Genomic DNA, 60,948 nt, shown 5'->3' with positions numbered 1-60,948 from the left:
ACTCTAACGTTAACTTCTATTTTAACGGAAAGATCAAACAAACACTAAATAAAAACTCATCAACGACCTTAATAAAACTCTAGAGACACATGTCATATCAAGATATACATGTAGATTTAATTGCTTTCCCTTTACCGGCCATCCAAGGGTTATTTTCGTCGTATTATGATATTATTTTCTACCTACTACCAAATGAACATCAATTATGACCCCTCAACAAGCATAAAAAGTTTTGAGTTTTTTTTTTTTTAGAGGGTAAGTTTTTTGAGTTGAATAATTGTTCTGTGGATCAACTTAAATGATATTTCATGAGTAAATATGTTGTGATAATTAAGCCAAATTAAATTATATCTCATGATTATTTTTTTTCTTAATCTTTGATTCATTAGTGGAAAAGAACGCTAATTAATTTAAAGAAGCTTGTCAGAAAGCATGTCTAATTAATAATTATTTTTGTCAAATATTAAATTTAAATAGTATCCAAACAAATACTTGTGTCTCATAATTTGATTTAGATGATTAAATATGTTCTTAGAAAAAAGAAATGTTGAGTAATTTTTTTAAAAGATTGAGTAAATTTTATTAAACTTCAAGAAAATAGTATTTTGTCTTTGAAAATTTAGGTTAATTATATTTTTAGTCCCTGAAACTTAAAATAAATTTGTTTTTAGTCTCCTGGTCCTGTATAAAAAAAAATCATTTTAGTCCCTCGAGTTTTTTTTTTTTTTAATTTGAGAGACTATAATTTTTTTAAAAAAAAATTAAGCGATCAACATTTAATTCACCCCAAATTTCAGGTACTAAAAAATAATTAATTATGTTTATATTAGTTAACAAATTCTGGGCCAATCCTCTGGAAGAAAGTACAGTCTCCTCATTTCCATGGCCTGGATGTACCTGAAAAGTTCCCGTCTTCTGCAGTTAAATGTATTAATAATTCGAAAATGCTTTCAGCACAATGTTTTTTCACAACCAAGTACGTACAATTTCCATGCAATAAAGCTTTGCTGGCATGTCTAAGGTCACGGACACTTAAGATATCAAAGCTTAATACTCCTAACATAGTACTGTTAGGATAATTATACCATAATGATCAGAAATCACAAGCTAGTACATAAACATTATAATTAATGTCATCAAAAAAGCAAGCTGAAAAGTGAGCATAATTATTTGACTGAAGAGATGGATCCCATTAATGCAAATGACTCTTTATTGGTACAGTCTATATAGATCTTAGAGGAAGCCTGCAACAATCCAAGGATCACTGTTGAGACTGCAGTGTAGAAATGCAAAGAGATATCAGTAAGAAACCAATCACAATTCTTCTAAATCAATAGTAAATCAGTAAGAAATTCATAATATATTTGGTACCAGTAAACGTTTCTTGTATTTATCAGTAATTTCTTGAGGATCGTTTTTTGTCTGTGTATAAGCATCAATATTCTTCACCTCATCTAAAAGAAACATTTTCTTTCACAAATGAATTCTCTTTTGTAACTAGTATATGCGTAAATGTCAAGGAAATCTAGTGCAGTTGGTTGAGAAAGATGTGTGAATTATTGTAAATTTTCTTGATATTATCTTGATTTCCATGGGTTAAAAAAAGACTAGTGTGCCTGAAGGGTTAGTTACTTAGTTGGGCTTCTTATCAAAGGCACGAGATTGAGTGCCAAGTTCAAATGCAACAATCTGTCAACACTTGGCAAGTGGAGAGAATTTTGCTTATGACGTATTCTTCATATGAACAAAGCCTAATTTCCACAAACAATGGAAGACATTTTACACAAAACTGATTTTAGTGTACCTCAATCCATGTTGCAAGTTTAGGCCTTCCTTCTGTGATGTCACGTTTGAACAGCTCGGCAAAGACAACTTGATATCTTTCAACAAATGGAATATAGGCAATATCCACCTGATCCTCACAAGCGTTTACAAATTATATGAAAGAAAAAAGTTGTCATTGATATTATCAGATATTATACTAGTATTCTACATTTAGATCAAATCTGATACTTTATTTCATCATGTTGAAATTTTTGGGTTTTAGACAGTGTGAGGAAGAGACATTAAAAGATAATGAAATTCTGAATTGATGTTAACTAAGATGTATTACAACATATTAATTTGATGTATTCATAAATTTACAGCACTAACTCTTATTTATAATCATAATCCTAGTTAATTAGGAAAATATATAAATAATGATAAGATATGATAAGATATTTTCATATATTCCTACGCATTAGATGCATCACGACAAGCATTAGTAATCAGTCTGAAAGGCAGCAAATTAAATTTTAAAGGAAAACGAAAATCGAAGATCATTGAATTGATTTCAACTTACCAAACTGAATTGACCAAGCAAGAATGGGCCATCATCAAATTTACCAAGAGCATTCTCCAAGTATTCAAAAGAAGGACCTGATTTAAATTACCATTTTAATTTTCTTAAGGACCCGAAAAGAAAAATAAATACTTTCTTCTATTTTCAAACTCAAATTAATATGTGGCTTACTGGCTTACTGTACAGGATCCCCTTTCAATGAATAGTTCAGGTCTTTGTTGAATGTATCAACATGGGATATCAAGTGCTCACCAAACTCGTTCTTGGTAGGATCCTAAAATCATTTATACTTAACATCATTAGTTCATTCCAACTTTTGAAAAAGAGATGAGGGTCCATGACTATAAAAAAGAGAATGTGCAGTTCTTACACTGGGAACCAAAGGTGTCCCTTCAAAGTTGACATCTACATATTTGATCAAATCAAGAATTTCTCCCAATACCTTTGCCATTGTGCTCCAAGGATGGCACCTATATATATGTTTTAGCAGAAGCAAATAAGTTATCAACTGGCTGAATCAAAAACTCACTAAAATCGGCTTAGTGGGAGATTTGAACACTATGTATGAGATTTTAAATGTTGAAAATAAATTTGTATGTCCATGATTCAAGTCATCATGTAATCAATTCTAATTTTAATAATAAAGTATTATTTTATTTTTATTGTCATATTTCACTATTTGACCAAATGATCCATTTGATAATATCCTTGATTAAAATTAAAGACGTGTTATATAATAGAGATTATGATAATGAGAAACAAGTTTATTCTAATTTTAATATAAACCGTTCTTGATCATAAGATTATTGTAAATAAGATATCAATAATCTGGATAGATTAATATATATGTGATAGTATTTATTGGATAAATATTAATAAATTTTATTTATTAATTTGCATATATAGATGAGTCACATGTTGATGTGATCATTGAACTGACTCAATTGAAATTTTTTAATGGTTAAAATTTATCATAAAGTGCAATAGAAAATTCTCAAGAAGAGTTATAATAGCTTTCTTTGACATGAGATTATCATAGTAATTAGCAGGTTATTTGTTGTATTTTGATTCCAGACACCTAATACTTTAGAGCACTTGTTGAATGGATATTGGATATAATTAAATACATGTAGAATTATGATTAATCAAGAAGGAATCTATCAACTCTTGGTAATGAGTTTGAGCTCTATGAATAAAAATATATTCTGGCCAGAAAAATTAAATGAAAGAAGAAATGAGTTTCTTAAGTCATTATGAGTTAACTCAAAAGGGCTTGACAGTAATATCATGCTCTAGCGTTAACCCAGAGCTGTAAAGATGGAAGAAATTATTACACTACTCTTCTAATGGTTCTTGAAAGTGAAATGTTATTTCATGTTATCCGGACGTTAAGGAGTGTTGCTAGATGCCTACCTTGATTAGTATATTAATTTGATTAATATATTACTGACTTAGTATTGAACCTATGGGGTCACACACAAACGAGTGTTCTAATCTCTGTTAAAGAAATTATTTTAATATTTGATGATTAATTAAATTAGAGAATTTAATATGATCAAATGATTAATTGATTTCAAAAAGGTGGAATATTATTATATTTTTGCTAGCATTGAAAATATAAATAATATGAAAGATTTGGTGAAAGAAGAGAAACAAACATGTATGATTTTGTATTTGGAATTTGAGTTGAAAAGGTGGCTAAATACAAGTTTGACTTGGTCAATTATTATTTCAATTTTAATTGCTAAATGGTTAGCAATAAAAGGTAACAAGAAATAATATAGCTTAAAAAAGGATACTATCAATAATGATTTTGATTTGATCAGAAATTTGGTATCCTTAGCGTGCTATAAATAGAGCCTTAGGCTGCATGTTGAATGCAATCCCAAAAAATCACTTCTCTATGCTTATTTTTCCACTTGTTAAAGTTGTTGACGAATAGAGGTCAGTCTCGATGTGCATACACGTGGAATCTTCACACTATTGAAGATTTTTTATACTTCAAGAGCTCATCAATAGGTACACTTTTTAATATGTCATCTGTTTATAATATAATTTAAATATAAAATAGATCATTTTATTCTGTAATGTGTGTTTTTGAACACTTTTTTTTCTACACTAAATTCAAATCTCACTGTCGTCATTGTAAAAGAAAAAAATACTGTCTGAATCAAATTAGCTCTGTCAACGTATCGATCAAATTAGCAAAGTAGTCAACAATTTATTAACCTCAATTGCCAAGTTACTCACCTTATTTTCAGGGTAGACTTTCTCCTTATACCAAGCTGGCCTGTTTTGAAGATCAATAGGGACCAATTTCATCTTGTCTTGTAGCCCCTGTATTTTTAATTACCAATTCGAGAAATAACAATGACAGAAAGAAGATTATATAAGGGTAAATAGTCTATCTACCTATGTATAATCTATAGGGTTTTTCCACTATCATTCAATTACGTCATGTGATTACTTTAAAAGTCATTCTAACAATAATTTTTATTGGCTGACAATATTTTTCATGTTGATAGTGTAAAAATTAAACTCATAAAATTATAAGAAATCACAAGAAGAAAACACTTAGAACTTGGTAAATAAAAATTAAATAAAAGGGTAAATAGTCAAATTCACCCTGAAAGTGTGATGCGGTGACAAATTCATCTCGAAAAATGTAAAATACAAACTTAGTCCCTAAATGTGCAAAAATTGCGACTAATTAGTCTGACCATTAAGTTTATAAGATCATTTTATTATTGAATTGTAATGTTCAAAACCAATTTTGATAATAAGTTGTACTTTTCAATGACCAATTTGACATTAAACGATAAAGTTTAGGAACCAATTTATCATTAAATTGTGTGCAAAATAAATTATTCTACAAGGAGGACAGAATGAAGAGAAAACCTTGTAATTCCTAGTTATCCATACACATTGTACATAGGGACAAGAATAACCGATGTACGTATTAGCTATGTTAGAAGCCAATCATTAATGGTTAGAAAGTAGTAGATAGTTGGTTATGATTGTTAGTAGTTAGTTAGACTTGTAACTAACTTTCTTTATGTATAAAAGCTTGTACTAACATCTAAACTAGACAGAAGCAATAATTCATTGAAGTTGTTTTTTTATTCCAACTTCCTTTTCTTCTTTCCCACATAACTCTTTTGTACTTCTGCTCATTTTCTTCATGCTTCCATTCGATTTTATGAGTACAATCTAAGTAAATAGTAAAAAGATAAGGACATGGGCATATGAAAATTGAAGCAAAACCATAGAAAAGAAGGTGAACTTTGGAGTGTGAGAAGGAATTAACATGGTGGTGCCATAAAAAAGTGGTGGTGGGTTCGAGGTGGACGTTAATGGAGGAGGACGAACCGCTTGCATGCCATTATGTTAATTACAAAGAAAGAGCATTAGAGACGAGGATAGTGTTGAAAACTTGAAATTAAGAAGTAACAAAGTAGAATTTAGAAAATGAAGAATTTTTTATACAGAGTTGCCATTAACATTGTTCTTCAAAGAATCTGAAGGACTGGATGATGGACAAAATCAGAATGGTGTCCATGATCAAGCGAGTTTGGCTTAATTGTAAAGTTTCAAGCCAAAAGATAAGGTGAATGCATATTGGAAATTGAATTTTTATCACTAAGGTTTAGGTGGCTTTAATGCAAAGTGGAAGATTGTATTTTACTAAATGAACCTTAGTTGAATGGATGCATTGGAAGTTATTTTTGTTTCAACTTTCAAGAGAGTTTGTTTATTATAATTGGTGGCAATCTTCACTATAAATAGAGAAGAGAATTAGTGGAGAAACAACAACACATGAAGAGAGAGTGTGTGAGAAGAGAGATTGTGAACCAAAGTCACTTTGTTGAGAGAAAAGTGTATTTGTATGAGAGTGTTATCATTTCTTGAAACCATTGAGTGGGGTACTCGAATTTGTAGAGTGATACACTATTTGGGGAAGGTTACAATCTTGTAATTATTCTTGTGATGGTAAAATACTTTTTGAGACGGTTTCGTAGACGTATGCAAGAGGTGTCGAACCACGTTAAATTATCGTGTTTGTCATTATTTTTTATACGGTGTAATCTTTGTGTGTGTTCTCACGATCCTTTGTGGGAGTGAATAATTTTATTTGTGAGAGCATTCATGACCTAACAATGGTAAACAAAAATGAGGTGTATATAAACTTCAAAGTCATACAGGTGCCAAATGTAACATCACCATTTTTTTGAGGGGGCAAAATCAAAATCGCTAGAAGGAGGTCTTGAACCTCCAACCTAAGGTTAACACTCATACGTTCTAACCAATTGAGTTATTCCACTTGTGATATCACCTTGTATTTGATTATTTGAGAATTTGACATATTAATTTTTTAATTTCTAAAAAAAATTATTAAATTTTAATCTCTAATAATTACACACAAAAATACATGGTTTTAAGTTAATAAAAGATTTAAAAAAAATAAATGAAACAAAATTTTAAGGTATAAAATACAAAGATAATGATATTTTAGAGACTAGTAACTTATTTAAACAAAAATTTCATATTTATAGAATTAAATTGGTACAAAAGTTATTTTTCATAAATAAGTATTTGTAAGAAATATTAAAAAAAAATCAATTATTTTATCATTTTTTATACATTTTCAGAAAAAGTAAAATAAATCAATATTTTTATAATTAAATATATAAAAAATCATACATTAGACATTAGAGTGTGTAACTTCGGCTTTGTTGCCAAATATTTTACACACACCGCCACACGAAAGTAAAATTTATTATTGAAAAAAAAAGCTATCCAAAAAATTAAAAATATTTCATACAAAATGCTAATAATAATTTGTATTTAATGAATTCTTTTTAAGATACTTTTCTTAATTGTGTAAGAAAATTAATTGATACGACTAGGTATAAATTTGGAGAAAAAGTATTATACACTGATAGTGTAAAAAAATTTATATAATCATTCATTCATAACTCATCAAATATGATAAGTTTATTCAATGTTAAAATAATTTAAATATTAATTTATGATTAGATGACAGTCAAAAGTTATTTTACATTGTTAGTGCATAAATATTAAACTCATAAATTCATATAAAATGTGATACCAAAAATTTGCACTATAAATTATAAGTAATATTTAATATAATTATATATTTAAGACTTAAATTTGAGTTACTTATTAAGTTAAAATAATTTTAGATTGATTGATTCATATCTTAGATTGATTGATTCATGTACTTAATGGTAAATTCAAACATTCTATATGCATATTTGATATTTTGTTCTCCATACAAATCCATGCGAAAACCATGTCAAAATTTAAAATAGAAGCAAAACTAGCACTAATTTACTATTTTGTCTTAAAAATATTTAAAAAAAAATTATTATTCATTTAAAAAATTACAAAAAGACAATTGTTTTCTCACAAGTTTATCTTTTGATGCATACTTATTAGTCCCTATAGTCTTGGAATTTGAAATTTGAAAAATGACAAGTAAATCATTGAAATATGAAGCATTGTGTATTTAGTTCTACAAAATCTTTCACGCATTTACATAGTAGTAATATTAGTGAAGCACTGCTCTTCAGTTGTAATTAATCAATCAACGTGTTAGTGAAGTGATATATTATTAACCATGTATAACTTTCATGCAATAAACCTTTGTTGACAGACACTTGAGATATAACACAACTACACAAGTAGGATAAATTATAGGATAAATTACACCATATTGATCAGTGATCACAAACTGGTACATAAACATTATTATTACATCAAACAAAACAAGCTGAAAAATGAACATGATTATGACTTCAAACTATCCTACGACTCTAGCAGATAAACACAACTTCTATTTGACTGTAGATGCATCCCATCCATTGAATGAAAGGACGCTTTATTGGCTCAGTCTACATCTTAGAGGAAGCCTGCAGCAATACAACGTTTCACTGTTGAGACTGCAGAGTAGAAATGCAAAGGAAGTAGCAAAGAGATTATTAGTAAGAAACCAATCACAATCTTCAAAATCAATAGTTAAGGGATTCGTTAATATATTATTACCAGGAAACGTTTCTTGAAAAGATCAACGATTTCCTGAGGATCGACTCTTGTCTCGGTATAAGCATTTAGCTTATTCAACTCCTGTAAAAGAAACATTTTCATTTACAAATGAAGATCTCTTTTGTAACCAGCATATCTGAAGGGTTAGTAGTTAGGATTCCTATCAAAGGCATGACATTGAGGGCCAAGTTCAAATAAAACAATCTGTTAGAAATTTTGAAGCAAATGAAGAAATTTGCTTAAAGTTCATATTGATGATTCTTAAAATGTGAGTTTGAACCTAATTCAACCCCAAAAGTTAGCTCATGAGGTATGGATTACTTTTCTCAACACACCCCTCACACCCAGCACTATTGGACTCGGTGCATGATGACATGGTGGGCGACTCATTTAATCTGTAGATCTAGGATAGGCTCTGATACCATCTTAGAATTTGAGTTTGGACCTAACTCAATCCTAAAAGTTAACTCATAGAGTGAGGATTGTCTCCCAGTTATATATTATAACTTTTCTCAACAATGATTATGATGAATTTCATCATCATATAAATTAAGTGTCATTTCCATAAAAAGGGAAGAAATTTTACACAATTGATTTTAGTGTACCTCAAACCATGTTGCAAGTTTAGGCCTTCCTTCTGTGATGTCATGTTTGAACACCTCAGCAAAGACAATTTGGAATCTTTCAGCAAATGGAATATAGGCAATATCCACCTGATAATCACAATTGACAAGCATTTACAAATTGTATGAAAGAAAAACTATAGACATTGATATTATCAAATACTATACCAGTATACTACTTTTGAATCAAATCTTGACTACTTTAAAAATTTTGGGTTTTAGATAGATGAAGAGAATAAAACAAATACTACACTGATATTAACTAAGATTTATTACGACATATCAATATATTCGATAATTTGATATATTCATAGAACCTATAGTAGTAACCCTTATTTATACCAGTCATAATCCAGGATAATTAAGAAAAAACAAATCCTGATAAGTTAAAGAAATATGGTGTTGAATTCTAAGAAATAAAGAGGAAATGTGAAAACTAATCTTAGAGGATAATACTTGATATGATAAGGTATTTTCACATACTCTAATTTGTCAGATGCATCGCGACAAGCATTAGTATCAGCCTGAAAGGCAACGAATTTAAAAGGAAAACAAAATTTCTGAAGACCATTGAATTTTAACTTACCAAACTGAATTGACCAAGCAAGAATGGCCCATCATCAAATTTACCAAGAGCATTCTCCAAGTATTCAAAAGCGGGACCTGATTTAAATTACCATTTTAAGAACCATTATGCATTTGAAAAGAGAAAAAACTTTCCTCTATTTACAAACTTAAATATCTTGCTTACTGGCTTGCTGTACAGCATCCCCTTTCAATGAAACGAACAGGTCTCTGCTGAATGTATCAACATGGGATATCAATTGCTCTCCGAACTCTTTCTTGGCAGGATCCTAAAAAATTTTCAGCATAACATCATTAATTCACTCCAACAATTGAAAAGAGATGAGAGGCCATGAAGGGCAAAAAGATAATGTGCAGTCTTAGTTCTTACTCTGGGAAACAAAGGTGTCCCTTCAAAGTTTTCATCTACATATTTGATCAAATCAAGACTTTCTCCCAACACCTTGCCATTGTGCTCCAAGGATGGCACCTATATACATATTTTAGGGGAACAAAGTCACTTATCAACTGGCTGAATCAAATTATCTCAGTCAAGTCACATAGCAACAACCAATTCAGTGCATATTCGGATTGAAGTTGGGAGAGCTCAAAATTACTTTTACTTTGGAAGCAACAAGAATATTTTCCTTCTTCATTTGGTGGATTGGAATTCATAAACGTACTTTCCAAACTTTAATCCAAACATAGCCTTATTACCCTCTGTTGCCTAAGTTACTGACCTTATTTTCAGGGTAGACTTTCTCCTTATACCAAGCTGGCCTGTCTTGAAGGTTTATAGGGACCAAATTGATCTTGTCTTTTAGTCCCTGTAGTTTTTAATTAACATGATGAGAAATAACAGTGACAGAAAGAATAAATTAAAGAAAACACAACAAACAGACACTTAGGACTAACAATTAAAAAAAGGCAATAATAGAATATTTAACATCATAACTAAAAAGCAAGGCGAATAAAATAAAGCCATGGAAATTGGAATCGAATATATGAATAGATTATTCTAGAAAGAGGACAGAACGAAGAAACAACCTTGAAGTTCCGAGCGATCCATACACGTTGTGCATAGGGGCAAGAATAACTGATGTACAACCTAAATCAATAAATAGTAAAAAAAATAAGAACATGGTCATGTGAAAAGTTGAAACTTCCATGGAAAAAGGAGGTGAATTTTGGAGTGTGGAGAGGAATTAACCTGGTGGTGCCATCAAAAAGAGGAGGTGGGTCGGAGGTGGATGTTAATGGAGGAGGATGAACTGCTTGCACACCACTGTGTCAGTTACAAAGAGAGAGTGTTAGAGAAGATGAAAGTGTTGGAATAAAAAAGAAACAGAGACTGAGTAGAAAATGAAGATTTTTTTCATACAGAGATGCCATTAACGTTGTTCTTCACTGAATCTTTTTAAGGTTTGGATGGACAAAATCAGAATGGTGTCTAAGTTCAGATGAGTTTCGTGGCCCCTTTTATAGACCTCTAACCGCATGTCCCATCGTCAGCCATGACATAACTTACCATCTAAGAAAATCTTCTGAGAATTTGTTCCCAAAACTGATGAAAATATAGATTTAGTTTTTTTAATGTGCAGAAATTACAATAAACAGGTTTTAAATTAAATTTATTAGATTATTTTGTGATTTAATATTTAAATATTAATTTAATAATAAATTATATTTTTAGGATTAATTTGAGATTAAGTTATAAGTCATGAGATTAATTTGTTATTAAATTGTTTATAATATTAATTTATTACACTTTTTAAATATTTAATGATTAAATTAAAATTTTTCATATTTTATATATCATTTTATCATTATCTCATACTTTTAGGATAAATTTAAAAAAATTTCTCAATACTAAATTTCTTATTTAGAATTTAATATGTTTTGGTAGTACAAAAAAGTTTATAATTATTCATAGAAAAAATATATTGTTAAACATAAAAGTCATATATAGTGTATAACTTTGACTTTGTTGCCAAAAAATTATTATTGAAGAAACATAAAAGTTTTCGAAAAAATCATAAATATTTCATTTAAAAATACTAATTAGGTAGTATTTGATGCATTCTTTATAAGACACTTTTAACTCTCTTTTTTGTTGTTGAATAGAAACTGTTGAATTAGCTCATGGTATAAATTCATATTATTTGAATGTGATACCAAACGTTTGCATATATGTAGAACAAAATGTTTCACAAAACAACTCAAAAACTTAAATTACGTAGTTTCAAATTTCCAATCACAAAAGTCCTTTTAATGGTTAAATTTTAGAACAATAATTACTTTTTATTTAAATAAATTAATGTACTAAAAAAACAATTATTTTCTCACAAAATGATTTATTATGTGTTTGAGTTAAAGCAGGTTAATTGATATTTCAAAATAACTTTAAATTACTCAACAAAAAACCAAAAGAAAAAAACCCAACAGGGCCTAAACTTCAACCAAACACGATGCTTGGCACAAACCAATTAGAAAATGAAGAATTTTCGTACACAGTTGCGTGGACTTGGACAGGTATCTGAATCTGAATCTTAATCAAAATCCTGTCTACATTCAAGCAACTTAACCTTTTAGAGCAATTTTAAAGTAGTAGCTTAAAGGAACTATATCTTAGTCAATTACATTATTAAAATCGGTTAGTTTGTACTTTGCAGTTAGCTTAAAGTTAAGGAACTAGTATATCTTAGTCAATTACATTATTAAAGTGGGTTAATTTGAGGGTTAATGATCCTGAGAAATTTGTCTTGATAATTTTTTATAAGAACTCTTTAAATTAATTTTTTGGGTTCTGTTTCTCTCACAGGAATAAGAAAGATCACTAGTCAAAATGTCTCATTCACTACGTAATTTTGTACTGAATGCAAAAAATTATTAATTAAGTGGAAATCAGTTTTTTTTTATGAATAGTGGAAAGGAGTTAAAAGAATGCAATCCCATTATTTTTTTATAAAAAAATACAAATTGTTGATAAAATTAATGTCACAAATTAAATTAATTAAGAATTTTAATTCTTGTGAAGTGATTAAAGAGAGAAGTTCTACATTTAGAACTATTAAGTACTAATTAATAAGCAATAAGCAACAAAAAAAAAAGTAATCGTTGTTTGGAGTCGCTTATCAAGTTATTATCACCGATGAAAATGATCCTATAGTGTTGCATTTTCCATCATCACTCATCAGCGATGCCGATAGCTTTGCCTTTTGCTACTTTGAAAGAGAAGAAAATAAAATTTTGTTGGTAAATTTCCACTTGTTTACCAAACAAAACCAGATACTAGAATCTTCTATTAAAGAAAAATAAGAAACAAATACTTTTATTCATTAAAATAATGGCAACACATTTTTCAACCCATTATTTTTGTGTGAATTTCTGTAAATCCATAAAAATGAAAAGTTTTAAATAAATAAAAATATTTTAACTGACAATTTAGGACTTGTTTGTTCTATAATAAAATAAAATTAATGTTGGACCATTATGTGAAGTGAACATTACAACAGATACCATATTTTAGCATTGAACATCAACTTAAGCTATAGTACAGGCTACAAATTATTCCTCTATGGGCAATTGACACCAATGTATTAAACAAATCATTCTCACTACAGGGTTTTCAACATAAAAGAAGAAAACATGGGTTTTTTATTGTTTTGGGGAGGAGGGGGTGTGTAGGGGTAGAGAGGATGATGAAATTTAAGCTAATCATATAGAGCTCAATTCATGATGAGTTGGAATTGAGTTTCTAAGCTAATCAGACTTGTTAGCCAGACTTAATACCACTCCAATGGTAAGACTTGAGGCTACAAAAGCAAGAGATGCCTCCGTTGAGACATGGAATCCTGAAGGCATGAATGAGGAGATGTGAAAAATCAATTACAGCAATTTTTTTGTATAAATTGTTAAGTGGAGAGGCAATGTATACTCACCAAAATAGTCGAGGATCATCTTAACCCCAACAAATCCCAGAACGATAGCAATGGACGGCTAAACAAAACCGAAAAAATGGATATCAATAACGAGGGCGGAGGCACGAGTAAACAGCTTGTGCAAAGAAATTTAAAAGGAGAAGTTAGTTTGCAAGGCTCCTACGTAGTGAGGTCTGGGGAGGGTAGATGTACAGTCTTACTTCTCCAACTTATGCAAATCAATTATTCTTAAAAAAAAAATCAAGAGTAATTCTACTACCATAGCTAATGGAGGGTTACATGTTATTTTTTATCCTTAAATCCAAAGAGATTATAGGGACGCCCTTAGATGAAGTTTTAGTATAAAACACTTGAAGTTTATTACATAGAACATACTAATAGTCATAATTCAAACCAATTAACACATAAACCTTTGACAGAACAACCATAAATTTGAGATTCCAAATGATGAGTGTCGAATGGACCACCAGTAATTTGGTTTATGAAAAGGAATTAAACTAATAATGCTGCATTAAGATGTAGATGTGCAATCAAAATACAACTCCCACTTCAGCTGTATAAAAAAGTATTTAGTGTCCTACAAATGCATTGCTCCATCTGGGGTCAATACTCAACGGTTTTTTTGCTAAAGTGAACATTAAGCTGAAATTAATACTAATAGATGTTAATGTCAAGTGTCAACTGTTACTGGCTTTGGCTATTTTGTTTAGGAAATTAAGGTTTCAATTTGGGATTATTTATCGTTAATTGTTATTTAGAATTTCATTCTGTTTTGAATTATCTTCTTAGGGTGTTGGGACTACAAATAAACCATTAATGTAAGCACTTGAACTTATGCATAACTCTTGGTTCCTGTCCTACATCACTAAGTCATTCCTTTATTACCAAAATGAAAATTGTCAAAATGCAGTGAGATCCTACATTGACAAAGGAACAGAAGCCACACATGTCTTTCTAAAGTTTATGTTTCCCAGTCAGACCAAAATTCTGCTTCTGACAAAAAGAGCATTAGTTTTTTTTCTACCACTATTTAGGATAAACTGATAAAGTGGCAAGCTTTGAACCAAAACCTTTGACAGAACAACAATTTTGAAGGGATATCAGAATCATAGTTCAAGTCCCAAAAGTAATACGCATTGTTATGTTAAAGGATAGACGTGTAAACAACAGAAAATTATGCAACAACCAAGGTATATCAAAACAAACCAAGTCAACATTTACCTGTAAGTACTTCAACTCTGACATACCCTCAGAAATTATTAAGAAAAGTGACCTTAAACCTACATTTGACAAATAACAGATGGTTAAATACAAATAAATTTATGAGGAAAAGCATCAATAATTGTTTGACAGATACACATCTGATCTGAGATTATGACACGAATGAACACAACTGCGTCTCCACCTCCACAAGGCAGCAAAGTAGAGAAATAAAGTTACAAAATAACCACTTCTGTGCAACGAATTCTCTGTTATAAAATTATTTATTTCAATACGTTCCACAAGCAAATAGATGAACTACCCTCGAAACCAGAATTGTAGTTGGTAAGCTTTCCAGGCATCAATCAAGTACACTTAAGGAACACAAATCCCAATTCCAAAACATTATAGAAAACAAGTTCAGATATACACAAGGGGAACAGAAGCAAGTTAACTAACCCAAAATGGCAAAAAGATTAGACGTAAAGACTACAAATGGATCCCGTGTTACACCAAAAACTGCAGGTATTGAGTCAACCTATAAAAAAAAATTGAGTCAATAATACAATGTCAAATTAACTAGAAATTCCACATGAAATGGATGGATGAGAAACCTACCGCAAATGCAATGTCACTGAGCTCGATAACAGCTACAGTAAGAAGCAAAGGGGTGGCCTGCCCAAAATGTTTGATCCCTGTTAGAAATCAAGTTGAAATTAATTTTAATTCATAAAAAAGATCTTTTTTATTGAAAATGAAAGAATAATGATAATCTAATAAAAAGTTCAATGCATTCATGCTGGGAAAAGATAACTGATCAAAATAAAGACAATAAGGAAGTAATTTTAATCCATGCAGACACTCGTCAACAGCTTACCTTCCACACCCCATCCAGATTTGTTATGAATCGATTTCCATCATAATACGCTGCAATAATTTTGTCAGAAGTAAGATTTTGGACGATAAGATAACAACACAGTACATCTTGAATCAGCGCAAAAACAATGGCATGCGAAGTGAAATGCATATGCCAACATATATTTTGCCCCTGCCTGCAGTCACCCATCATAGCATTAGCATATGTGGAGCCATGTATCTACGCCTGTGTCTATCTATTTATGCTAATCAAACATTTCAAAAAGGAACATTGGATCAACCCAATATAAAAATATTCCAGCTTATACCAGAACAAAGATGCAATAGGATATGTCTATATCCACAATTCTATGACAGAAAACTGTGAAGTCAAAATTATTCTTTGCATGTACCAAACAACATGAATTGCACTTATATGGACACACACACAGGTAATTCCATAAGAAATGGAAACACTGAAGTTTCCTAAACCATCAATCAAGTAAGCTTTGATTCAGCCATTTCTACTTAAGCATTCATTTGAAATTTAACAAATTCAGATTAAGTTTTCTACCAATTCTTGTGATTGTATCAGAAAGTAAGAATCAAAATTCAATTTCAGAATACCCAAGAAATCAACAGCAAATCTTCAACTAGGAAAAGAGAAATAAATAGTCATGCTTAGAGAATATTACTTGTTACAGGGATAAATTTCTGACATGTCTTCACCACAAAGTTATCAGATAAGTCAGACTCATCTTCTTCACTGGCAAATAGCTATTCATAAAACAATAAACATGCTGTAATTAAAACCAGTCCATAGAACTGTGAATACCACAACAAGAAGTATGAACCTCCTAATATGTTGTTAGGGAGATAAAACCATTCAGGTGTTTCCATCTAAAATTTTAATCTTTTAGATGATTCATTGTTGATATCATATATAAGCCTCTTTGACTAGGTAGTCAAGAGTTTGATCCTCGTGACTATCATTCCTTCATAATTAAACTGAATTTCAATGGTAATAAAATGGGCATATTCATTATCCTGCTTTGAGCACAAATTAGCATGATGACGATGTTAAGTATATAAATATCCATGTGGTTCCACCTAATATGTTAAGCTTTTAACTAAGGATCTTGTTTCCTTGACAAACATGAACATGGGTGGTGTTGTATCAACCAATATGAGGAATGTAAATATTGGAAATTGTGAATCTTCACCTTAAATGATGAGAAGAGTAAAATTGCAGCCAAGAGAAGGTTGACTGCCTCAAATCTCTAAACATCATCATAATAAACAAGATGATCAGTAAAAAAGTATAAAACTTACCAGAAAAAAAGTAAAATACGGAAAGAAATATATCTTCATTATGAAACACACCTGCAGGGTGGCTGTTCCAATAAGTATTAATGTCAGGCGAAATACAACTGCACCAGCAATACCATAGGAAAGCACACGATTCTGTAAGTTCAATAAGTAAATGAAAACTTTGTTAAAACATTATTAACAAGTTCAGAATAGATACATTGTTAAAACATAAAGTAGAAATTGCTCAGTTTACGCATGACAAGTTTTATACATCACCTGATATGCAACTGGCACTTTGAAGTAATTGAATATTAGAACAAAGACAAAGAGATTATCTACAGAAAGACTTTGCTCCAATATATACCTAAGAAGTACATAAAAGTCAAAGGTCAACATCACAGTCAGTACAAAGCTCAAGAAAGTCGAAACCAAAGCAGAGAGAACTATGATGGTGTGCCATCATAGTTCAAACTATAAAGTATTCGTGAATCCCAAAATAAACGTCCAATACGCTATAATTTCAACCACGTGGTGTTTGATCAATCTCTAGGAGATATACTATTCTAAGGCCATATATAGAGGAGCAGCAAAGGCAGAACAGAGAGAGAGAGAGAGAGATGATGGCATATGTAACACTCTAAAAGTAAGCTAAAAGAAACTTTGCACAATATCAACTTTGACTCATCCAGAACATTAATTATTCCAGCACTGTAAAATTGGACCTACTTTCTAGTTGATAACGAAATTAAGTTATTCGGCATACCCAGCAAAGAATTCGGATGCCTTGTCAAAACCCTCCTTAAAACCCAAACCAACACCAAATGCCACTGCAGTGCACACCTATAAGAAACCATAACCAAAAACCAATGTAATTCTAAATTCCAAACAACCAAAGAAAATGTAAAAGCCTAGTTAGCAGAGATATACTCACCCATAATGCTACAGTTCTAACGGAGGAACTGTAATCTTCATTTCCCAGAGATTCCTGAGTGGGAGATTTCTCAACTTTGCCTATGTCATCATTTTGTTGAGCACTAATCCTCTTTACTTCTGCACATTGAATTGAGAGAGAGATTATATATATAATACAAGAAAGAAGGGAAGGGGAAAGAGGTCACGGGTTCGAATCACAAATTAAGATTTTGAACAAGGTGGGTACAAGAGGAAGTAAAAAAAAAAAAAAAAGCAAAAAATTTGGTTGTTTTGAAAGATGGGGTATTCACCTGAGGCATAATTGTGGTGGCCAATTCGTCTGGAGCACAGAAGTGGGAAGCGGTGAGGAGGACGATAATGGTACACTGCCACACACACAAAGAAAACCCTTTTACATTTATTAGTGACATGTTTGGGTTGAAGAGAGAGAGAGAAGGAACAGAAGGTACCTGAGCAAAAGGAAGAGATGGGGTGGTGAAGTGCAGAGCATCTGAAAGGAGGAGTGTGAATGTGCTCCAAGTTGAATGGAATTCGGACGCCGTTGTGGACAACAGAGGCCAATCCCATAACTCTTGGTGGGAACAACACAAGTTGCCAATCAAACAAGAATGAAATCAAACTCTGTTCTGGTGCTCTTCTCGCACCGCTTTGTTTCGACCAGAATTATAAAAGGATAAGTTGTTGTTGTCAGGCTCTCACTCAATCCCATAGGAATCCGTAACTCTTTGTTAGCTTTTACCGCACTCCTGGATAAGGGACGGATTCTGGATTCAGATCTCATATCATCTTTAATGTATTTTTAGGATTGAAAATTTCTTAATTTTTTTTTTATATTTTTTTTCTTATAGATCTCATTTTAATATCTTATATGATTATTTATAAGTTTTACATTATTTTACTTTTAGATATTTTATTTAAATACTTGTTAAATTAAATTTAATTAATTACTCTTTCATTTTTTTCAACCATTATTATTATGTACTTGTCTTCACTTTCATTGCTTCTTTTTTTTTTCTCCTCCCTCTCTTCAGCCTCTTCTTTCTTCCTTCCTTCTCTCCTCCTCTCCCCTTCGCGGCCTCCCCTTTCTCCCTCCTCCAACCTCCATGGCTCTTTGTGGCGTCTAGGTAAGTTCATTTTTTTTTCTTGTGCAGGTTAAGATTTAAAAATATGATTCACAATTATAATCATAATTATTTATTAAAAATTCAAAATAATGCAATTAAATAATTTTTGAGTAATGAAAAAAGAAGGAAAAGTAGCATGATCAACTTGCAACAGAGACTGCATGAAGATAAAAAAAAAAAAAAAAAACATCACAGCACACATTACAATAGCAGAAAACAGAATAGTAAATATTTTTTAAAAATTATTATTTATTAAAAGTTAGATATTTAAAAATTTACAAAAGAAAGAAAAACATTCAACCCTACTTTTAATAAATTTTGGATTCGTCCTTTTATATTATGAGAATGGATGGAAGTGTGAGAGAATTGAAACAAAAATATATTTTGGAATTTTAAATTAGGTCAAATCACAATAAATGACAAAAAGATTTTTGTTTCTTTGACTTTATTAATTAGTTTACTTAACTATTTTTTTTTAAATTATATTATTCATTTTTTATAATTTATTTAATTGTCTAAACAAAAGTATTGACCACGAATTATATACCATAATCACTTTTCTTAATTTATATAAAAAAGCTAATACATGTCATGTAGAAATCAGCTTAAAAAAATATTGTTATATATACCATTTAAACTTGTCCTATATATTCTACTAACTTGTACTTGTACTTGTTCGTTACTCACTCTAATCTTTTCTGGTATGTGTGGTTTTGTCTTCACAACGGCAATGTCTAGTATCACCAGCGAAGCCATGGATCATTCCCTTGAAGAGCCTAACCCTTCACAGCTTTCTGATGCTGAGAAGAAGATTCTCTGGGCCAAGTGCTTCAGCATTCCTCTGTACTTATCCGAGCAAGAGAACCACAATCTATGAAGCACGGGCACACCAGTTCCTTGTCATGTCCGGTGTCCTACACGCGTCCGTGTTAGTGTCCGACACCGACACGACACTTGTACTACATTTTATATGTTGGATATTATTGGTGTCCACGTGTCCGTGTCGATACTTCATAGACCACAATACCCGACTCCTAAGGTCTTATTCTCTAAGTACCTAATTATAAGACATATATATTATTATTGCCTTCACCATATATATATCTCCTTCGAACACGCAATAAAAACAGTTATATTATTTTACTTACAACTTATTTCCAACAATGTGCTATCTACAAATTCTCAATGGCTCTTCGCTTTATTACCAACTGTACTTGTACATTTATGGTTCTATTTTTATGGACAAATTAATTTACACGCTTAATGGGTTGATGACTTGATTTTTTTCACCTTATATATCCGTCATTGTTGCAGGTTTGGCACTCCATCGAAGTCATTGTCATCAGATGCATCAAAATCAGACGAGCTAAAGAGAAAGGCTAGCTAGAGCTGAGAGGTTTTTTCAATTTCTTTTGGAACCCAGTTTAATTAATTTACTGTGGTCGTGAGTCAGCCTTACTGAACCTTGTTTTCATGGATTGATTTAATTAATTAATTTCCTGTGTTTAATTAATTTTTAATCAAAGTCACGATGGATTTAATTAATTCAGAGGCTTAAATGATTTCCATGGTAAATTAGCCAAATTTAGGGCAAATCTTTATTATATGTCAAACTCTAGTTTGAGTTTAGTTAAGAAGTAAGTCAATTTTATAGCTTATAAAATAATAAGAGCATCAAGATCTCATGTTAGCTCTCATAATTTTCATTGTATTTGGACATTTGTTCTTCAAACTATCCTAAATGAAATTATGAGTTTCTTTGTTTAAAAAAAATATATTTCCTGTGTTCATGGATTTAACGCATTCATGATGGATTTATCTAAGATTTGAATTATCGTGTTTTCATCCAGTGATACCAATTAATGAATGCGTGAAGGATTGAATATGTGAAATCCATTTCCTTATATGATTCAAGTGAACCAGCCGGTTCATGCCCGTTTGTTATAGTTTTTCATAAAAAATAATTTTTTTATAAAAACAGTCATCACTTTTAAGGTTTTGTGTGTGTTTGTTTCAACATTTTAAAATAATTAGAAAATGAAAAGGATCTAAAGTTTTATTAAAACCAGGAGCTATTTTAAATAGTTTTTTGCTAAAACAATGTTTTTTTTATATAAAAAAGTGATTTTTATGATTGTAAATAATTATAAATTAGTTTTTACCTTTTTTATAAAAAATCTCTAAAAAACTATTCCATTATTTGAGATTAGAATTTTTTTTTAATGTGTAACGAAAGGCGTTAGTTACTCTGTTTGGTCTATAAAAGTGTATGTTACTTTCAATTTGATTCCTGACTGTTAATAAATTAAATAAGAAAACTTCTAAAAATGCAATTGCATTTTAATGATACCATGTAGGAATCTATCTAAAACAAGGACAATGTGAAAGACGAAAGTTATTTTCAGAGAGTTTTTTTTTAAATTTATTAACCTTTAAGGACCAAATTGAAGGTGACTTACATTAATAAGATATTTTGCCTAATTTTTCTCTCTTAATACTGTCATCGCCTTGTTGTTGTCATCATTAACATAATTTTTTATTTAATTCAAATTAATTTGTAAAATTTATATTAAAAATGTCAGATGTATTTTCATATAATATACGTAAATCGGTAAACATATATATAAGAAATTTAGCTTGATAAAAAAGTTCTCAAATTCAATGTAGTATTTAATGCTATCAATGTAGTATTTACATTGATGGTATTAATATATATATAATACTTATATAGTATAGAACAATTTTTTTATTAAATTGAGTTTTTAAAAATAAAAATAGCTTATAAGACATGTTTTACAAAGAGAATATTTAAATACGTGTGAGCGTGCGTGCATGTTGATGAGAGAGAGAAAGGTAAATATTAGTTGAAAAAGAAATATTAATTTTAAGTCTATTAATATAATATTTATACAAATATATTATTATAAGCAGAATTGAAAAATATATAAATAAATAAGACTTGAGAAAAAATATTTATGTAAAAAATCATAACAACTTTGTATAAATTAATAATAAAAAATTATTTTGAATAGTCAAATAAATAATTATGTAAAAAATTATTTTTTTATAAATTAATAAAATTTTCATTCAAAACTAAATAAAATTGTATTTTCAATAGTCAAATAAACTATATTTGAATTTTTTTTATTTTGTAAAAGTATATTTTTATTAATGAGGATGGTAAATACACATATTTTATGATTTGGTGCTTCAAAAGAATATTGCAATTGGCATAGAGTTCATAACTTGCTAACTTGGAGTATAGAGTTAGGGTTATTTGGTCCAGCTTTTCTTTCACATATAAGTTACTTTAAGTTAAAGTTAATTAAAAAAAAAAAAGCAAGAAGAGCTTTAAAATTTAGCTCAATTTGTTTGGTAAATTTCATTATTTTTACTTTAAAATCTACTTAAAGTTGTTTGGTAAAATATTTTTACAAAATTTTTTATTTTATTTTAAATTAATATATATATATATATATATATATATATATATATATATATATATATATTAATTTATAATAGTATAGTGGTCAGATAAATCAATTTATAATATAAAAATCAAAAAAATTGGAAAAATTAATGAATAAAAATTATTTTGCATAGTCAAATAAACACTTACCATTCTAATTAATAAATATTATTTTTAAAATAAAAAAAATTAATAAAAGTTTAACTAAAAAGTAAATAAAAGATTATTTTGAATAGTCAAATGAACTATATTTGAGTTTTTTAATTTATAAATATCAATATTTATTAACTAGGATGGTAAGATGATGTAGGGCAGAGTTAACCATCTGCGCAAAATAAATTGTTTTTGACAAACGAATAAACCTTTTCATATAAAAATGACCTTCTAAGCCAAACACATTTTCTAAATGCGGGTTGTGAGATTTTTGTCAAATTCTATCGTCTAAGGATCAAAACGGCAATTTTTTTTTCTTTTTTATCACAATTTTAGGGGTACTACTGTAATTTTCTTAATGTAAGGACATTTTGTTATTTTATCATTTCTCGTCTTAGGCTGTTGTATTAGAGTTTTTCTATTTATATGTCCTAAGTCTCCTTTTAAGAATGAATGCATTATTGACTCTTATTAGGGTGTTTGTAGGTTAGTTTTTTAGTCAAATTTAAGATTCTAACTCAATCAAATTTGATTGATTTGATTTGGTTCGGTTTTCATAATTTTATTTTTGAAGCCTAACTCACCTCATCCACAAATGATTTGTTCGAGTCAATGGATTAGTCATTTAAATTTGATTTTTTTTCTTATAACTACTATTTTATATCATGATTCATCCAAATATATACTACAATTAACACAATATCACAATATTATCAAATGTCAGAAAGTAGTAAAATTGATTCATTTAATATCATCACCATAATATTCTAAAATGAATTAATACAAATTAAAACAAAATATTCTTCAACTAGATTTACTATAATAGTCTAAATTACAACCATTTTCTACAAATTAATTTCTTGCAATAAGTTTTGTTGTAACCAGATTTTCTTAAACAAATTAACAAAATATGATTCATTAATATTATAAACATGACTTAAAAAATAAATATGAAAAAAGTAAAACAAGCAACAATGTACTTGAAAGTAATAACTTAAAAGTTTCAATACTAGTAGTCTCAATACTTGTGATTCTAACACTTGGAGTCTCAATATTAACATTATTTAAAGTCAAACCAAACAATTCTAAAAAATTTGATCAGTTTTGACTGAATCTATAAGTTTAAACTCGTGACTCAGCCCGTACATGAACGATTTTGATTGGTTTGATTCGATTTTAACGCAAATACATAAATGACCCAACTCAAAGTGTTCGAATCAATTTAAGTCAATTCGGATTTACAAATAACCCGTACATGTAAACACCACCCTTATTTTGTTCCATCACCTTCACTACATCATACATTCACATTTTTTTATGATTTGGTGCGTCAAAAGAATATTCCATTTGGTGCAGGGATAATCAAATGGTAGCTTGGAGTATAGACTTAGGATATGGTTGACTCAACTTTTTTTTTACTTAAAAGTTAATTTAAGTTAAAGCTAGAAAAAGTAAACAAGAATAACTTTAAAATTTAAGTTAAAGTTGTTTGATAATTTTCATTGTTTTTACTTCAAAATCTACAAAAGTTGTTTGGTAATTTTTTTTTACCAAATTTTAATGAGCAACAACCTCCTCTAAGGTATGCACTTGATAATTGTTATGTATAGATATATTTTGGGATTAAATTATATAAAAATTAGTAATTTTTCTCTTTTATTTTTTCTTTTTATGTAAATAATTAGAATTTTAACATCATCTAAGTTTTTGTGCAAAAAATATTATAAATTGATGAATGTATGATGCTCAGTGAATAATTGAAGCATAAAAATAAAGTAAAAGTCCAAAAGAACAAATTGGTGATCTGAAGATACGCGCTTAGCGCGTTCCTAACGCTCAACACGAGGCACAGGCTCAGCAGGCATAGCACGCTTAGCATCAGGAAGCAGGACTAATTTAGAAAAGCATGCTAATTTAAGAAAGTGAAGGCTCGCTTAGCTTGAGACACACACTTAGGTGGATACCGCCATACTTGCTAAGCGCTTAGTGCGAATGTTGCATGAAAACTAAATTGATCTACACCTATAAAAGAAGAGAGAAGAAGGAAAAAATACACAGAAAAATCAAGAGAATACAATTCCTTATAGAAGACAAATGCTAGAAGAAGGAGAAGCAAACATTAGAAGTCATTCTTTCCCTTCATTCCCTTTCTCAATTACCCCCTTCACTAAATATTTCCGTCTTGCAATTGTAAGATATCCTATGACAATGATAGTCAACTACTCTTGATGTAATTTCTCTTCCTATCTATTATGAATATTACTTTTATTGTTGAATCTATACGAGCCATTATTGTTGCCAAGTGTGGTGAAGTTGGTGCTAGTTTATTTTCTTGAGTTAATATGCATTGTGTTGATTTTCTTTTTCATTTTTGATGATGTACAACTATCCTACCGCATTTTTTTTACATTCCAACAAGTGAGAGAGAAAAGGGGTATTGAGTGTAATTTTTGTAAAACAAAGGAGGCACGTGTATTATTTGCAAAAGATAGGGATACATATGTAACATTTTTAAAACCTCAGGGGATACATATATAATAGTTTTAAATGCACGACGAATGGGAATGCACCTAGCACCACCGTAGAGGAGAATAGGAGGCAGAGGAGAAACGTTCGACAAACTGGAACACGCTTAACACCATCACGAAGGCGAAGAGGAACATGGAGGAGAAACAACCATTGTGGATGCAAACAAGAAGACAAGGCGATGACAGTGAACAAGGAACACGTGACTCCACCTTTGACTGCGCAGAGAAGACGACCTAGCACAATAACATGAAACAAAAAAGTCTCTATTTGGGTGACTTAAAACTCAAGGACAATTCAGAGGTTTTCCTAAAGCCATATATATATATATATATATATATATATATATATATATATATATATATATATATATATATATATATATATATATATATATATATATCTTTTAATTTTCAAACGGCAGCTTAGTAACAGTATAATAAGGGTGTCAATGTAATGATTTTAAAGTGATACGTGTAAACAAAGCAAATCAGGGCAGAGGTTTTGTAATTTGCTCAATTTTAATTTCATTTAAAATTAACATATATGTGTTTTTTTTACTAAAATTGTTGTTTGTTTTATTTTTGGTTCTTTAAATGTTATATGAATAATTTTTTTTACCGTTCGAAGTATTATCTAATCTGCTTTAAGAACTAAAATTATTGTTGTTGTTGTTGTTAAGTCAAAAGATATTTATATCTTTAAGACGAATCAAAACTCCTAACTATTTTGATTACATACAAATAAATATAAATAATACTAATTGTGTTTGATATACTATCATGATGATATGTGTTTTCACATATTAAATTTCAAACGATATCTTTTATTAAAAAAATTTAATATCATAGATAATTATATATATAGATATGTGTAATATATATTTATGACCCAGCTAACAAAGCATCTTGAGGGCAGGGGAGCCATGCCCCCCAAAAAAAGTAGCAACATTTCATAACTGCTTTATTATATATGCAACATTTCATAACTGCAAGAACATTTCATAACTGCTTTAATTATATATATATATATTTAGAGACGTGTATTCGTAATTATTATATATGCAAGAACATATGTAGTGGCAGTTTATTATATATGCAACATTTCATAACTGCTTTATGTGGATCTTACTACATTCTTATGGTTTTTGAGGAGTAAAGTTTCATGACTGAAGATGTTTTAAGTTCAAGAAATTTAATATTAGAAGTTGGCAATTGAAAAGGGATTTGGATGTGAGAATTGAGACATAGAACCTTTTTAATTCATTTCAATTTTTTGGATGCATACAAAAGTTTGGATGTTGACATAACATTTTTTATTATTATTGAGTGAAATTTATATGAATTCCATTGAATTGATAGTGAAACTTATTAAATAGGAAATGAGATATATACTACTATTCACTAAGATGTGAATACATTTATTAACCCCAATAATAAATAATGTGTTGAAAAAGATGTATCCAAGAATGTTTTTTTTTTTACAAGGAGAATGTGTTGTTAATATTTGTAACGAATGGATAGAAGAACTAAATTGTTTTGTGTTTGATATTTGATTAATAAATAAATTTTCCTTAATTAACTGAAAAGTAAATTGTAAACAATATTTTTTCATATACAGTGATGATTTAAAAAGTAACTTTGGGAAAAAGTAATAGGTATACCAAACTGAAAAGGGTCAGTAATATTTAATTTTTTCCTAACAAAAGTAATTACTGATTAGTTATAACTTATAAGAGACATATCAATCATACAATTTGGAGGAATCTACGTACAGTTACACGCGGCTTGAATTTCTCTGATCACTGAATTTCTTTTATTAAAAATTCTTGCATTGCATGAATTCCAATAGTAATTTCTTTAAAAAAAGTTATATGATTTTACTATTCTTTTTCTTGGATCATGGTAATAAATACTGAGAAAAAAAATGCATGAATATTATAAATACATATTTAATATTTTTTATTCGTAGAAATAAAAAAGTATGATACGGTGTGATAAATTTAATAACTCTTATAATAATTTTGGTATAAAAATCTTATAATAATTTTTATATTATGATTTGTAATTAAATAATAAATTTAAATATATTTAAAATCCATGATATATATTATATTATCACTTAAAGATAAAAATCTAAAATAAAACTTTTAATATCCTAGAGACTTGATGACAATAACAGAATTTATTAAAAATTCAAATAAAAATTATATAAATATCATAAACTTAAAATTTATTTAACCTTTAAATAATATTATAAAATTATTTTATACCATCATTAATCATTTCGCATAATACATGAATGAATTATTGTTAAGGAAATGATGGATATATATCATGGACGGAAAGAAACAGGCACTTCCAAATACCTGACATTATTATCTTTTTGTCAAAGACAAAGTCATTTCCAAGCTTCTAAAGAAAAAGAAACATCTCAGTGGGACAAAGTAGATGCAGAGATATTAAACTATAAATTAATATTATGCAGAGTGCTATTTATTAGGCACTTGCGTAGCCTTGCTGACTTTGAACCACCATAGATTCGTTGTCTTGAGAAACATGAGCAGAGATTACAATTTAATATATAAAATATACGTTCGTGTTAACCAGATTATAAACTGGACTGAACAAGAGGGGAGAGAGAGATCATCATAATACATCTAAAATATAGTGGTAATTATTGCTTCATATTAATCTACACATACATATAACATATATAAATATATGTAAATTGTTGTTACTTTTGTATCATCAGGCAGAAATCTAGGAATTGGCAGACCCACCTCCCTTGATTGAAAGAGGAGAACCACAGAGAGAGGTGTTCTCAGTGAGTTTTGGATTAAGAAACACCACAATCACTGTTATGTCATCATGGATGTGTCTCCTCATCCCTTGCTCAATCTTTTGGAGGTCAGAAAGTCTCATTTCACACTTCTTAGCTGCTTCTCTAAGTGCAGCTTTCACAAGTCTTCTAGCAATTCCCTGTTACACGATGAAACAAATGCATGCCAACCACACTAGTTAGAATTAGGAAGGAAATGACTCATCCCAAAGAGAACAAACAACAATAGTTCAAGGCAAACCCAAAAATAAAACAACTAAAAATTCAGCTTTAGGCCTACCAACATTTGCTATTAGTTTTCTAAAACAAAAAAGGTCAAACATGTTGACTAAAAGACCTCACATATCACTCTTTTTCTTTAAAATAATAAAAAAGAAGTCTCTTAATTTTTTCATTAGGTCTCACTTTCTGTTGAGCAATATCCTTGAATGGATAGAAAGAATTAATGGAACCTTACGTTAGGTGGATTGTTGCTGACTATGCTAACAACCTCTTGGTTGGTAAGATGCTCCCATAAGCCATCAGAAGCAAATATGAGAAATTGATCATCAGGGTGGAGTGTGTGGGATGATGTTGATGGCTCACAACTAAGAATTGGCCTGAAGAATGTTTCTGCTAGTCTATACTTGGCTGGTAGAGGATCCCTGTTGAATTCTGCTTTCTTCAGATATGCATCCCCTATGGATCGTGAAACCTGCCAAACCAAGTTCATGTTAACATTATATCATAGTAATAAATTAAATGGTCCTAAGTTATGGTCTTGTGCAGTGGCAGCAATAACTCTTCACAAATAATATAAAGCTGCTTTTGTTGTTTGTTGAGATTTGAGAATCATTTGAACTTACAATTTTAAAATCTTCCACAGTGACAAAAGGAAATATATTAGATCTACCAAATATGTACCTGTATGAGGCCTTTCACACGCCAAACGTTTTGTCTCAAAACCACGATTTGTGAATCAAAGGGGTGCTTTGACCGAAGTTCATCTCTCACCGATTCTTGGTTAACATTGTGTTCTGTAGATAACTGTATAGCTTCTATTTCCCTTGTTGCTCTCTCTAATCTTCCTAACACCACCCGGGAATCTCCAGAATTTGCAACATATATCATGCCATTGCAAATCACCCCCACCAAACAACAAGTACCAGTGGATGCAATCTGTGGCTTACTTAGCCACTGTTTCTTCACAAGAGACAGAAAACTCTCCTCTGTTGCTGAGTAAGCCCTTTTGATAACATGTTCTGACACGCCTTGATTTTCAGATGCAAGCCCTGGATCACACATGAAATAGATTCAGTGAAGTAACAAACTGAAAATAAAAGGGTTCGTGGCCTAGTGCATGAGGCTTAGATATACATAGCAAGTTATAATTTTGGTTGAAGGGTCACTAGGACTTTTTGTGTAAAGAATGCTTTTAATTGGAGAGTTTGAAATACATGATCAATTAATTGATCATAATAGACAAATAGCATGTTTGGATACCCTTTAAAATCATGTTGACTATCTCAAAAACCATGGTGTCATCATGATTTTTTCAAAGCAATTATATGTTGCTTCATATCTACCGTGATTTGATAATTGATTTTGGTTCATCTCACCGTCACTCCACACATGCTATAAGTGGCTTGGTTTCCTTAGTCTTGAATCCATTTGAAAATCTACATAGAACAACATCTAGAAAAAAAAAACAATATTCCCAATGAAATTGAATCTATATGTTCATAATAAAAGATGAAAAGCATACTTTTGAGATTGCAGAAGAGATTGTCACTGACAAACTGCGAAGCCTCACTTCCACCATGGCCATCATAAACACCTATAAAAGTCCCTTGAGGACCCAAGTGATTAGAACTCAAGGGTCCAGACTCAAGTTCACCTCGATCCTCTAATGAACTATTGGCCTGAACCACAGCCATTGAGAATTCCCCATAAAGGTGGTTCCCCAAATCCTTGTACCATAGAAGACCATCAACTCTCCCACTCCCATCTCCTTCATCACCATCAGCAATTGGCTTCCAACACGATCTAACCATCATTTGGAAACCCCTTATATTTTTAACAAAAGCTTCTTATGCTTCACAATCACATCAACAGCCCAATGATCCACCAAATTGAACAAAGATCAAATTGTTCTTGATTTTGCTTCTAGCACACGACCTCAGTAGCTGAATTTATGTATATACAGCCTGCAGAAGCAGATGCAATTGGATAAGAACAAAATTGAGATAAAGGCCAAAAAGGGTATGGGAAGAACGAACAACTAAGTGAGAAATGTACCTTGGAAGGTGGAAAACAAATAGTTTTTCATGCAAGTACAAAAAATATGGAGGCGTGTAGGTACTTTGTACCTTGAAAATCCTAGTTGAATGCGTTTGGACTTGAAAAGTGTGGCATGATTCAGAAACAAATATAGCTGTAAAAGCAAATAAAAGATTGAATATGGCAGAGTTGTGTCTATGATCTCAGTGGCCAAAGAGAGCAATGGATAAGAGAAGGGTTTGGAGGTTTATGGCAGAAGATCTTAAGAGTAGTGTCAGACGAGATCTAAGATCAGGAGAGGGGGAAGAGAGATTTAATAAACAGCATAGTATGACATTGCTGTTCTTGTCCTTTTATTTGTCCCTTATAATTAATGTTTATGTGGCCTAGTGGGTTTCTAAATGTCTTAATTTCATGGCTGAGATTTTCAGTTTTATCATCTTTTTCAGCAATAATCCCAAGTTTTTAGACAACTATGTTCCTACTATAACACTACCACTTTCCAATCTTTTGGGTTAACGTTAACGTCATCCTTTTCCCCTGGTTTAATTTTCGTGATAATGAAAACTTTATTAGATTTAGAGTTTATGACCGACAAGGTTTTGTGACCCTCTTTGCTCTTATCATGCACCTGAACTTCTAATTGTAATTTGTTTTAATCAAGTTCTTTAGGACCTTAAGTTTTTTAAAGAAGTCCTTTTAGTTTTTTGTTTTGTTTAATATTTGGACTTGGGTCAAGTGTACAGACGAGAAATGCTGATTATTACGAAAAACAATCGCATGAAGTCACTTGCGAAGGTTATTTACAGCAAATTAACAATTTAGCTTTTACCTTTTTTATCTTTTAAATATCTAATGAAATGTAGACTAGTATTTATCGTGCATTTAGTAGATACATTTTTTACAAAATAACAATTATTTATAAATATTTCATCAACACATAAAATCATTAGTGTGTAAATATGTGCTTTATAAAAGCAGAAAGTGAAAAGTAATGGTTCTTTAACTCTACTCTATGATTTAAATTGTAGGCGCAAATGTCTGCTGTTTATGGTCAAACAGATTTTTAAGTAGTCAACAAAACATTATTCACCTTTGTTTGTTACATGACAAATTTAACCAGAAAAGGAAAAAGAAACATATTTTAAGATTCATGCATCATAATCAGTTTAATTTTTATGTACTTTCAATGTAAAGATTTTCATATTATTAAATAATGACAAATCATTTTATATATAGCTTTTAAAAGATTTATTATAAATTAATTAACTTATAATATATAATTAAATAACAACGAAGAAAAGTTTTGGATTGGATATGCATTCTAATTAAATTCTATCATAATACCACAATCATTCCCCCAACTTCTACCGAATAGCATTTTATATGAATTTGTCTTACGCTTGTCTCATTGAACACTTATTGAGACATAATCAAACATCAAGAACATTTTCTTAATTTAAAATATTTCATTTGGCTTCTTTAATGGGCATAAACCTACTTTGTTGTCAAGCATCGTTAATTTTGTTATATGATTATACATTTCCCTTCAATGAGTAGTCGTATTATAGGGATTTTTTTAATGGAAATTTATACGATTAGCTTAAAAACGATATAAACTAACTTCAAGGGACAATCAAATTAATTAAACATATTTATTAATCGTCATTACTTTTTGTGTTTTATTCTTTCATGATAAATGCCAATGTTATTCTGGTTTAACAGTAGATTATATACATACTAAGGAAAAAATAATAATGCATACAGATCACTACTGATTACATCGTGTACATATTTCATTACGTACGTAAACATCAAATTAAATATTTAATTGATAAAAAAGTTATGTAATATGACAGTCTAAAATTTTTTATATAATCATTTAATTATAATTTATTATTTATGATAAATTTATTAATGTTTAAAATAATTATTTTTAAGTAATTTAAACTGTAATTTATAATTAGATGGATGAATAGACATTAAACTCATATTCAATTAAGATATACTAAATATATATATCAATTCAAATATGCTTTTTTAAGCTTCTAAAACTTTTGAATTTTGTATTTGGTTTTAAATAGTTTTTTATTTTTTATTTACTTTTGGTCCCTATTTTTTTATTTTATATTTTATCTATGTCATTAGATTGGCTTTGTTAAGTGATCTTTGAAATATTTTAGAAATTTTCCTTTGATCCTTGATTTTTTCTGTTATTATGTTTATCATCAAATGGTAACATATCAAGTTATCAAAGCCAATGTAACAACAGAAATAAAATATAAAATAAAAAAATTCAGGGACCAAAAGTAAAAAAAAAATTATCAAAGACCAAATATAAAATTTGATTTTTTTTCAAGGATAATATCATATCTATTCCTTTCACAAAATAGTATTTGCTAGTTTGTAGATCTTGGCACCAACATAATGTAGCATCAACCATGGCTACTTAAACTAGCATTGACTTTTATTTTTTATTTTTTTAATCTATTTCAACTTGCAAAGACTTGACTGATACTACATCCAATGAAAATTCTAATGTTAAACTCTTCCAATTACTTTGCCCTTTTGTATTCAACAAATTCAAAATTCTCAAAGATGAAAAACAAAATAAATTGATAAGGGAGGAGCGATGTAAAAGAGATGAGACACATACAATGAGTAGCTCCTAACAGGCTTCTAGAGAGAAAGCCACATGAATGAATCAAATACACACCAAAAAAGAAAGAGATTTAGAGGTTGTGCAGGTATGAAAATATACAATTAAGGATGACTAAAAGGAATGAATTAGTACTACGTATACCAATAAGATGTAACTTTTCAATAAACCATCACTTAAAAATTTCACAATTAAACATGTTTGGATTGGAACAATTATGAGATGGGTGGCCTCTTGAAAAATGTCCCAGGAAGTGTTTGAGTAAGGTCAATGCATGCTAAAAAGTTTAGTATTGGTTTGTGGGAACAATCATTCATCTTAAAAATAGTCAAACGTTATTAGTGGTATCGTTGTTGATTGTTAATATCTTAAGAAGGATTACCTATGAAAGATTTTAACTAACAAAAAAGTTGAGTGAAAATATCATCGTGTGAAGTGTTATAAAGCATGAGTCAACAAGATATCATCTTTTAAGATCATTACAAATATCATTGGAATAAGGGGAAGGGCATTGCCAAGACATGAGAAAATGATTCTTTATATTTTAGTGAAATGAGAGGGAAAACCTACTATTATAATGACCAAGTGTGAATGAACATGACGATACTGCTCTTTCTTTTTACTTTTGTTCTTGCTTGATTGATGTATAAGATTTTTGTTGATGTTCTCATCAAAGGGGAACAACTGTGATAAAGAAGATGCAATAGACTACTCTCTTTAATGGTGAACATTGGTGTCATGTGTTTTTGATAGCAGAAATTATTACATTGTTAGGCCACTAACATAATTGTTACGTCATTGGTTAACATTAATTATTTAGTGCTAGAGACTAAAAATGTTAGGGGCAAAAAAAATTATAGGAATAAAAAAACACAAAAATTATTTAGACTATAAACAAAAATTCAAAAAAATAGGAAAAAAAGTATTAAACCCAAATAAATTTTACGGCCAGGTGCTTATGAAGACATGATTGGATTATGAATCATCGTGGATAATAGTTAGAGTTGAATTAATTTTAAAAAAATTAATATGTCAAATAAAAATTAATTTCAAATTTAAAATATATAAAATAGGATTCACCTAGCAACCGGCTTGCGCCAATGCCTTTGCCTGTTCAGTGTTCTGGCGTGAAAAGTCTGACAGGTAAAGATCACGAGGTGGCTTCGATCCTTTCAGTCTTTTCAGACACAAAAACATATGCTAAACGCACGCTCAAAAAAATACCTTCTTCGAACTTGGAAGCATGCATGCATTTTCTAATACTAGTATTTTATATTAGTGCATGGATGCTTGGTTTAAATATGTCAATAATATTAAGGTTTTTTATTTTATTTTGGGAACTTCCAAGTTATGAGATTGTGTTTCGGAAAGAAAAAAATACTTACTACCGATATAGTGTATTTTTTTATATACATTTTATTATCCAATAAAAATCTTCGCGATTTAACAAAAAGATGTATTACACATTTAATTTAATATGTTTTATTCTTTATTCAATGGTATTCATAAAAATTTAGATAATAATGAATAATATATTAAAATATATTATTTTATTTATTTATAAAATCCAAATTTAAAATGATGTTTTTTTTATAATAAGATTTTATCTATATTTTTCTTTGTATTCAATATTTTTGGATTAAAAATACTTTTCATTAAAGAAGAAAAAAAATATTAACAAATCATTAGAAAAAAATATTAATAATAAAAAAATTATAAATTTAAGATAAATTTATTATTATTAACTAAATTAATTAGTTTTTTTAATTTTAATTAATTAAGTAATTTAGTCTTATATATAAAAATGAAGTGAACATTAATAATGTTTAAAATTGAAATCAGTCATTGAAAAATTTGAAATGATTGAATGATAAAATAGTGTTTGTGATTTATTGATTTGATTGTGACAAGATGGTAGTAGTTGATTGTGTTGAACTATTTATGTACGTTGTGATTAAATACCATCATCAAATTCGATTTTAAATATTCTAATTTTATAAAATTAATTTTATTAAAATTAAAATTTAAAATATAGTGTTTTAAAGTTTTTCGGTAGATAAAATTTAAGGAGAGGGAAATTGTTACTTTTGTCTAATGTGTGAGTATGAAATGTTTTCGATAAGCTCCAAAAATACTCACAAAAGAAACTTATATTTAAATTGGGAGTGCGGGAGCTTATGACTTATCAAATATGAAATAATGTTTATTTCATTCATCAAATCTTATAAATATTATTATTTACAAATAAATGACCGTCTAAAAATACTTTTATACTAATCTTAATACATATGTATTACTCTGTATTTAATTATTATATGCATATTAAAATAATTTTATTTAACTATTCTAACAAAATCAATTCTTCTAATCTCATTTTAGAAAATATGATTCTTAAACATAAATAGTTTTGTTAATATTAGTTCTTTCAAAATTAACATTTCCACCAAAATTTTAACTAAGTTGTTGATTAATTCTCTCGATATGAAGAATAATTTTTGGAACAGGTGAATAATGGGGAAAAAAATTACACACACAAACAGAAAATAAACTGACGGTGATAGGACGAAAAAAATGATGATCATATAGATGTTGTTGAAAATTAATGAGTTATGTATGTAAAGCCGTTGTGTGTAAGTAACAAAATTGTCTGCGTTCGTTGACTTTGAAAAGAAACGCGTTCATGTGACTATTTGCCAAACATATTTTACGTATACATTAATTTCTTACTGAATTGTTAAAATGAAAGGAATTATGAGATCAATTGTCAAAAAATAATATTTAATTATGCCTAGATTATTTTTTTAAAATAATTTTTATATTTTTAATAAATTTAAAATATTTATATCTAGAAAATAATATTTCCTATTTTTTTTTTTACATTGGGTACTCCTTGTGCTTGATTTAGGCACTTATTCAATGAAATATTTAGTTTTTTTAAAAATATTTCCTAAATATTTCAGTCATAGATCTTAATTAATTAATACTATCCCCTAACTCCATTAAAAGATTATTAATATTTAAAGTTAGTGCATACAGTTAAACAACATTTAATAAGTGTAAAATATTTAGTCTAGAACTCTAAATACTCTTTCTCTCTTCTTCTTTTTTTTATCAAAAGTCTAAATACTCTTATTTAATACTATAAAATATAAATATGATTTCTTGTTTAATGAAGTGTTTCTTAATTACATTGTGAGTATGATATTCTTCGTAAATATCAAATCTAGTTATTTTAAATAGAGAAATATATGAAAAAGTAATTAATAAGACTTAAGATTTATAAAAATTAATAATTTTAGAATAAAAAATACCAAAACACATAAAAAATGTTTTTTTTTTAAAAAGCTAATATATAAGATGACTAATTGACTATTGTACATAAGCTTTACCCATGCCCCCCTTTTTTGTTGGACTGTCATCATAACAAACTTGAGATTGCTCTTTTCGGTCTTGTATTCTCAGAAAAAACAAACGTAGAACAAACGTCCCATAATCTTGTAAAGTATTGAGATTTATTTAAAAATTAATTTATCAATAAATATTTTTCATATGTATGAGTTTATAATTGAATTTCTGAGCACATTTTTGTTTATCATTTCTGATCATATATTTTTTATTTATAAAAATTAAATACGGTATAAAAGATTCATTCTAATACCCAAACATTTTATTTAACTAATTGAATTAGATATCTTAATTCTAATCACATATTTAAAAAATGAAGTGTTGCGTATTGGTCATACCACAAATTAATATTCTAGTTAAAAATTATAATTTGCATGCAACAATACAATTACACTGGACACTATACAAGGTCAAAATCTTCAAAATTATGATACTAATCTTTGTTGGAGTTAGAAACCAAATTTTTCATTATTTGAACCTCAAGTCTGAAAATAAAAATGAAAACCCCCAGACTCAGAAAATAATTGGTAGGCCAACCCCCTTTCACAAGTCACAATATGAGACGCCGCCCCTAATGATAATTAGAACACGCGTCCCAGACTCACAGGTCATTTCCTATGACTTCACGTATGACTGTAAAGTTATCATGTTTCTTTCATTTTCTCGATGCATTTGATGATTTATAGTAAAATAAATTATGCTGTGTCCTAATATTTACGCAAGTTGAATGTTACATGTCCCACATGCACTAGCCACCAGTATATGACATTTAAGATAAAATACGAGGAAATAGTCATTGTTTTTTTGAGACCACGAGTATTTGGAACACATTTGAAATAAAGTTTTAATATCTCATTTAAAATCGAAAAAGATAAGTTAATATAATTTTTTAATGCTAATTACATCATTCATTTTAGAATGGATGGAATATTAATTAAAAACTATTTATTAAGTGTTAATTCAATTTGAAGTAGTTATTATATATATATATATATATATATATATATATATATATATTAATTTTATAGAAAATAAAAAATTATTTAATGCAATTATACAATATATACTTCTTGGTCTTTATATAAGACTTTTTAAACTAATTCATATTTTTTAAGAAAATTGATTAATATAGTTAATAATATTAAATTTATTAACTATTTGTACTATTTTGTTAAAATTATTCTTAAGTTTATTGAGACTCGTAATATTTTTTTTTACTTAATTACTTTTACACCTAATTAATTAATGTGTGTTAGTCTTCTTATCTAATTCTTATAATAGAAATAATGTATATTTATCTTTAATATATATATATATATGTGATATTTATTTTAAAGCAATAAAAGATATTTGGATAAAAAATAATCAATACAAAAGACAACTTAAAAAGAGTTTTATATTTAAGGATGAAAAGAGTGTTCAATACTCAAATTTGGGACGGCTAAATAAGTTGAAATAAGTTCGCATCAATTAATTCATATGTTTTGTGATAATAAATATTGATTAAAAATTATTGATTGATTTTTATTTAATTTAATTAATTTATGTTGAAGAAATGTGATATATATATATAGATAGATATTAGTTTAATGTCTATTTATTAACAGTGTAAATATATATAAATTTTATGAAAAAAATAATTATTTTTATTTAAAATGAATTCTTACTAAACGTATTATAATATTTAACAATTTCATAAATAAATATATATATATATATATATATATACATATATTTTATCATAATTTGAATGATTAATTTTCTAAAGTAAATTCCACTTAATCCTCAATACTCCATCCTTAATTAATACGTAGTAGTATTTTTTTAAAATGATAAAAATGAAGATTGAGTACAGTTTTCCTGCATCCACCCTAACCAGTATCACTAGAGCAACCCTAATGATATTTCATCCCGAATTTACACCCCTAACCAGCATCACTAGAGTAATCCTAGTGAATATTTCATTTCATCCTGAATATAAATACACACCCAAAAGTGTTGGGCTAAATTTATGTGGGTGTGCTCTTTCATAACAATTATTATGAACCAACAATGGTTTTCATAAAAGAGTTAATAATCTATATCTCTTAATTAAGTGGTAAAGAATTCGAATAACTTTAGATATAAAATAAATCATATTAAAAAAATATTAATATTATGTGTGCTCAGGTTCTGTTGATAAAAATTAATGTTGAAAATATAAGTGTGATTGAGTTACTCTAGTTTATATAATTTACAAACCCTGCATTTTAAACCCTAACATTTAGAAAATGCTATTCACTTTGTTCCTTAGCAACAATGAAATATATTGTGATGAAAAAGAATAAAGTGTAAATTTTGTAAAATTAAAGAGTAAAATGCAGAGTTTACCTGAAATTTTTATATATCATGCTAATTTCTAGAAGTGCAGACAACAGAGTTTTATCATTGATCAAACCAGTGTTGGGATTCAAGTCACCTTTTTTCTATTCTTCTTTTTTCTGTATCTCTGATTAAAAAATAAAGTCTTAATAAGAAAAGAAATAGCAATAAAGGGAAAAATTTTGTTCCTCACATGTTACTTTCTTAACTGGATGCCAATGCCTTAACGAAGAAAGCATATATTATATGGTATTGATATGTCCCTTTGCTTCTCTCAACCGTGAAATGGCCATCACAAAAGAGAATGACGAAGCCTCACCGCACCTTCTTTCTCTTTTTCACTTTCAGCGACAAATGGAACACGCTCCTTTTGACGCGTTACATTTTGATGGTCATGATCGAGATATATATATTTATATAATAGAAGCAAACAACATCCAAAGAGTTACAACATCAACACAACACAACACATAATCAGTGTTGCTTATACATTTGACAATGACAACGGCATTTAGTGAAATCCAAGAGGGAAACACACGGGACCAAAGGGATTTCCTATGCTTTCTAAATCCCTTTAAGATGTAACATTCAAGTTTTGATAGCAACCCAAAACAAAATAATTATAGAAACTCAACATTACAAAATTAAATTTTACTTCTTTTCTAGCTACCATTTATTTTAATCTTTTGTCATTCAATTCTATGAATGAGAAATGTATGTTATTGTGCATCAGCATCACTTAATTAACTGAATTTTATTTTTTAGCAATACTAGTTACCAATAAATTATTTCCTTAAGTAACCATGTTCTTTGATTGTACAAGACATATAAAATCATGATGTTTCATTGTTTGATATCTGAAATTAGCTGATGTATATCAGAAAAGAGCAACAGATGACAAAATTGCCTAGTTACAGTGGTACTCTTGGTTGAGGATAAGCCTTGTCCTTCTCACAAACCACAAGCCCAAGTATAATAATGTTGATGCAAGTCACAGGAATCAAGGGGGTGACCACATTAAAGTCACCAAAAGTATATACGAAGAAAAGGCACAAGAAAAAGAATATGGACAGAAGAGTTGGACCCCAAAGGAGATGACAACACATCCCCACGTCACATGCTTTATGTGCTGAGTGAAACCACAATTCACAAGATTTTTACCACTCTGCTACCAATCTTATTAATTTTTGAGGACCTCAAGGTTTATGGTTTATGATGTTCCCTTCTATTTTCATGCTAAATCATAATCTCACTGCCTATAATACATAAACATGGCAATAATTTAGCATTATTAGTAACTCAATGTTGGAGCTTAAATTGGGCCAACATGAATCATTTGCCTTGTTCTCATTGAACTTTGAAGCCTTTCTCGGGCGTGCCTCAATGCATCTAGAGCTTCAAAGACACTCACATTAATTGGTTTGGGATTATTGGTGGCTTGTGATGTAGCTGTCACGGTCACGGGAACTAATGCCAGAGAATTATCATAGAAATCGGCGTGATGACTCTCATTCTCTGTCACTGATGACCTTGAGCTTAAGGTGGAAAGCCTGAAACACAGTCCCAAAATTCCAAATTAGGTGGCTTACTCAAAGAAATTCTATTAGAAGGACAAAATGTACCATCTAATAGGATTTTGCTCCTGAGTTGAGAGAATATACTTAAGAAGATAAACTACACTATGACAGTTAACAACTTTATAATTTATTTTGTGTAAAAAAAAGCTTTATAATTTATTACCTAGAGAATTTAATTTACATGCAACTAACAGTGTAAATACATTTTGATTCAATCACAAATGGTCGTAAATGATAAGTTTAATGATTTTTATAATAATTATCCTAAAAATTATAATTAATTTATAATGTAAATAAATTTAAACTAATCTTGCACAACAATAAAAACTCATATTTTATCTAATTTGATCCCTCTAAACCGAATAGAATGCACTTTAGAAGATAAAGTCTAATAATCACTCATTAAAGTATTAACAGCTAAGATTGTAACTAATATAGACATAGATTTTGTTACATATGTATTCAATTTTATTAAAATTCACAACCGTTATTTTCTAATCAACGGTTATGAATGCACATTGTTTTTTAAGGTGTATCCCCTTACTGTAGAGAAGCCAAATCCCTATTTATCACTATTGTTAGTTTTCTAATCAACCATTATAATTGCCCTAAGCAAAACCCCATTTTAATGTCAGCATCAGCAAGTTCAAATTTAGTACCTGCTTTCATCATTCTTCAAATTCCCAGAGCTCAGATTCGGATTCTGTCTCAGAATTTGTGGGGAAGAACAACCCTGTTCTGAATTAGTACTGAAATTATCAGTATTCTGAGAATCACAATCTTTTGTACTGGATGGACTATTGTGGGTCTGAATAAGTGTAGAGGCTTCTGAAACATTGTCACTGTGATCTACATTTTCTGGCAAAGCTGGAATTTTTGCATCATGCTTTATTTCGTTTGCTTCAGAATGTTTAGAAAGTGAACTAATTGAGGATGATCCACAAGAATTTTCACATTTCTCCGACGAATCAGAATGCTCCAATTGCCATGACTTGGAGGGCATGCTGAAAGATCCAACCTTCTTCTTTAAAAGTTTAAGCCTTCTTTCAGCTTTATCTCTTAATTTGATCTCTTCTCTAAGCAATTTTTCCAACTCAACCAACTGAAGAATTTTTCATTTTTTTTAGACAGAGAGAGAAGTAGAAACACAAGATAAAGTTTGTCAGACAAAAAGACACACAAAAATGAACTGCAATGTCATTTTCTTTCCTTTACAGTTATGATCCAAACAGTGCAACATAAAAGTGAATGAAACAATTATTCAAGATTGACACTGTTAATTAGATCAAAGATGTTAAGTTAATGTTATGCTATGTTACCTTGTTCCCCATTGATTCAGCTTCCTTCTTGGCCACCCTTGAAGCCTGTCTCTCAGCCAGTAATCTCCCTCTGAGGCACCCCACAGTGTTCAGATTCAGACCCTCATCTGCTTCCACTTTCTTGCTGCTAGAATTGACACATTAATTGAACAATGTCATTCCATTTTTGTTGCCACTAAGTGCCCCATTTCACAATGCAATATGAATTAGAGAGAGAGAGAGAGAGAGAGAGAGAGAGAGAGAGAGAGAGAGAGAGAGAGAGAGAGAGAGAGAGAGGGAGAGAACAAAAACACACCTCCATATGTGGTCCTTATCAGCAGCTATCACTTGCATGTTATCTGCACTTTCACCATAGCAAGACCCCATAATCTCTGCTCTTCAGATCAGACCCCAAAAGAGTTTGAGGTTGTTTTCGAATGAAAAGGTAAAAAGATGAATCCTTGTTGTGCAATGTGCAGTGCAGGTTTCAAAAACAAATGTAGTACTTGTGCATTTTCAAAAAAGAAACTAAAGGGGAATGGAATCTTGCTCACAACTCACACAAGGTGATTTTGATTTTGAAGTCAGTGTCTAAAGAGTTATAAATAAAAACGAGTAATTAAATATCCACCCAAAAGTACACTTCTCTGTGTTGTGGCACTTTATTGACGGTAATAGTTGAAGAAACATTCTGTAATCTGTATTTTTTTTGTGCAAGGTAAAAGAGATTTTGTTCCTTATGCTTTTTTACAGTATAAAAAAAAAACAAATCTACTGATATCTGTGCAAATGTGTAAAATTTAACGGCAAAAATATAATACATGCAAAATAAGCATTTATAATTTTCGAGTTATGTTCTTTTAACATTTTTTTTGTTAAATCTATAAATTAATTATATCAGTTAGCTTAATTCCTTTTTATCCTTCTTCTTTTTGATAGAATTCAGTTGCCCACTTTTTTGACTATTTGATTGGGACAATCCACCGATCAAAAATAAATTATAGCCAAACATGCCTAAATCAGAGGCTTGCGTGAAGAAATTAGCGTGTTAATGTTTAAATAGATGTTGCAGTTGCCAAAAGGCCAAGTCCCTAAGTCATAAAATATTAAATTTTAACAACGTGACTGATTAACTGTATTTTTGTTAATTAAAATGTTTGAATCTGGTGTTTTGTCCTTTAAACCGTTTGACAGGTTGTTTTCTTGAATTTAAAAGGAAACGAAATTCACAAAACAAACTAATTTGCCACTCATAATGATAAAAGAAAATAATTCAAAACGCGTATTAAAAAAAAAAAATGGCCTTGGGCGGTTTGGTCTATGCATGCTGCAGCTGCAGGCTGCAGTAGGCACACAAGGAGAGTGTTTTCTGTGATACAGACACATAATTCTGCAGCATTTGTTGATTATTGTATGTTACTTATTGTTATCTGAAACAACCTTGTTAAATTTAAATTTTGAATTCCCATGAAAGGGATGACTTATCTTGTCCTTCTTTGATTCTTTCACAGGTTCAGTACCTGCTATTTCTACTAGTATCACGTGATGTTATTGAATTGTCTTTTCCTTCTCAACCATTTCTGTAGTTTTATAGCTGGTAGAAGAAAAAGTTATCAATCCTATCCGACTTAGAATATGGTTATTTTTGGTGGAAGTGTATTGAAGGATAAATAAAGTATAGTTCATAATATCTCCTAGTCCTATCTGGCCACCACTTCCCTCAAAATTTTAGAATAATGGTATTCAAACGATTTTAAAAATAAAGAGAACAAGTACGCTTAATTCTTAATTAGCAAAATTAATGTAATATATATATATATATATATGTGCAGTGTTCAAATAGTAATAGTAAGAAAAATATCATAAGCAAGGTCTGGTAGTGGTAGGTGGGAAAAAATAGATTTTGGTAAATTTAAGAAACAAGGCATTTCTCAATGTTAGTTTACATACATTCATTTATAATGCAGGAAGTCAGAGGCAGGAATAGAAAATTTTAAGTGGATGCTAGATATATGCATGCCTACTCATATTCTAGTATATGATATAATTTAAAAGGAAATTAATTATTATTATTTTTTTCTATTTGAGAGACTTGTTTTATAGGGGAGTTGACGGTGCTCTCGAACCCATTCTATACAAAACTTCAATTTCAAAACAGTTCTACTTATGCCGGAAGTAAGATATTAAGAGGTACATGGGGAGAGAAAAGTATTTTTGGGTATTTTTCCTCAATTATATATAAAAATGTAACTAGCACATGGATCAATTAGTTCAGAATTATTGTCATTTAATCAGTAGTATAGAGTTGAGTGATGAATATGAGTGTTAAATACGTGATGAAGAAATTTTGTAAATATGATGTTTTTATTTATTGAGTTTTTTTCATCGTTTAGTTTTTTAATTATTTTCTTGAACTAGATATTAAAATTAAATAGAAAATTACAGAAACTATAAAAAAAATTACTATGTATTGTGAGAATAAAAAATAAGTCTTAAAATGAGTGATATTTTAGTTTTTTAATATAATATTAATTACTATTTAATTTCCATAATAATATTAATGATGGATAATAAAAATTATAAATAAATTGATGATGATAAGGTTATTTTTGTAAAATTATTCTATTTATTTACTAATTAATTATTTTTTCGGTTTGTATAAAAAAAATCTAAAATACACTTATTATGAGATAAAAGGAGTAAAACTAAAAAGAAAAAGTGTCATTTGTAGAAATGAAAAAAATATTTAAGCGTTAATTTAAATATTAAAATAAAATAAAGATTTAAATACTAAAATATTTTCCCTCTCTATCTCCTCACTACCTTTGCCTTTATACTCTTCTTCTCCTTTATCTCCCCTCACTAAGCTCCAAGTAGAATTAGGAACCAGTCACCAAACCGATTCATTTAATCTTGAAAATCGATCTTACAAAGAACCGATATAAAATTGGCTAAACCAACAAAAACCGGTTTGAACCGATTTGCTTGGGAAATTTTTTTTTTATTACTTTTCTCTAATTGAAAACATTCAATATTACGACGACTAATATAATTCTAACCTAATATTATGATGATAGATAGTCATATAAGTTATATTTATTTATGACATATTTGATTTAGTTTTATATTTAATTTTGAATGTTGAGTTGAGTGATAATATTTATAAGTAAAGTTTAACTTTTAATATTACAAAATTATGAATATTATGCTATTTTTTGTTTAATATTATTTAATATATTATAATACAAAATAAAATAATAGTTTGATTATTACTTATTCAACTATAATTAGATTATTGTCCCTTAAATCATTATTCTCATTGGTTCAATCACGAGTCTAGTTTAAAAAGCATTGGTTTGAACATATCAAGTTGAGTAACATAAGTTTACATTTTGAATGAAAATGAATAAGTAACATATAATTAAACGTTAAAAGCTCACACACTTAAATATCTTAAAGAGTTTAAGGTTGAGGGTAGTTTATAATTCATTTGTATAGTTTATTCACATTGTGTCCATGGAAAAATTTCCCATATTTTAGCCACTGGGACTACCTAACAGTAATTTTATAAATGATACTTTAAATTGATTAAATTATTTGATAAATGATATTTTTATTTGATTTTACAAATGATACTCTTCTATAACTGAGCTACGCACCACTGATACTTTAATTTGATTAAATTATTTTATTTCAGATCTGATTCTAAATGAATTTAAATAATCACATTTATAAAAGAAGAAAAAGAAATCACTCCCTTACAAAGTTTTAAGAATTACATTTTAAAAAAGAAACGTGGAAACCTGCTATGCAAGATTGCAATATTCAATAACATAAGGAAAGGAATTCGAAGTATGGGCACAACTAAATAAACAGGCAAGTAGGCCCAATACTAATTATGATATCAAATTATGTATGCAACCGTAAAAATGGTTACGAAATAATTCAATTTCATGTTTCCATGTTAATGTACAACAGAAGCATAATGACTAACTATTATGAGGTTTCGTCTTTGGCTTTCTCTGCACTCAAAGAAATGTACAAACTGTTGCAGTTCTCTACTTTACTTGGTTTTGTACTATAGATAAAATACTTTCACCTAACTACATTATACTTATCCATTCCAAAGCATAAATGCAGGAAACTTTTAAGTATTCACCTTTATTTCACTATAGAACCCGCAGCACCAACGGGAAGAATATAGCTCTGATACAATATTAAATTTATAGTGCAACAAAGACATCTGAAAGATCCCCTTAAAATCCAGTTCATAAAAGGTGGCCTACCCCAACTATATAAACACTTATCAAATTTATTAAATATTCGATATGAGACTATTCTCAACACAATGTTCCATCCTTTTGAATTGGTCACAGACTGAGGTGCGCCCCATTGCTAATACTGTTGATGCCTTATCAAGACCGGACAAGCATTTTCATCTTCAAATATAAACCCTGCAAAGAGAGGGAGGGAAAACTTATATACCCTTTTTATTAAAAATAAATAAATGAATGAATATCAACCCACATTTAAAGATCTAATTGCTGTGAAGACAATTAAAACAATTTTATAATAGCTAATTAGTAATTAGTTAAAACATAATAGTAAAAAGGAACAAATTTTCAACTAAAATTCATCAAAATGTAATTCTCTTATTATATTTATGTTTCTTGTTATGAGTTATAAGATTAGCTTAATGATTGGAAGAAAAAAAAAAGATAAAGGTCCTGATTTTGATTTTTTTTATTAGTTTCTCAACTTAAAGCGCCATGAAACTTAGATTCAAATTCCTTCTTCCTTTCTTATATTCACAAATCACTCATCTTATTTCTTTAAACCCTGCAATAACTCCAAACATTTATCAAATTAATAAAATCCATCTAGGTTATGACATAGAAAGGAAGCTTTATGGTGTATTCTACTCGAATAATGAGTACTAGAAGGATTAGGTCCACAGTTTAAAAGAAGCTTTATCAAGCTTTCTTTCGGATACGTTTATAACCTAGTTATAAATTAGGGATTGTGCATTTATAGTGCATTATGCCCTGTCGACAGTTATCACAACTCAATCCACCAAAATTATGGATTGGGTAATGGATTAATCCAAAACAAATCACTTAGATCCATAATTTATATGACTTTAGTTGACCTTTAAAAAAATGAAATAGATTATTTTCATCTTTATGATAGTTGTGAAATTCAGTTTGGTTATTAATCTGATCAAGATAATAGGTTAGTGGTTTAATCGGTGGGTCAGTGATTGACAACCCGATATATATTAAAAATTTTAAATTATATATATATATATATATATATATATATATTATATAAGTATATAACTAATATTATTTGTGTAAGAAAAATTCATTTATACTTCAAAATTTAAAATAATAATGAATAATAATGAGATATTAAAATGACCTCCTAGAGGTGATTTATTTTTTTTTTGGTAAAACTGACCGGATCGAACCAGTCCAACCGAGATTCGATGACTTAACTAGTTGAGTTTGATGAGGTCATTCCGAGTCAATTGTGCGATCAATCCAATAATAGAATCGACCCAATTAAATCACCAGATCTTGATTGAACAAGTCGAATTGGATTTAATTCGATTTCACAACTTTATTCTTCAAAAGATATTGTTCACCCACATTCCTTATTCTTTCAACTTCGTCGCTACCACATGGAGTAAGTTGTCACGACATTGTCCCTTCGATGCATGTAAGCAACTCAAATTGACCCTCCAAAATTTTCTAGGCATGACGTTGGTAGTTTTTACTTTTTATCATATTTGATTTTTTTAAAGGGCATAAATACTTTTTTGTAATTTTGAATTGAAATTGTGGCTAAAGTCTTCTCAGCGTGAGCTTCAGCAATAAATACTAGTGATGATGTTGCTGGAACCTAGAAGCTTAGTCGAACACGAACACATGGTTGGTCATTAAACATAATTAAGAAATAGTACGAGTCACAACCAATTATTGATTGAAGATTACGTAATCGATTGATGTATGGACAAATGTCCTATACTTACTCCAGAATTTTTAATTTATTTTGCTCAAGACATCCAAATATAAAGAATTGAATTCCACGTCAAGTAATTTCAGAGAGACAAAGTAGTGTTAATAAGTTTTTGCTTTTTGATTTAATAGGAGATATTTTTACCGTGCACTAAAAAAAAAACACTAATCTTACAAAACCTGCCGTTGTAAACACATTGGAAATATGAAGTTATAGAAAGATGCTGTAAGAATATTTGAAAGGGAAAAAAAAGGAGGCATGTACGTTTTTTGTTTGTTTTCGGTGGAAAATGGAGATTAAGGGGTTGTTTAGTTTGAGAAAATATTTTTTTTTATTTCTTGTTTTCATTTTTTAAAACAATTTTTATTTTTAAATTTTTAAGTTTAGAAAATGTGTTTGGTTTAATTTTTTATTTTCTGTTTTCTGAAAATGAAAATATTGAAAATGTGTTTGGTTTAATTATTTTTTATAAAATCTCATGAAATGATTTTAGTATAAATTTTATAAATAATTTTAAAAAAATATAATATGCTTCCTGAATAATAATTATTAAAATCATTGTACTATTTATTTTAAATAAATAAACATACAAATTATAAGAGTGAATAAAAGAAAATATAAACCAAGATTCTCGGAAGATTATAAGAGATTGTTTAGTCATGAGATTATCGAAGAACACATATTGAAATGGGAAGATTGAGATTGTTCAGTTTTGAGGCACTTGAATCTTCAAGAAAGGATACTCACCACACTGGAACGATGAGAGAGAGAAGAATATCAAAACATTTACACTTTGTGCCACCGTGTTTTCTAAAGACAGTTTCTGTTTCCGTGAAAATGGGAAAAACGAGGATTTTGCGTTTTCGAATTTCCATTGTTTTTTTAAAAATATTTCTTAAAAAACATTTTCAAAATTTAAAACAAACATATTTTTAACACTATTTTTTATTTTCAGAGAAAATAAAAATAAAAAATAGACAAACCAAACGCACCCTAAAAGATTTGGGTCGAAAAAATAAACTTTAGGAAAGTCTAACACTAAGATTGGTAGTTTTGCAAAGAGGAGATTCAATTTAGTTTGGGGCTCTCTAATTTTGTCTCGTGGTGAGTGTACTTTTGGGTATGGAAGCTTGGAGTCCATGGGCTATTACAGGATCCTCAACATGACGGGCTGTTACTTCTTGCACCCTCTTTTGCTTTTGAAATGGTCAATCTGAAATGTAAAATTACATTCCAAAATGCACTACTTTTTTTTTTATTCCATAATGACCAATCTGAAAGGTAAAAAAAATATCCAGCAAGTGCAAGAAGCAACTTGGAGGTCTAGGAAACAACAACCAAAATGATGTTTGTTGGCTGCAAATACGACTTCCTTGCTATGGGATAGAGAGTGTGAACTTGATGAACCATGTGATTTTCGTAAGTGAGTTTGATGATTGAAATTTTTTAGTAGAGGTATGTGTAGGGAGTTGATAAAGTTCTGTTTTGTTGGAATTTGAATTTTGCGCTACTGTTTAAGATAAACGTTTTTATAATATATCTAAAACGAAGGTTGATTGATATATTTTCATAATATAATTTATTTTTGGTTGTTTTAATTAAAGAATAAATTAATGTTTTACATTTCCGATTATCCCTTTTCAAAATGTAAAGGGTATTATCGTGAGTTTTTTGAAGTGCAAAAAGAAATGCCCGAACAGGTTTATTAAGTTGTGAATTAGACCATGTTATAGGTGAGGCAAGAAGCGCCCATTGAGCCGGAGATTGCACAAGCCATCTATTTATGGGCTAAATGGTAATGGCCCTATTCACTCCACATTAAACCATTTTTTGGCGGGTGCTATATGCACTTCCCCTATATACTAATACACTCTTCTCAATTGTTTCCCCAAACTACCCTGTAAAACAAACTCCGTCTCTTTCTTTCCCAATTTATTATTTTCTGAAAAAATGTACGTCCTCCCCCCTCTGTATAAACTCTTTCTCCCCAAACTTAATTATTAAAATAACAAAACAAAAGATCAACACAAGATGTGTCAATCTCAACGTCAAAACAAGGCTGGAATGATTAATAGCACAAAGATCCCAAAACAAAAGATTCCAACCAAAAAAATCAGCCCATTACAGAATACAAATATCATATTAAAAATTGAAACACAATAACCAAATCATATACACCAACACATGATCAAATTCCAGAAAACAACCATTCCACATATAAACTTAAGATTGTCTTCTTCCATACTTTTTTTTAATCAGCAAAATAATTATATATTAATGAAAGAGGATCTAGTATAAGAAATACTAAACCTCACAAAAAAGTTACAAAAAAGCTTCAAATGTGGACACAGGTTGAATTGTATTTGTGACCAAAGATTACATAAATACAAATGATCCAGAGAAAGATGAAGAAACAAGAGGAAATATCCCACCCCAATACACTATCGTGCATTGTCCCTCCCTACAAAGATCCAGATATAAAATTACAATACCAGGATAATAGTAACCAACCCCACATTAAACGTTTCCAAAGTATACATTTTTAGTAAATATTTATTTTATAATTTAAAATTTATAAAAATATATTACTCATATTAATTTTGTTTTAGTAAAATAAAAAACTATTATGTAAAATTAAATTTCTTATCTTTTTTAAGATTTTGCTTTGAGTGGGTAAATGCAGATTATGTTTGTTTTGACTAGCAAGTTGGTTTTCAACCGTTACCTGATGTTATTTCTTTTTTATTGTTGTTGCATAAAGTGTCTATGCCTGTATATATTTCTCTCCCATCCTCTCTGGAAAATACACACTAGCAAAATAAACACACGGTAGAAACTGATTGTCGTATTTTGAGAAAGGAGCGTGTAATTAGATTTTTTTTAAAAATTTTTCTTAAATTATTTTCCTTTGTGTTTGTTGTGCGATATATTACATTGATTCATGTTCAGTTAAGTGAAGTTATTTTCTCTTATTTAGTTTAAAACTTTATATTTTCTTCTCATTTATTTATTTTATTTTATTTTAATTTTCTAACAGTCACCCCGCTGTCTCTCGACCACCTCAGGATGAGTAGCTAACCCAACAGCAATATAAATCTATCCAAAAACCAATCCATGATACATTCATGATGTCTGCAATTCCAGGGCCAGTCATCTTATAACTCCAAATTCGTAAAAGTGATTCCTTGCTCTCGCCGCCACACAGCATAGAACAACAGATTTACCCGAGAATTCTTACAACTAAGACCAGACAGAGAAGGAAATTTCTTCTTTCAGTAACTCCATATTAGGTGTAGAACCTTTGAAGGCACATCTATTTCTCAAACACCAAATATGCCATACAATAGCGCCCCATACTACCAACCATTGTTGACTATCCTTAATCAATTGTCTTCTTCCATACGTGACTGAAAATATAACTCCCTTTGCCCACCATCTGAAAGTATTGATATGCTGCTTTGTTCTGTTGTATATTTTTGAGAAATAAAGTTGAAGACCAATGCATCTCATACACTGACACCCCATCTCAGTAATAGTGCACGTTATGTGTTCGAAGATTTGCCACAAACAACAGTGTTTCACTTGTTGAATATTCACTGCATAAATTATCAATAATTTGATTTTGTTTTTGGGCTTACCTCTTTGGTTGCTGAAAGAGTTATGCGGAAGCGGGAGGGTGTGTACATTTTTTGGAAAATAATTAAATTGGGAAAGAAAGAGATGGGGGGAGTGAATTTTACAAGGTAGTTTGGGAAAAAAATGGAGAAGAGAGAGTGTATTAGTATATAGGGGAAGTGGATATAGTAACTGCCCGTTCTTTTATTATATGGATTAGTGTATTGGGCTTCTTCGGCAACTCTATTTCCCTCAGTCCTTACCATAAGATAAAAAAAGATTTAAAAAAAAAATCTTCCCATCTTAAATTATTTTTCTCACCTTTTGTCAGGTTATTTCCTATCCCACTTTTTTCATAAGTAGAAAAGTGAAGTTCAACAAAATACGATAAAGTGTAATGTCCAAGACAAGTGATGTGTGATGTGCCTAACTTTTTTCCTTCATCCCAGTTTGGCAAAGTAGCAGATGATGAAGAATTGGGAATAAATTTAACATGACGATTCTAAATCTAATACAGTCAAAAAAGGTTTTACCATACAGCAAGATGGGTTTCTATACTTGGCTTGCCCAATTGATTAGAAAGGAAAATAAAAATTGAACGATTCTCCCCTTCACTGTCTACAGTATATAGCCAAATAGTTATAGATAGAATGTTTGCCAAGCAAGATCGTTTTGTCAGATTTAGCGACATAAAAAATAATTGCACGAATTATGAGGCTTGTAGAAACTTAGCAATTAATGCAAATCAACAGGCAACAACAATGAGGAACACATTGTGAAACTGAAATCTATTGCAATTTTATCGATTCTATTGACATATCACATATCTATCCGAGTCTTACACTGTCTATACATACATGTCGATTATTACATTGAGAACCTTACACTTGTTGAACATTTTATCTATCCATCCACTCATTTGGCCACACAATCATACTCTTCGCCCTCTACCACATGAGTCCCTCTCTTAAGTCTAAAACAAAACAAAACCAACCAAACGCCACGTCATCTTCTCAGCACAAAAAATCACAGGCCCTAAACTGTGGACCCCACTACCCTTCTTCAATTCGTTTGAGAAGTAACTACAGTAAGAAGCAAAATAAATAACAGTACAACATGAACTAACGTTAAAGTAACGATGTTTCTCTCTCGCGAGCCCCTCTGTCCAGCTTCTTCGCAGACCAATCACAGGTACGAGATTAATCAACTAGAAAAATACTCCGTTAGATGTAAATCCAACTGAGAATATCATTGTTGGATGCAATGACGGTTAAAGAAATATCATAGAGCATGTTAAAACATCTGTTCTAAAATTAACTTTGAGACAAAATTACTTGAATCAAGATTTTTTTTTTTGCCTTCATTTTACTTTTCGTTGTTAGATTTACGTTGAAACGAGTATTCCAATATTTTCATCTGAAAATCAAATATGCAATTAGTAGCTTAGCTATGAATCTTTTGCTGCCATTTTAAGCAAGACTTCCCACAGCCGTTGGATCTCTCCGAAGACATCATCGGACGGCAACCGAAACCTGCAGCAAGGACACGTGTTCCTCTTCCCCAACCATGGCAAGATACACATCCAATGAAACAAGTGCTGACATGGCAACTCGCACACGTCCCTCCCTATTCCCATCTCCTCTTTGCATATCACGCACTCTCTTCCGTCGTGCCTCACCTCCACCGACGGCAGCGCCACCACCGTCGCCGCCGACGCGGCCACCTCCGCCGCCTCCTTCCCTCCGCCGCAGTCCAGCGCACCCACGAGCCTCCAGCACCGCGACACCGTCTCAACGAAGGGAATCATAACCGTCCCAAGGGGTGCAAGAGAAACAGTTAACAATGAATCAGAGAAGAGTTTGCTCAAGATTTTTCTCCATTCGGAGACCGGTGCCTCGAGGGCATGCGGGTTGTGGTTATGCGTCTCGCAGAGGAGGAGGAGGAGCAGCGCGGCGTCGAGGTCTCGCTGCCGCGTGGCGGTGGAAAAATGCGGCGACGTGGCGGTGAGGAGGTGGAGGGAGGAGAGGAGGTGGCGGGCGATAAGAAGAGTTTTTTGAGGGAGGGAGAGAGTGTGGAGATGGTGAAGGGTTAGAGAGAAGAGCGTGGGGTAGGAGAGGAGGGAAGAGAGGCGGCGATGGTGGTGGTTGGTGGCTGAGAGAATGGAGCGAGTTAGATCTGAGAATTGGGAAGGGGTGAGAGTGGAGAGTGCTGACATGATGATGGCTGATGTTGTTTCTTCCATTGTGGGATCATGTGTCTTTGGATTTTTGCTTTTTCTGAATGAATGAAATGAACTATGGTGGAGGAAGAAGAAGAAAGAATGTGGCTTTTTATGTACGCGTGTGCCTGCGTGTATGTGTGTGTGGGTGTTAGTGTTACCGATTATTACTATAATAAATAGACAACTAGGTCTTGCACTCTCTTTGCTTGTATTGACCAATGTGTCCTTTGTTTCTGTTCCTTTTTCTAACTTCTACCGTCATAAGACTACAATATGTCTTTTAGGTCGGTTGTCCGTTATATTTTTAGAAAGATGGGATTGGATACGCTACTGTTTGACCTTTAACTTCATCTTTCTGTATGTTGAAGACTGACTGAAAATGATTTCGCTAACCCTAGTGGAGCTAATGATTCTAATTTAATTAGCATAACTGTCTAATTATCGGGTTATGACTTACAATATGTATCAAATTAAAGTAAGTAATAAATAGATGTATCCGGATAAGAAAATTATATAGAGGGGGATATTTTTGGCAATAATATCTATCTATCATTGATATTCTCCGTCATTAATGCTTCAAAATTATAAATATTCTGCTGTACATTGCAATCATAGTCAACATTTAATAAATGGAAAGAAAATGAAAACAGTCTTGACATCTAAAGATTAAGGACTTACTGGTTTTATACTAGATATTTTTCCCACCGGGTACATGTTCTAATGTAAAATTTGTAGTTAAAAATTATTTCACACATTTTAATTATGTTCAATAGTTCAAATTTAATTTAACTTTAACTACAAATCAATCAGCAATGAGTGGAGGTAGATTGTAGATTACCTGATTTACTTACTGAAGGCGGTAGAAAATCTGGAAGGGTTATGTGGAATAAATAACAATGGTGTGACACTTGTGGACATGGTATACCTAATGAAGTGGCAGCGTTTGTCCACACGTTAATGTCCAGAGCTAGCACGTTTTCTTACTCTAGTGCTTTTCATTATCTCTTCCAGATGTTTTCTCTCGACTGATTTTGCTAATGTCAACAAAACAAGCAGAAGAGGAAGTTCCTCCCTTGGCCCGTTCCTCTTGTCACTAAATCAAATACATCAAACAAAACAATAATGTATTTCTGCTATAGAGGAATTAGGCATCTTCATTCTCTCATCCTTAGTATACATGCACAAATCCTAATTAGTGGAAACCTTGCAAATTGCTTTCGTGGTGCGAATGTGAAAAGGGATAATGTATTTCTAGGATCATGGGCATTCTGGACAAAATATTATAATACAAGGCCTTGTAGCCATTGGCCCATTACCTATTATTGAGAAACATGACATTATGGTGGCAAAACCAAGCTATGATTAAAGGAAAGGATATTTAACAGATCTCGGATGCTTTATTAGCAAGAAAACTATTTTCGAGACAAGAATGTGGTAAAGATGCGAAAAGGAAAAGGTGGATGCAAGACAAACCCCACAAAAAAAGACTATACAAATAAAACAATTATGCTTCCTGTGCTAAATTCCAACTGGCAGCACCAAAATCAATGTTCAATGCATTCCTAAGTCTCATCTCACCAATTTGGTGATCTCCCAAAAAATCTTCTGGCCATTTTCAACAGCAAGTGTCCACTTTTTCTAGCTTTTCACAAAATATTAGGTCCTCATCTCATCGATCCACGCCGTATCTACCTTAATGCCATAAATCTGAAAGAGGAAACTGTATTCGTCCTGATATTCTGTAACGGCTAGTGGAGCACGTGCGGGGCATGAGAACAAGGATGATGAGTCACGCATAGTGGAAGGCATGAATAACAAACTTCCGGATGATGCGGAATTGGGACGTGGAAAGAGAGTGAGGAGGCCAAGCTGGAAGCTAACAGAATGAGGGGAATAAATAGAGCAATAGTGGAATGTAGTAGGCAGGAAGTATGATGTATGAATTTGCTCCTTCTCCCTGATTCTTCTCTCTACTCTGATCCTTCTTTTCCTGCAATTTCTTCTTGTACTTTACTCTGAATTTCTACACTGAAAACTCAGAGTTAGTTATCATTAATAAAGTGCAACTTTCCCTTGTCCATTTTACTGTTACACTCATTACATTGGTGCTTTCATCTCATCATGGCAGACAACACACGCATGAAAGAGATCTATGCAGAATTAAAAAAAAATGCTGATGCCATTACGCATGTCAGTGAGGACTTCCATCGTCAGATCGAGCGTTTGGAAGGTGCTAACCACGCTCATATGGAAAGGATGGAAGCGATTCAGATAGCAAATGAGTCACAGATTACACAGCTCAATTCTGCTATGACGCAAATCCTGCAACGACTACAATCCACTCCGGTGTCTTCCCATGGTGCATCGAACTCAAACAAAGAACAAACGAGGACTCCTTTTCAGGTGAGATCTGTCAAACTGGATTTTCCTCGATTTGATGGAAATAACGTAATGGACTGGATATTTAAGGCAGAACAGTTTTTCGATTACTATGCTACTCCTGATGCTGATAGATTACTCATAGTGTCTGTGCACTTAGATCATGATGTGGTACCTTGGTATCAAATGATGCAAAAAACTGATCCATTGCTGTCATGGCAAGCTCTTACTCGAGCTCTAGAACTTGATTTTGGCCCATCCGCTTATGACTGTCCTCGAGCTACCTTGTTCAAACTAGCTCAGTCTGCATCTGTGAATGAATTTTATATACAATTTACTACGTTAGTGAATAGAGTCGATGGTTTAAGCCCAGCAGCTATTCTTGATTGCTTTATTAGTGGCTTGCAAGATGAAATTAGAAGGGATGTGAAAGCCATGGAACCTAGGACCCTGAGCAAAGCAGTGGCCTTAGCCAAATTATTTGAAGAAAAATATATAGCCAACAAAAAACCTAACCAAATGACCAACGTAGCTAGAAATTATAGCCAAAACACTTCATTCAACCACAAAAACAACCAAAATTCCCAAAAACTTGATCACACCACTAAGCCCAACCTTCCACCTCTCTTACCCACTCCTCAGATCAAACCTTTTAACCCTAGAAACCAAAACATCAAAAAATCTCTCCAGTAGAAATCCAACTGAGAAGGGAGAAAAACTTGTGCTATTTCTGTGATGAAAAGTTTTCTCCAGCTCACAAATGTCCCAACAGACAAGTCATGTTGCTCCAGCTTGAGGATGATGAAGAGCTACAGCCAGATCGGAACCAGGCAACTATAGAGGAAGGTGAAGAAGGAGGTAATGAAACTGAAACTCACCACCTGTCACTCAATGCTATGAAAGGGTCTAATGGAGTTGGCACCATTAGATTTACAGGCCAGGTGGGTAGTATAAGGGTCAAGATTTTAGTGGATGGAGGCAGCTCGGATAACTTCATTCAACCAAGAGTAGCTCAAGTGTTGAAGCTTCCAATTGAGCCAGCTCCTAACCTCAGAGTATTGGTTGGCAATGGTCAGACGTTACAGGCAGAGGGTATGATTCAGCAATTACCCTTACATATTCAGGGTCAAGAAGTTAAAGTACCTGTGTATCTATTACAAATTTCTGGTGCAGATGTGATCTTAGGATCAACTTGGTTAGCAACATTGGGCCCTCATGTTGCTGATTATGCAGCATTGACTCTTAAATTCTTTCAAAATGGTCATTTCATTACCCTGCAAGGGGAAGGTACTATGAAACCCAGTCCAGCCCAATTTCATCATTTCAGAAGATTGCATAACACTGATGCAATAGAAGAATGTTTTGCAATTCAATGGTTACCAAATGAAGTACCTGGAGATACATTGCTGGAGTTACCTACAGATATGGACCCTGAAATTGCCATATTACTACACACTTATGCTTAAGTGTTCAAAGTGCCTTCTTCACTACCACCCCCAAGAGAACAGGATCATGCCATTCCACTGAAGCAAGGATCCGAGCCTGTTAAGGTGAGACCTTACAGATATCCACACACACAGAAAGAACAAATAGAAAAAATGGTTCATGAAATGCTTGATCAAGGCATCATACAACCAAGTACCAGCCCTTTCTCTTCACCAATCCTGTTAGTCAAAAAGAAAGATGGGAGTTGGAGATTTTGTACTGACTATAGGGCTCTCAATGCCATTACTGTGAAAGACAGTTTTCCCATGCCAACAGTGGATGAATTACTTGATGAGTTATATGGAGCCCAATATTTTTCTAAGTTGGATTTGAGGTCAGGTTACCATCAGATTATGGTAAAACCTGAGGACAGAGCTAAAACTGCCTTCAGAACCCACCATGGCCATTATGAATGGTTGGTAATGCCATTTGGGCTCACTAATGCACCAGCCACTTTCCAATCTCTGATGAATAAGGTGTTTCAGTCTGCCTTAAGGAAGTTTGTGTTAGTATTCTTTGATGATATTTTGGTATTTAGCTCTTCTTGGCATGATCATCTCAAACACTTAGAGGCAGTGTTACAAATATTACAACAACATCAATTGTATGCCAGATTGTCAAAATGTTCTTTTGGAGCTTCAGAGGTTGATTACTTGGGACACCGGGTATCAAGCAAGGGTGTGTCCATGGAAAGCACTAAAGTCCAGGCAGTTTTGGAGTGGCCTCCTCTTACCAATAGCAAACAATTGAGAGGGTTTCTTGGCTTGACAGGATACTATAGAAGATTCATCAAAGCCTATGCCCACATTGCTGCACCTTTAACAGATTTGTTAAAGAAAGATAATTTTGTGTGGAATTCTGAAGCAGAAGCAGCTTTCCTTAAGCTCAAAAATGCCATGACTATAGCACCAGTGCTAGCCTTACCTGATTTTACACAACCATTCATTTTGGAGACTGATGCATCGGGAATTGGAGTAGGAGCAGTGTTGGGTCAAAATGGTCATCCTATAGCATATTTTTCAAAAAAATTAGCACCTCGAATGCAAAAGCAATCTGCTTACACCAGGGAATTGCTAGCCATTACAGAAGCATTGGCTAAGTTCAGACACTACTTATTAGGCAATAAGTTTATCATTAGAACGGATCAGAGAAGCTTGAAAAGTTTGATGGATCAGTCTCTTCAAACCCCTGAACAACAAGCATGGTTACACAAATTTTTGGGGTATGATTTCAAAATTGAATACAAGCCTGGTAGAGATAATCAAGCAGCTGATGCCTTATCCAAAATGTTCCTGTTAGCCTGGTCTGAGCCCCATTCGCTGTTCCTAGAAGAGCTAAGAAGTAAACTAACTGCAAATCCTCACCTCAAGCAGTTAATGGAGGATTACAGGTCCTCTAATGAAGCCAGTCATTATGCAGTAAGACAAGGGTTATTGTATTGGAAAGACAGACTAGTCATTCCAGTGGAAGAAGAGATGGTTCAAAGAATTTTGCAAGAGTACCATAGTTCACCCATTGGTGGCCATGCGGGGATTACAAGAACACTAGCAAGATTGAAGGCTCAATTTTACTGGCCAAGGATGCAGGAACATGTCAAAGAGTATGTACAGAATTGTGTGATTTGTCAACAAGCAAAAGTGAGTAACACACTGCCCTCAGGACTACTGCAGCCTTTGCCCATTCCCCAGCAAGTTTGGGAAGATGTAGCTATGGATTTTATCACAGGTTTGCCTAGTGTTAATGGTTTTTCTGTCATTATGGTGGTAGTGGATAGACTCACTAAATATGCTCACTTCCTACCTCTAAAAGCTGATTACAGTAGTAAGTCAGTTGCTGAAACTTTCATGAACAATATAGTGAAGCTGCACGGCATTCCAAAATCCATCGTGTCTGATAGAGATAGAGTTTTCACTAGTGCTTTTTGGTAGAATTTATTCAAATTACAAGGCACTACACTAGCTATGTCATCAGCATATCACCCACAAACAGATGGGCAATCTGAAATTCTGAACAAATGCCTGGAGATGTATCTTAGGTGTTTTACTTATGAGAATCCCAAAGGATGGATCAAAGCTCTACCATGGTCAGAATTCTGGTATAACACTGCATTCCACACTAGCTTGGGATTGACTCCATTCAAAGCATTATATGGAAGAGAGCCTCCTACACTTACCAGACAGCCTTGTACTACTTTAGATCCGGTGGAGTTAAGAGAACAATTGATCAACAGAGATAACTTGTTAGCTAAGCTCAAGAACAATCTGGCCAGAGCACAACAAGTCATGAAGACGCAAGCTGACAAGAAGAGACAAGAAGTATCTATGAAGGTGGGTGATCACGTATTGGTTAAGCTGCAACCATATAGACAGCATTCTGCTGTGTTGAGAAAGAATCAGAAGCTAGCTATGAAATATTTTGGTCCTTTCAAAATCATAGCCAAAATAGGCACAGTTGCTTATAAACTGGAGTTGCCAGACACAGCAAGAATTCATCCAGTTTTTCATGTGTCTCAGCTCAAGTTGTTCAAAGGAAATTCTTCAGAACCTTACCTGCCATTGCCCTTGACAGTTACTGAAATGGGGCCAGTAATGCAGCCAGTGCGGATACTTGCAAATCGCAAATTATTAAGGGGCACAACTCAAATTGATCAGATACTGGTGCAGTGGGAGAACGGGGTGCAGGAAGAAGCAACCTGGGAAGACATTGAGGACATTAAGGCAAGCTATCCTACTTTCAACCTTGAGGACAAGGTTGATTCTAAAGGGGAAGGTAATGTAATGGCTAGTGGAGCACGTGCGGGGCATGAGAGCAAGGATGATGAGTCACGCATAGTGGAAGGCATGAATAACAAACTTCCGGATGATGCGGAATTGGGACGTGGAAAGAGAGTGAGGAGGCCAAGCTAGAAGCTAACAGAATGAGGGGAATAAATAGAGCAATAGTGGAATGTAGTAGGCAGGAAGTATGATGTATGAATTTGCTCCTTCTCCCTGATTCTTCTCTCTACTCTGATCCTTCTTTTCCTGCAATTTCTTCTTGTACTTTACTCTGAATTTCTACACTGAAAACTCAGAGTTAGTTATCATCAATAAAGTGCAACTTTCCCTTGTCCATTTTACTGTTACACTCATTACATATTCGGGGATCCTAAGCTCGCATAACATGATCACAATGTAGTTTTCCTTTTGCAATCAATCAAACTACATATAGAAGGGAGACTCATATGTTACCCTCACATATATGATATCTGGTTTGCAGCAATACACTTTGCCCTTATTACATTCCCTTTTGCATTTCACCTTCACCGTGGGGCCAGAAGTGAGTTTTCCCCAAGACCCACTTCAGTGGTGTGTGTTTCCTTTAGTCTAAAAAAAGTAGTTAACCACAAGGAAGCCCCTTTGCTATTAAAGTTACAACTGCCAACCAGAAAGCAACTTTTTCTGATTAAGTTCAGATTTTAGTCACAAGTCACAACCAACCTGGATGGAAATCAGAGTTGCTTAATCAAACTAAGCAATCTTAACTGAACTGACAAAGCAAGGGTAAGATCTCAGTCCTTCATCACCCAGAAGAAAAAAAAAATCAAGTGCTCCTTGGAGCCATGTGTTTCTTAGCCTAGACTAACTTGGGTGAAAAATCAGTAACCAGCACCCAGCAGGCAATGCATAAATTTCTTCTATAGACACTCGATAAAGAGGAGAGCCAATTCCTAACCATG

At 31.1% G+C, this 60,948-nt stretch overlaps 5 protein-coding genes, 1 long non-coding RNA gene and 2 pseudogenes across 11 annotated transcripts; 1 reads left to right on the top strand and 7 right to left on the bottom strand.

Annotated features, from left to right (window-relative positions):
* Positions 1-1,047: 1,047 nt before the first annotated feature.
* Positions 1,048-5,722, bottom strand: LOC100805389 (glutathione S-transferase L3; annotated as a pseudogene).
* Positions 5,723-7,960: 2,238 nt separating this feature from the next.
* Positions 7,961-11,128, bottom strand: GSTL2 (glutathione S-transferase L2). 2 transcript variants are annotated; one of them, NM_001317586.2, is made up of 10 exons: positions 10,979-11,049; positions 10,808-10,882; positions 10,645-10,705; positions 10,338-10,424; positions 9,989-10,087; positions 9,785-9,887; positions 9,620-9,696; positions 9,016-9,123; positions 8,411-8,491; positions 7,961-8,307 (listed from the first exon to the last, which is right to left on the bottom strand). In NM_001317586.2, exons 1-10 carry the CDS (start codon positions 10,987-10,989, stop codon positions 8,296-8,298), a joined length of 714 nt encoding a protein of 237 aa, NP_001304515.1. In that variant the 5' UTR covers positions 10,990-11,049; the 3' UTR covers positions 7,961-8,295. The 2 variants fall into 2 exon arrangements, with proteins under 2 accessions (NP_001304515.1, XP_006588742.1); XM_006588679.3 differs by having other exon boundaries at positions 8,034-8,277; positions 10,979-11,128.
* A 2,036-nt stretch (positions 11,129-13,164) lies between these two features.
* On the bottom strand, positions 13,165-18,669 carry LOC100804852 (thylakoid membrane protein TERC, chloroplastic). Of its 3 annotated transcripts, none has more exons than XM_006588677.4 (14): positions 18,287-18,669; positions 18,128-18,225; positions 17,836-17,954; positions 17,668-17,744; positions 17,181-17,268; positions 16,977-17,057; positions 16,817-16,873; positions 16,289-16,370; positions 15,616-15,665; positions 15,357-15,413; positions 15,198-15,276; positions 14,760-14,818; positions 13,539-13,596; positions 13,165-13,451 (listed from the first exon to the last, which is right to left on the bottom strand). In XM_006588677.4, the coding sequence occupies exons 1-14, from the start codon at positions 18,325-18,327 to the stop codon at positions 13,360-13,362; spliced, it is 1,038 nt and encodes a 345-aa protein (XP_006588740.1). In that variant the 5' UTR covers positions 18,328-18,669; the 3' UTR covers positions 13,165-13,359. The 3 variants fall into 3 exon arrangements, with proteins under 3 accessions (XP_006588740.1, XP_003536974.1, XP_006588741.1); XM_003536926.5 differs by having other exon boundaries at positions 18,128-18,202; positions 18,287-18,660; XM_006588678.4 differs by lacking the exon at positions 16,817-16,873 and having other exon boundaries at positions 18,128-18,202; positions 18,287-18,664.
* An 8,901-nt stretch (positions 18,670-27,570) lies between these two features.
* Positions 27,571-30,797, bottom strand: LOC100814123 (probable protein phosphatase 2C 38). 2 transcript variants are annotated; one of them, XM_006588676.4, is made up of 5 exons: positions 30,228-30,797; positions 29,695-30,136; positions 28,854-29,221; positions 28,408-28,644; positions 27,571-28,090 (listed from the first exon to the last, which is right to left on the bottom strand). In XM_006588676.4, the coding sequence occupies exons 2-5, from the start codon at positions 29,984-29,986 to the stop codon at positions 27,872-27,874; spliced, it is 1,116 nt and encodes a 371-aa protein (XP_006588739.1). In that variant the 5' UTR covers positions 29,987-30,136; positions 30,228-30,797; the 3' UTR covers positions 27,571-27,871. The 2 variants fall into 2 exon arrangements, with proteins under 2 accessions (XP_006588739.1, XP_003537235.1); XM_003537187.5 differs by having other exon boundaries at positions 30,299-30,741.
* An 8,665-nt stretch (positions 30,798-39,462) lies between these two features.
* LOC100812501 (uncharacterized) lies at positions 39,463-42,390 on the bottom strand. 2 transcript variants are annotated; one of them, XM_041006327.1, is made up of 4 exons: positions 41,826-42,390; positions 41,531-41,657; positions 40,871-41,313; positions 39,463-40,184 (listed from the first exon to the last, which is right to left on the bottom strand). In XM_041006327.1, the coding sequence occupies exons 1-4, from the start codon at positions 41,894-41,896 to the stop codon at positions 39,947-39,949; spliced, it is 879 nt and encodes a 292-aa protein (XP_040862261.1). In that variant the 5' UTR covers positions 41,897-42,390; the 3' UTR covers positions 39,463-39,946. The 2 variants fall into 2 exon arrangements, with proteins under 2 accessions (XP_040862261.1, XP_040862262.1); XM_041006328.1 differs by having other exon boundaries at positions 41,531-41,654; positions 41,826-42,380.
* Positions 42,391-42,746: 356 nt separating this feature from the next.
* LOC121172991 (uncharacterized) lies at positions 42,747-43,298 on the top strand. The gene is made up of 2 exons (XR_005886910.1): positions 42,747-42,920; positions 43,021-43,298. It is a non-coding gene; the product is annotated as an uncharacterized lncRNA (long non-coding RNA).
* Positions 43,299-51,921: 8,623 nt separating this feature from the next.
* LOC100810879 (E3 ubiquitin-protein ligase SGR9, amyloplastic) lies at positions 51,922-53,785 on the bottom strand. Its single transcript, XM_003537185.5, has one exon. The coding sequence runs from the start codon at positions 53,385-53,387 to the stop codon at positions 52,593-52,595; it is 795 nt and encodes a 264-aa protein (XP_003537233.1). The 5' UTR covers positions 53,388-53,785; the 3' UTR covers positions 51,922-52,592.
* A 6,520-nt stretch (positions 53,786-60,305) lies between these two features.
* The window catches only part of LOC100803258 (pentatricopeptide repeat-containing protein At2g37310-like), a 2,726-nt pseudogene continuing 2,083 nt past the window's right edge, over positions 60,306-60,948 (bottom strand).

This window comes from Glycine max, chromosome 10, assembly GCF_000004515.6.
Source record: "Glycine max cultivar Williams 82 chromosome 10, Glycine_max_v4.0, whole genome shotgun sequence".
NCBI lineage: Eukaryota > Viridiplantae > Streptophyta > Magnoliopsida > Fabales > Fabaceae > Glycine > Glycine max.
This window is presented reverse-complemented; position numbering and strand designations above follow the sequence as displayed.

Excerpts from the sequence above, each read along its gene's own strand:
- GSTL2 (XM_006588679.3), bottom strand. Across the intron at positions 10,425-10,644 it reads GGATCGCTCGGAACTTCAAG|GGACTAAAAGACAAGATCAA; the intron begins GTTGTTTCTTCG and ends TAAAAACTACAG. Across the intron at positions 9,697-9,784 it reads GGATGCTGTACAGCAAGCCA|GTCCCGCTTTTGAATACTTG; the intron begins GTAAGCAAGATA and ends AATTTAAATCAG.
- LOC100804852 (XM_003536926.5), bottom strand. The coding sequence starts at position 18,404 with ATGGGATTGGCCTCTGTTGTCCACAACGGCGTCCGAATTCCATTCAAC. Across the intron at positions 17,745-17,835 it reads TTAGAACTGTAGCATTATGG|GTGTGCACTGCAGTGGCATT; the intron begins GTGAGTATATCT and ends GGTTTCTTATAG. Across the intron at positions 17,269-17,667 it reads GCATCCGAATTCTTTGCTGG|GTATATATTGGAGCAAAGTC; the intron begins GTATGCCGAATA and ends TGTACTTCTTAG.
- LOC100814123 (XM_006588676.4), bottom strand. The coding sequence starts at position 29,986 with ATGATGGTTAGATCGTGTTGGAAGCCAATTGCTGATGGTGATGAAGGA. Across the intron at positions 29,222-29,694 it reads TCTCTTCTGCAATCTCAAAA|GGCTTGCATCTGAAAATCAA; the intron begins GTATGCTTTTCA and ends TGTGTGATCCAG. Across the intron at positions 28,091-28,407 it reads TCAGCAACAATCCACCTAAC|GGAATTGCTAGAAGACTTGT; the intron begins GTAAGGTTCCAT and ends ATCGTGTAACAG.
- LOC100812501 (XM_041006327.1), bottom strand. The coding sequence starts at position 41,896 with ATGGGGTCTTGCTATGGTGAAAGTGCAGATAACATGCAAGTGATAGCT. Across the intron at positions 41,658-41,825 it reads GATAAGGACCACATATGGAG|CAGCAAGAAAGTGGAAGCAG; the intron begins GTGTGTTTTTGT and ends TGTCAATTCTAG. Across the intron at positions 40,185-40,870 it reads TTGAAGAATGATGAAAGCAG|GCTTTCCACCTTAAGCTCAA; the intron begins GTACTAAATTTG and ends ACTGTGTTTCAG.
- LOC100810879 (XM_003537185.5), bottom strand. The coding sequence starts at position 53,387 with ATGGAAGAAACAACATCAGCCATCATCATGTCAGCACTCTCCACTCTC.